Source organism: Homalodisca vitripennis, chromosome 6 (genome assembly GCF_021130785.1).
Source record: "Homalodisca vitripennis isolate AUS2020 chromosome 6, UT_GWSS_2.1, whole genome shotgun sequence".
NCBI lineage: Eukaryota > Metazoa > Arthropoda > Insecta > Hemiptera > Cicadellidae > Homalodisca > Homalodisca vitripennis.
This window is the reverse complement of record NC_060212.1, coordinates 80639064-80711152: the sequence shown is the minus strand read 5'-3', so window position 1 is coordinate 80711152 and position 72089 is coordinate 80639064. Positions and strand designations below refer to the sequence as shown.

Below are 72089 nucleotides of genomic sequence, written 5' to 3'. Positions count from 1 at the left end.
AGAAGTTAACAATTTCATACATTTTATATATCTGTGTTTTTACGACTCCCTTGTTCTCACATACCGATTTTTTACAATAATTATTATTATTCATAAAGAAATTTGAAATATAGTGCAATTTTAGTAAAAGGTTTTCTTACATTTTTAAGCTTTTTATAAAGTAAAATTATTAAAAAGTTTTATATTGGTTAATCCTAATCTTAATGGTATTATAAATACGAAAGTGTCTATGTTTTAATAGGGTTTATGAGTAAACTATCAACCGATTTTTCTGACAATTTACATGTGCAATCTTTTAGGACTTTGGTATTAACAAAGGTATATTTTTATTTAGAAAATCCCTCCGGGCTATGCCCAAATGGTCTTTTAATTACCAAAACATCCACCTTTCTTTCTGAAGTTACGAAATATCAATTGAAAGTACCATTTTTACAGTTTAAACATTTGCTTACGAAAGTACTACCATCATTTTATGTAATTGAACCTATATTTTAGTTATGGTATTTATGTTTCATAATTCAGATTTACCTAACACTAAATAGCTGTTAACACTCATAGACGCTTTTGTTCCTTAGCTGGAGTACATCAAATAAATTTAAAATGTTCCTTATACTTCATTTTATAATAATAGTAGCTGATTAGTAGTAGTAATCTAAAAAAAGAAAGATATATATACCCTATAACTTTTTGTACTAATTGAGGAAGTGAATATTTTAAAATATCTAATGAATTGAAAATACTTGATTTAAGTTTTTTGGAATTACTACTAAAACTTTGCTATGAGACCCACCTTAAGAAAACTGTGAAGTTTTATGTATTATTTTAATCGAATATGTAACATATGCCAACGATTGTAAAAGAGAAGTACCAATATCTAATACCTAAACAGGACCTAAAGGTCCTCAAGTCAACGTATAATCATGTTTCTGGAGTTCGCTGATCCCCAATATTGTAAGTCTGAGTTTAAGATCGGATTAAGTAACAAATATACGTCAAATACTTTTTTTAATCCCTTCTACTTTTGAATATAATTATAAAAATTACCCAACTTCGCTGAAACTTTAGTGTATAAAAAGTATTTGAAATTACTGAAATCCTTACTGAAATGCTTTATAAAAAATTAATCAAATAAAAAGCACCCACAATTTTAAAAATATTACGTAATGAAGAAATACTGCTTGCATAATTATTACGAATTTGGATTTTATATTTATTAACACAAGTTACAAACAAATATTTTCGAGCAATAAAATTTAATGTTTTCTTACATTCCTAGATTATTTGGGTTTTAAAATAAATCCTTAAACATGAAATATAAACCCATAACAATAGTTTATACTGTTCTTTGTGCGATACAATAACCAAATGTTACGCACAGTTCCCGCCAGAGCGTTCTACTGTCTTGTGTACCATCGATAAGGAAGATTCTTTCCAGTATTGTTTCTTTTGTCAGTAATTCGTATGTAAAATATTACGCTGATTATAAATTCAATTCCTTTATAACAAACACAATGGAATAAAACTTGAAATAATTTATTTTTACATCAATATTTACTATTTATAGTAGACGTAACGCAAGTCACGTCAACCTATTGACGTATTATATACAATACTTGTATAAGCTCTAATTTTAAATTTCATATCTAGTACTTATATCAGTGAGAAAACTTGTTGTAATAAATCCTTATTGATATATTATATAATATAATAAATCTTTATTGATCACTAAAATTCTTAATTTTAGAAGCACACGTGTATATGGACATATGAGTGCGTAAGCAATTAAATAAGTCCGCAATTTAATGCCTTTACTTTTTTAAAACTGTTTCCAAAAAAATATTATGAACTTATTTCAACAACTATTTACTTTGTTTCAATGAAAACCAACATTCTTTGTATGTTCTGCGAAACCAGGAACATAAAAAATGAGTACAAAACATTTTCAGTTTTATTCATAGTAACGTATAAATGTAAGAGTTGTAGCCTTGACGCTGATTGTTGGCAGAATCAAGAACTAAGTTCTGTGATACTTTAAAAGTTGAAGGTTACTCCTCTGTAGCTCACATTAAAATCTCTTTGTAATTCTACATTATTACTCCAGCTGTAATAAGTAAAACAATTCCTGGGAGAATTATTTTTTTATTAGTTAATATTACTAAGAAAAAACTACACTACTACTATAACTTTTTATAAAGTAGGAATGTTTAAACCAATATGAATTTTACTCGTATTGTTTAATGTAATATGCTATTTTTATTGTAACATTATAAAAAGTAAGGATTTAAAAATCCCTTCCAAAATTAACATTTTTATACGGAATGTATTACTTTATATAAGCACTTCTAACTGTCGTATTACTAATATTTATACATTACACCTCAGTAGTAGAAAGCACAACTTTTTTATTTATAAAACCCTAAAAATTATAATATTTCTAATATTAAAAAGTTTTTATTTTTTATATTGTAGGTCATTGAGTTGTCTTTACATACAGGAAGTCACTATTTCCTCTATAACGTGGAGAATTAGGTTTTTTTATCACATTGGAAATATAAATATTTATTTGGATAAGTTTATAAAATTTAACAAATTAAAAGTTTGTATATTTAGTTTAGCTCCATTCCGCCTCTTATATTTTTAAATAATTAAATGAATTTTCCTAACCAATTTTGTTGTTTAAGACTTAAAACAATGTTTTGCTTATGATTGAGAAATCTTAAAAATCCTAGTATTATTTTATGTTTTTTCCATTATTAAATTTACATGTACACCTATATTTACTTTCCATAAAATAGTTTAGTGAGGTCAAACACAGCCCCTATTACTATAATACACATTTTCCTGACTTAATAAATATATGTTATAATATTATTTATGAATATAACCATTACAAGAATGGTCAAACAAATAACCATCTTCATTTCAGTGCCAAGAGGTCGTGGACTATCTGTCTGTCAGTCAGTCTGCCGTTCTATAAAATTTTTGGTATTATCGTCATATAGGCTTGAAACTTTTTTTATAGATCTATCGCCGTTCTATGAATAATGTTACTATTATTCATAGAAACTGTTAAGGGTAAAAAATACAAAGACAAAACCGATATTTGTTAGCTTGATTAGTAAAAAAACTTCTCATCCTTGTAAGTAATGTTAAAATTTTAATTCTGATTCAAACGGTCCCATAGACATATTTAACCCCTAATTGTGTTTACTGCACATATATGAATACATGACGTAAAACAATTAAAATATCGCGTTTCAGTATAATAACAATACGAAATTCGGGATGACACAAGAATAATGTTGTATTATTTGTTACACATATTTATGAGTAGAAGTAAATAATGACTAAATAAATGAAAACATACTATGGTATTATACACGTTAGAAAACTTATTAGGAAATTTGTATAGAGAACTAATTGCAGAAAATTGTTTGTGTATTGCAGTAATATATGTACTGGAGATGTATATATATATATATGAGATGTATATATATATATATATATATATTATTATATATATATATATATATATATATATATATATATATATTTACCGGGAGAGCAACCATAGAAACCTGTATTTTAATATTCCTGTTATAAAAATTATATTACTTTGGCAATAATTCCAAAGACTTCATTATTACGTGTGGCTATATTAACATATTTATCGACTTTTATAAAATGTTATATTTAAAATTTTCAACAAGTAAAGGTATATTTGTCAAATGTTTCAAAACATATATAAAAACGTGAAATAAACATAAATGCATATCAAGTGTGTTTGCCTATGAAAATACTGAAATATAAATGTTTACTTGAGGTATTAAAACCAAATTAATATTTAATAGCAGTCTAAAAACAAAGTATCTGTAAAAGTATTGGACAGCTTTGCTTCAAATAAAATTTCAAATACATTCCAAAAATAACATTTGGAAACTCACAAGTTTGGAAAGATTTAGTGTAGATTTAGTACACCCAAAATGACCTAAGCGCAAAGAACAAGAAAATGTGACAGTTGGATCACATCCTTGAAATAAACCCAGGTGTTTAGTATGAAACTTGTGCTCTACGTCAAAAACATTTACAATTAATTCTACAAAAAAGTCGAACAGTACATTTGAAGACTTATCATGTGAATCAGAAAATATTGTGTATCAAATTCAGTGCAAGTTATGAACTAAATATTACATGAGCTCAACAATAAATTCTCTAGGAATAAGGATGGCAGGGCACATGTATGCATATAAACATAAAAAGATAGAGCAACCTGTAGTGGTAGATAGCTTAAAACATTATTTACACGTTGAAAAAACATAATCGGTGAAACCAGTTAGAAAAATGTCTCACAATTAAAGTATAAACAGTCTAAGAACCGTGGATCAAGGCCATCAGCTCGTCACCAAATCTAAATTTCCAAATTGATTAAATTTAAGGTGACTTAGTCAACAAAGTTAATTTATAAAATCAAGTCATATGTTTACAATTCTACATAATTTATTCTTTAGTTTTATTGCCTGTATTAAAGTTTATGCTATTGTATTACTTTATATGTATATAATATATATAAGTTTAAAATATAAGTTTTATATTATATATATATATTTATATTTATAAGTTTAAATAAAATATAATATACTAATCCCAAAAACATCTTATATAAATATAAATATATATATATATATATATATATATATATATATATATATATTTCTCTGTCGGGATAAGAAAGAACACTTTACTAAGATACTTGAAATATTCCAGACCGGAAGTATATGAATAAGAGATAGAAATTTTTGAACGAGGTAGGTTACCGAAACCTGTGTATTAGTTTTTTTTCTGTATCAGGGTAACAAGCTATACCCACCACATACCGTAGCTATGGTTGTAAGGGTTACTTAAACTTAAATTTTGAGTTAAAGTTTTAATAACCTTCTTCATTGTACATAAGTGTCAGTTTTGATTAAAATTACAATGGTGTACTTATGAAACTATGAAAATACCTTTTCACCGGTATTACACTATACTTTATAGTCTAGTTGATTAATCCAGGAGTAAAGTATGTGACAGTGTTATATTTAATACGCTGCACAATAAAGAATGTGAGCTTAGGCTAAACTAAACATTCATAATAAAGACTCAACTGTGACGTTGGAAATATAGTTAATAATTAATTTGTATCTATACACGATAAAAAACAAGATATGAGACACAATTTACACTCTTATAATAATAGAATAATATAAATCTGGTATAGGAAAACTTACGTATTAAATTATAATAGGGCATCGTCACATTACACTAATAGTGTTTTTACTACGTAATACAGTATGAGAACTTTGATTATTAAAATGAACTTGAAGCCGCGGGCAATAGCTAGTTTTTATAATAAACTAATGTTTTAAGCTTAACAAATAAATAAGCTGTAGTCACTTCGTTGGATGATGTTGTAACCAATCATATTATTTTAAGTTGGTTAGTGGATTGAAAATAAAATATATAACAACACGTGCGTTTTATTAATAACCTGTTTCAAACTAAACGAATATGTTCTATTTTTGCTCATTTTCATTAGGACTATGGAGATCGATTGGACAGAGCTTTTTAAAGTCCAATTTATTCAGTATCTACAAAATTCAAATATAGTGAGTAAGAATTATCGATTTATTCCAAATAAGTTAATAAATATTAATTTTAGGTACTTTAAATCGTCTTACAAATATCAATAAATCATTTTATTATACGTAAAGCTTAAAGATTTTACTTTTAATAAGCTCTTAAATTTATGCACGAAAGATATTTGAAGTTAGTATGTTCTGTCGTATTTGCAATACTGCAAGCTCAATAAACAAAAACAGAGCATCCGCGAAATAGTATTTAAAATTAAAATCTTATAATCACTGTGACTACAATACAATACTCGTGATGGAAGACACGAGGGTAAAAATAGTTAGGAGAATTTAAGTAATTGTAAACATTATAATCGTATTTCTTAAATCGTGTTTGATTTGTAATAGGTAATGAGTACGATTTTGTTGAGAGTATATATGATCACTAAAACAAGATGTTCTCCAAATATGTATGTCCTTTTAATTAATATAAAATCCTAACTACTTGTACTAAAATGCAGATCAGAGTTTAATATTTGTAAACTCTGACTAGAAATATGACAAAAAAACTTATGTTAAAGTCGCCACGTTTGTAGTATTAACTTATATCCCTTTTGGTGAGTTTGCATATTTTATAACTTTTTTACTCTTTTATAATGGTTAGATATTGATTCATAAATTAATTTTTTTGTAATAGCTACTCAATACTTACACACATTAGGTGCATTTTAAGTTTATTAGGTTAGTTTATTTACTTATAACCGATGAAATCGGGGCTTTAAGTGCAACGAGTACTTGAGGCCTTTTATGATTTGGTTTTATAAAACTATCTTTGCTTGAATAATTAACAGTGTAATAATGAAATATGCTAAGAAATTAAACACTGTAATGTCACAAATTCCATTCTAAAATTGGCCGGACTCCCAGTATTGAGAATCGTTTTTAGTCTATTAGTGATTGTGTGGTTAAATTAAGTATTTCATGTAAAAAATAGGTGTTGCTTTTTACCGAAAAAACTATGAAAAATAAATTAAATAATCATATTTTCAATTTTTATAATCGTTATATCCCAAGTGGATACTTGGCCAGTATTGCTATCTGTCGGAGAAATAGCGAACTCCTTTCTCACTTGTACCTTAAACGGAGTATATTGTACATCAGAGGTTTATAAAATATGAGTGGGGTTTTACTACATCTTTGACATAATAAAAATAATATAAAAAGTGTGACGTAACACGCCAGAGGAAAACTTTAGGTGTATTATATTAAACAAAAAATATTTCTCTTATTATAATATTACAAATGAGACGTTGGTTGAACAAAACATAATTAAAATATAATATAATATTGGATTATGTTTATCGAACTGCATGATACACGATTTTTATTACGGTGACGCTGTATAAGAAGTTCTTTTTAAGATGTGAGATGAAACTCAGCGATAAGCACAATTCGGTTTTTATAATCATTTCACTTGATATTATTTAACCACAGCTTTTTTATTTACAAAGTTAGCAAATGTTTCTTCACTTATTATTAAATATATTCCTGTTTAATACGATGAATTAATGCATATTTTTGGTAATTTATGTATTTATTTGTTATGTTTTTAGTAGCATTATAAATTGTACGGAATATCCGACCACCTAAAAGCAAAAAATTATAATGCACTGGAAGTTAGCAAGTGCCAGGTTGATTTTTCTTTAATTATCCTTGTTTAGTTATTCTCCACCAAAATAAGTAAAATAAGATTTCACCTTTTGCTCTAAATTATGTTGTAACTTATTAAACGGTTATTGTTTTATAGTTTGTTGTTGAAAATGGAAAGTGTGAAACGATAATGTGATGTAGGACATATGATATAGTTATATGGTACAAATTTCAAACATAACTTTTTGAGGTTTCTCTTCGTTAGGTAGAAAATATTTAGTTTATTGAAATTTTAAAATATTTCTTTTTAGTTTATAATTATTAATACTAACTATTTATCACTTAATGTATACGATATACTTAAATCCTCGAACCGCAATACATTTTTTAACAAATGACGATTGCAAATATAAAAAACCTGACAATAATGGAATTAATGTAGTTAATAACTCATGACAATATACATGTTAAGTATGGGCCACGAAATAACTCAAATTAACTCATTACACTACATACTGAGAGGACTTCTGCCCGGTAGTACCCAGGACCTGAACTTCGGGCTCTGGCAACTTACCATATCTTTTCACAGAGCCTTGACAATACTTACACAGATCCTGATATGAATTTGAAGGCAATACTTTAATTTTACATATATATATATATATATATATATATATATATATATATATGTTCTCTGCATAATATGCAATAGAATTATATATTTTAACTTTGAAAATGGTCTAGTTTTCTAAGCAAGTAATAGTAAGTAAGAACGGAAACCTCTGTTATTACTTATGAAATAGCAAGATTGTTTATAAACTTCATAATACTAAGTACAAAATAATATTACTATGTTATTTTAATCGGTCTCTAATAATTAGATATATAAACAAATAAGTAATAAAATACTAATAATACACCACAATGAAATAGACAACTCATAACTTTTTAACTAAACTTACACATAAAACGTTGGTAAAATATGTAATTCCTGGAGTTTAAATTCATTAGTTAGTTATTATAATAATATTTTATGAGATTCAATACTGTCTGTCTGATGAAATGCAATGATGGATTTTTAAATGTGATATGATGAATATCTTGGTTAATTAAAATTTAAACATTTTGAGCTGCTGACAATAGTTTATAAATTTAGTATACGCACATAATAAATATATACGTAATATGTAAAAGTACAAAGTTCAAATGTTGAAAGACCTTGATTTTCATATCTTAGATGATGGTTCAGGTTAGTTTTATCTAACATACATAGAATTGCCAAGAGATGAATTGTACTCATACCGATCCTAATATGTAAGATAAAAAGCCAAATTGTATACTCATATCACAGAGTCACAGTTTAAATTATGTGATCCTTATTAAACAGAGGTGTGATATATTATACAGGGTGTCTCATGAGTAACACGACAAACTTCTCAGATGGTTTTCTATTATCGAAATTCGTATAAACATATGTCTGGAACGGTTTGTTAGCGAGCTACGTCTAGCAATAGATTGTACCTGATTTTATTGGAAAGGACCAAAATAAAGCTATATTGATTTTCTTTTTTGGTTAAAGAGAGTTTCAGTTGTAAGTCCTAGAAATAAACTTAAATCTTAAAAATTGGCATAACAATTCTATAAAGTCAAATATAAATGTAAAATTTCGATATATGTGTGTCTGTTTGTTTGGTTATTTAAACGCATACATGTATGTGACAGTTACGGCCAAATACATAATAAAGTAATAGTATGAATTAAGGGCTCTGTGGTGTAATGGTAGCACATTCACCCGGAAAGTGAAAGATCCGGGTCTGAGTCCAGGCGGAGCATATACTTTTTGTAATAATATTTTTATCAAAATTATGTATATATACATACATATATAACTCAAATGTTGTACATTTTTCCTAAGATAGTTTGAAGTTTAATCGGATAAAAGATGGTGATCGGATAAAATATAAAACGTATCCAGGAAATCCTATAAAGAGGGTGATTGATTAGGAATATTGCTAACCCATAAGAAGTAAATTAGAAATAATGGTTTTTATTACATAAGAAAAGAGTGTTAGCGGCTCAACGGATGGGATCAGCTGGAGCAATTACAGAGCTGTCACTGTAGATAATTTTGTTGCCTACCCGAAAACAATTCCCTGTCTTAACAGAAAACAACAAGTATCGTTTTATATTTTCCTTTCATATTCTTAAAAACATCTTCTTCAAATCGTGGATTTTTTTGTTTATCTACAAAAAGTCAAACAAATTACATATACCCAATTTTAGGAGTTTTTATTCATTTTATTATCATCGTATGAATCTGTTTAAAGATTTTTTCGTTAAGTAATATCATTTTAATAATAGATTGCTCTACCATATAGTGATTGACGCACAAGTAATGACGCATAGATATGACAGAAAGACAACTGTACCATAAAAACTAAATTTGAAGACAGCAATTGAAACAAAAAATAGATTTCAAATAAATATACCCAAAGTAAGCATTGCTGATACTAATGATTCCATTTCTTTCTCCTTGGATGGGTGAACCCTTAGCCATTCGGACCTTTCAAGCACCAGACACTGATTGGGGTTATTTACTGATTTTCCAATGGTCTTTCAGGGTAAATGTTTGAGATTATTGTTGCCCTTAATTTTTCGTGGTAAATTAAAACATCCTGTGGTATTACCTTTTGTTTTTTTACAAACTATATTCTCGTCCCGGGTATTATTAAAAAGACCAAATAATAGGATTGAATAATAATAATTTTCAACAAGTAATGATATCGTAGCATTAAAGGTTATTACACTGTTTTATTAAATATTGAATATTAATTTTAAACAGAGTATATTATTTCACTTAAATAGATTATAAATGAATCTTTTCCACCTAGTTAGTCTAGCAATGAGTCCATTAAGTATTGTTACGTAGAATAAAAAAGTGGGCTAATGTAAAAGTAATGTTCTTTACTTCAGTTTTAATAATTTAAAAAGGGGAAACATCATCGAATATATATATATATATATATATATATATATATATATATATATATATATGTGTGTGTGTGTGTGTAAAATGTATTTTATTTATTTGATTTTAATTATTCTTGAATATAAATCAGTAAATATAATAAATAATTAGAGAACAATATAAAGTATGTAATAAAGAATGTACATTTTATTTAAATTGAATAAATGGTTTGAATGGTTTATATCCAGTTAAGTTGCAAAATTGCACAATTTTCTGCTAAAGTAAAAGTGTAAATTGCAGCACCTTAGTTAGTAAGTCCAAGACAGTGTTTTGTTAGAACTTGTAACAGCCAATCTGGAAGCCGTGATTAAAATAGATGGTGAGGAGTAGTAGACATTAGCAGACAGACAACCTTGATTTGTCTTTTGAGCAACTTCACGGAAACTCCGCTTTGCTGTTATAAAATATATATACAATTACAATAATATTTTCTTACATAACTTTTTCAATTATAATTAGGCAAGTATAATTAGGATATGTATAAAAATTTAGGAGTGTTATAAAAGCGAATAACTTACATGCGATAAAGTTATTCGGATATAATAAATTAGCTGACTAAAACCTATTAGCATAAATTCAACTAAATATTCAAATAAAGGCAATTATTGTTTGCTTTTCGTGTTGTATTTTACGGAATTAGAGCAAGTATTAAACCGTTTGAAATTTGTTGTAGATTTCCTCTAGAGAAGCTTGCATACGAAATACTATATTTTTAATTTTTTTTTTAATAGTATATTGTAATTGTCCGTTTCTAATCCCAAAAGTGAGCTATCATTACTTGTTATTGGCTTCACAAGTCATTAAAATCCACATTTTTTTTGTTTTTAATAAAAATATAATTAATTCGAAGTAAACATAAACTTCAAGTAAAATTACACTGTAGTTTGCCTACTATTAATGAGATCCAGGGGATTAAGGCGATTTATGTTATTAAAAACCTTTATTTGTATCTAATTTCAATAACCCTGTTTAATTTTGTTTCTAAGATAAAATTAATTTTTGATGAATTTTGTCATATATTTTTTTACTCAAAATTTCCTTTTCTTGGTCTTATTTATCAGTAAATTATACCTGGTTTGTATTATTAATTGAATTTAAATTGAATATGTTTAACAATATACAGGGTTTCCTTAAATTACTCTGTAGAATTTGTCAGGTCAACGTAACTAAGAAATAAAATATAAAGAATAGATCTGCCTTGCTTATTTAGAAGATAATTCGTTCACAATGAACTAATAACTTAAATGTAATAATCAGCTGATTAGTAATAAAAAGCTGATTATTACTAATATGGATATGTCGATAATGGTATCTGTATTGTTGTAATTACGATTGTTACAAAACTTGGTAAACGGGTCGATGTATGAAGGTATAACCTTTAACAACCTATTTATTAAACTAGGTTTAATATATTTAGAATGGCCGCCATTTAATTCACGTTATAAAAAATATTTAATGAACCACTGTATTTATAATGTTTTAAAATCAGCTGTAAATGGGTGTGTAATGGAAGACACAATATTAGCGTTTTAACTCTGGAGGCTCGTGGAACAGAGTTGTCGGATTTATTTAAAATCTACTAACGCAAATGCAATGAGTAAGAAAACACGATTAATACCAAATATTTAAATAAACAAATGGTTTCAGTTACCTAAAATTCTATAAGACTTTAAGTATTTTTTTCTATTAAATAGATAAATATAAGATTATAATTTTGTTACTAAATGTAATCTTTTTCACTTAAGTTGCTCTAAATTTTTACCGACACTGTACTTAAAAAATAAAAAAGGAAGATCACGAAATTATATTACTAAACAAACCATTCTTTGGCCACAGTTGGAAAAAAGAAAAGAGAGCAGCTAGACATAAGTGAATTAAACAAATCGTAAACAATATATTTCTTAAAGTCTGATAGTTTCATATTAGCTAATGAGTAATACTATGTTGATATTTTCAATGTGCAATAAAATAATATGTAATTGAAATACCCCCTAAAAATCACCAATAAATTGTATTATTTTACAATATATCTCCATTCACTAGTATACCAACCAGACTGTAGGACTCTTTTACTCAGGGCAAACATATTTTGAACTACTTATTTCAATGGATGATATTTGTGTTGTTAACTTACATGACCTTTTGTGAACTTTAATTTTTATAACACATTAAAATACAATAATGTCAAAATATTAAATTTATGCTAACTAAAAATACATAGAATTTTATAAAATTAAACATGTCCATTGAATCACCTTATAGAATGATTAAATATTTATTCATAGATTGAGTTGTTGGTAATAGGTACCAACAACTCAATGTAAAAATATATATTGTTTTGTTATGGTTTGTTAGCTTTGTTCTTCTATGTATATAATGTCAGACGAATTCAAGGATCAAAGGGAAAGAATTAGGATTCAAAGGCTTTCAGTATTTCTTAATATAAAAAAAGAATGTTTCTTGGGATATACAGTATTTAGATTAATTATGCAATACACTGCGAACTATGAAACCTTAGAGGTAATTTTGTCAAATAAACCATTTTATAAACGAATATATTTATAATTATGTTTAAAAAGAAGAATATACTAAAAAATTAATCATTCTTGAATTTTGTAATAGTTATATCCATACTGAATACTTGCCCAGTATTGCCACCTGTAGGGGACACACAGAACTACTATTCGCTTATAGCTAAACGCAGTACGTTATACCTTGGAGGTTATTATTAATTAAAACTTACGTTTGCTCTTTATGTTGACGTTTTATAAACGAAAATGTTGTCAGAACATATTGCAGTTTTGTATAAATAAATAAGTAAAGGGATATATAAACTCCTCCATAGTTTTACAATATAAATCTTTAAATTAATAATAAATAAATAAATATTTTCTATTTCCTTAAATTCATTACTCATTATAAAAAGTATTAAGTAACGGCATTAAACGCTCGTATTAGAATTTATAGACTAAGGTTTCTCTAAGTAAAATCATTTAATTAAGTATATTTAATTAGTAATAATACAGCGCTGTATTGATGATAAACTATTGTACAATTCGATAAATAGCACGCAATTTAAATTCAAATCGTGTTTTTACCAAACAAACTTCCTATTTCGAAAATAATATTAACAGAACAGTCGAATAGGCTCACTTCTTCTAACTATTACTTACTTGTATCCTGTGGCATATTATGTCACATCTGTATAATATTCATATTATTTTAAACTGGAGTAAATTTCAATGTTTTTTTAATATTTTAATTACCATTCTAAATTATTTTTAATGAAGAGTACCGAGGGTCCCACCACCTGAAAACAGAACATAAATAATGCACTGAAGGCCAGTACAAGTTCCTGAGTTTGTGGTGAGTACCGGGAAGCCGCAGCAACCTTGTCTTTAATTATCCCTTTTTAGTTATTCTATACCAATATAAAGAAGACTGCTGTCAGCTACAAATTATTGGTATTTGTTATATGTTAACACTGTTATCATAAGTAAAAGTACACAAAAATAAGATATGTTTTAGTTAATTCTGTATTGCACAGAGAACACAATTCTATATCGAACATCATGTTGTAATTACTTAAATTAAATACCTCAGTTACCTCATAGTCATACGTTTTGTTCATTTCTCTCCAATTGCTATCGCTTCAATATAGGATTATTATAATAATTACATAGTCAGTGAATGGTAATTCATTGACAAACATTCCACCACATCATACAAAACGTAGAACGATAAACACCGTTTCAAACTAGTTATGAACAACTTGAATTTAGAGGAAAGTTTTGGGATATACTGTTAATCTATAATCTATATAAGGCTAATCTGCCTATTTTTTCTTGTCTTAAATACAATTTTTTTTAAGTTATTACCTTTTATTGAGACTGTTTTTGCATCTTAAAATGAACATATTGTAATCACTTAATGTAAGAACATTTATTTTGATTTATACCATGTAAATGTATGTATGTATTTTATTATGCATGAAGATGTATATGCAGAATGTATATTCAGTGTTTTTGACAAAATAAAGAATTATTATTATTATTATTAATCTCTTGAAAATAATCCAAAGTGTCATGAAAAGCGTTCATGCATAACCGTCCTGTCTCGCAGTCCGGAAGACTTTCCTGCCTCTAGTCCGCTTTGAGTGGATGTGTAAGCTACACATTAGTTACTACAGATTCTGACATACCATACAATGATGCTTCTTGAACGTACAGGCTTGGGAGATTTAACAGTGGCAAATTATTAAAAGCTGGCCTACACCATTCTCTTAACTTCACCTTAAAAATTCAAATGCGTATTTTGAACATATATAAAATATTTCGTATAAAAACATTTAAAGGTGTCATTTAAGTCTTTAATGCAATGTTTCATACATACATCAACTCTGCATAAAAGTTATTATTGTAAATTTTATGCTGGAAAAATGATATAAATTACATAATAGCATAAAAATGAAATACGCGTGGCTTTCGTTTTACACATATACAATGATCATTAGACATAATAAAAATTTAATAATATGGGCCAACCAATTTTGTATAAAGGTGAACCATTAAAAACAAGAAATTATGTAACATTGTATATGGTCCACAAATTCCTATAACTTAAAAAGTACCAATCTTTTTCCGTAACGTTTTAAGGAACAAAAAACTATAGAAATATTTATTGACCTCATAATGTGATTTTGAGTAGCTGCTGACAGCTTAACTGTTTATTATAACCAGAAAATTAAAAACATTAGTTGTCATATTCTCATCATGACAACATTTGACGTATTCTTAGTCTTGAGGAGTGTTAAGTGAGATGATATTGTATGAATATGTTTCTCAATGAATTATTTAGTTGCTGCAACTATTTATTCATTGAGACATAGAGTTCTATTTAAAAATTTATCCTATTTATTGCGGAATTAATAACACAGCTGAGTTTCTTAAAACATCTTTGACAATGTGTTTCTATATTTACGTAAGAGTATTTCTTTGCTACGAGATATCGTATAAGGGCAATTATAATCTCACACTTAATATTTATAATTTTTTTTCTTTGCTAAGATATCTTATTAAAATTTTTTGATTATATTTACTATCTGTGTCTCACAAAATATATCTTGAAATTATTTACACAAACCTAACTGAAACAATAAAAAACATGTTATATGTACTATAAAATTTTCCATAACAGTTACAATACACGGAAGTACGCTCGTAAGTAATTTTTATTTATTTATTTCTCCATAAAAAAAATCCAAAATTGAAACTGAATTTATTAAAAGTTATAGTTTTTATTTATACATTGAATTATTTGTAATAGGGAATATTATCAAAATCGGTGTAGGAGACGGAAAACACACACAACACAATTTTGAAACCACTGTGAGTAAAATGCAAATAGATGTCAATTTCTTGTTGAAACTTTATGGAAAGAGATAAGACGATTTCTCAAGCTGCTGATATTGTTCATAATAATAATATTACAGACTTTTGAAAACTACTTCAAAATATCGATATCTATCACGTAGAAGCAATTCATCCAGTGTACGTGGCAATCTTCCCTGTGCTCACTAGATATAGAATAATATATGGAGGAAGTAGTCTAAGCGCTTTGGTGAAGTTGTCACAGAATATTCTTGATAATTTTTTGATCACCTATAATTTTCTATCTTGTGCAATTTGAAAACCTTCAACACAGTACAGTATCATCGTAGTTTAACATTATGTCGTGTCAATTGATAAAATACAAAAGCGTTTCCTTTATAATTTAGTACACACCTAAATAACACTAATTATTTTACACAAAATGCAAGTGAATCTTCATATTGTTATTATAGATTTTATATAATAATTCAATAAAATCATAACTACAATAAATACAAAGGAAGTGAACGTGAAGAAACAATCAAAATTGAGTCTTAATGATATATACGCATATACAACTTGATTAATACATTTAACCTTAGCTATAATAATATTTAAAAATACCAAGTACAAATTTACCTTATTTAAATGTTGAAACATATTAAAAATATGCTTTATTTGACCTTTTTTATTCAGGATTTAAAAAGACTGGTTATACGAAGAAAATAAAACAATCGCTCTAGGTCTAGGACGCTTCAGACAAACAAGTGTTAAAAAGTTTCCGCACTTAGAAACAAACATTCTCTGAAAGTCAAAGAAGAATCGTCTGGGTGTTGTAGTATTTGTGAAGTTAACCGGTAGAATGAGTTTCCTGTTATTCTGAATCCAAGGACTTCAATACATATGTGAAAGTTACTTAATCAGGAACTAACTCTTTTAGGTATTTAATCAGTACGGTCGAGCGTTAAAAATAATTAGTACTCAAACTTAATTATTGATGTCTGTCTGTCTGTAAATACTTTAGAAACCGTATTCTAAGTCCGATTTTATACACAAATAGTATATATATATATATTATATATATATATATATATATATATATATATATATATATATATTTCCCCTATAAATCCTTATATTAAAATCTTTAAACAAATTGTATCCAAAAATGTATGGAACCAAAGTACAGAACATATTTAGCAATTATCGTATGGATTTATCTTACATATCACATTAAAGCTTAAAATTTAAGGTAAGCATTGTTATTTAATATATTCATCTATACACTACGGTCTGACTTTTATTTAATGTGACCAAAGTGGGCAAAGCACTTTGAGAGAGTAAATTTATCAACTGTTTGGTCAGGAATTCTTAAAATTGAGTCCATATAAACCTAAAGTGTCATAAATTAATATCCTTTATATGGCTTGTGTGATAACCAGGTTTGATAGAAAACATTTTTTTTAATACGTCTTGAAATACATTTTAAACAAAACTTTGCTGGAGTTTTTTATGACTATGGGTTTTTAATTTTAATATACAAAATGTTACATTTTGATCTATAGAGTAATGACCTAATTTACTTTCCATGACTATAAGACCTAGAATGGATTTATTTATAAAACTTCTCAATGTAAGGTGTAATTTTATCCCTTATTCTGGCTAAAGCAGAAGTTCTATTACATAAGTTTTAAAGTACCAGAAATTATTTTGAAGTACATGCTAAATTACGTTTTCAAACTCTTAAAAATGAATAAAAATAATATTAAAATTATTGATATGATAAATTATGATAATTAAAGTATATTCTATTCATACTTATAACTTTTGATAAAGTTTACTGCATGTATCCCACCATTTAGCTTGTTCCAAGATTTATTGAGTTCTTTTATCCGAGCGAGGTGCGCTCAATTTTTTACTACAATTTACCTTGTAATTGAAGCAATAATGTTTATTAAACAAATGCTTATAACTCAAGGGGACACACGTTTTAAATACAAAACCAATTTAATTACCGCAATAATATTTAATGGTTTATTAAAAAAAACTTTTGATAATTTGTATACGAGTTGTTGCTGTATATATCGACTCCAGAATTATGGTCCAATTTCAGTAGAAGATGCAAAAACAACAATACTATGAGCGGATACAAACACTGGTCTAGGTACAACATTGTTCTATACTTATTTTCAATTGGAATATATGACGAATATAATTGTATATTGTACAATATAATGTTCCTAATTAATGGATAGCTAACGTCCATAGAGAATTTTTGAAATATAGGTCTACAGAGGTATTTCTTTATTAATGTTCTGGATTTTTTTATTAAATTCTGGTTGTCTAAGTTTGGCACAATTTAATATTGAGAAAGATTATCCACACTAACTCTTCTGTCCGCTTTAATATTTTAATATATCTAACTCTGATCTTTGAAAACACAATAGTTTACTTTTTTTAAATAGTCATATTCTAAGTGCCATGTTATGGGAAACATGTAGCTAAAATTGAATTACATTTGAGTATAAAACACGGTTCTATCTCAACTCAAGACAATTAGAAACCATGTTACTCGGAGTATCAGGCTGTATATCAGGAGTTGCTGGCAGTTAATCTGAGGTCTTAATTAAAACAGATGGTGAGTAGAAGTTGCCTATTAGGTGTTATTCCGTCCGACCTAAGTTAACTTACTGTTCTTCTATATCAATGAAAAGAAAATAAGTACAATGATGCTCTCACTACTTGTACTTTATGATTATTGTACTTTTTAGTAACAAAGTACTTAATTCATAAACAAGTTAGCATTGTGTATCACGAGATGAACAAGAAGTATTGTTTTTCCCTTTTCCTTCTATAAGTTTCCCAAGTTTTCTTCAAATACAGGTTCATATTTTATCTTCGGAAATTCAAAAAGGTTGCTTATGATGTTTAATGGTAGTTTTAGTTCTTCCAATAGTGTTGAAACAAACCGGTTTTAAATTTTGATTTAAAAAATGATTTCATTTGAATGGTACACTACTTTAACATATTGGTGATTAAAACACTGTATATATACTGAACTCCATATATTGAATATATAAAAAAGCAAAGTAAAGTAAATAATGTCTTATTTTACCAGGCGAAGTTAGGGCTAAGAAGCCCTCTCTAACACTTAACCTGGGGACCAACGGCTTAAAGGTGACTTCCGAACCACCACCAATGGCCGGGCAGACGGGCCGCTTGCAAGGACAGGATCGCTCAGCGGTCACCTGTCCAAGCAGCAGCCACGCTCGGCGTTGCTTGATCTGGTTATCTTGCGATAACCGCCGTACCCACTACGCTGCGCCATTGGCATTGGTATATATACAAATGTGTATATATATATATATATATATATATATATATATATATATATATATATATATATATATATATAAGACAAACACATACTTATTGAACCTGCACGGCTTTAACATAAAATTCTAAGGATTGTTATTCTAGGGTTGTTTTATTATATTTTACTACCAAAAAACTAATAGCGAAAAAGATTTTTTAATCTCTCTCTAATAGCTAATTAAGTGGTATCTAATATTTGCAAAAAATGTCATATTTATGGACTGTTGGAAAGCTGTGGCAACTTCTAAATTTCTGTATTTTATACATAATAATTAATTCAATAATTGCTAAGAGTAACTAATTTTTAGTTACTTTTTTAGTCATGAATAATAAATCATGACTGAAAGCATGCTTTCCAACTGCTCTAGATCTTCACATACACATACTAAACTCTCCGGTGCAAGTGATTTAAAGCTCGAGCTAATATATTATAGATAATGTTTTACAGTTAGAAATTACAATTCGAATATGTGCACTTATCTTATCATTATATTGTCTCTTATCATATTTGTATTGCTATTCTCTCAATAACTTTAGAGATTTCAAAATCTGTGTAAATCAATCATTGATGAAAATAATCTGAGAGCTCTAAAACTTGTTTATGTTTTCCTCTTATCATGCCTAATAACGTACATAGAATCTATCTTATCTTAAAATTTAAGTGGTAGTGATATATTATTCTTAAGATATAATAAAAGTATTTGTTAAAAGGAGGCTTGAAATTACAGTATATCATCAAATGTGTTAAGTATATAATACAGTAGTAAAGTATTTCTTTCAATCAATAATATAATTTGAAGAAGTGTGTTTTGACTCTTTATGCATTCTCTATGATGTTTTGAATGAATGGAAATAATCATAAAATATATTTTCAAACAGAATATTTTATATTGTAAAACAGTGCTTTAAAATTAAAACAGAAAGATGTAACTAACACCTTTGGCAAAGTTATATATGTGCACATTCGTTCAATTATATTGGATTAAAGAATAGAACTTATATGTACACAACTTGCGTTGCACGAATTACAGGGAAATAAATATTATATAATTAACTTTCTTCGAAAAGCTTAGCACTACTAAAATACGTATTTGAACTTAGGTTACGATAAGAAAACTCAGCATACGATAAAGTATTTATTTATCTTAATCATAATCCAATTTTATATAGTAACTTTAAGATTATAATGTTATATAAAGTCATCATGCAACACAAAGTAATGCTTTACAGCAAGTTCACTGTTTATATTTATTTTCCTAATGAAATGATTAAATGTAATAATAAAAATAATACTTAAAAGCTGATATAAAATGGTATTGTTTGGCAAGAAGTGAATAATTAATAGGCCTAATGTATGCATACTTAAGAAACAAATATTATGTCTACTATTCTATCACTATTATTAATGGCAGTAATGATATCATTTTACTATTAGCATTAAGTTATTCTTTATACTTGATGTTTGGTGCAATACCGTTGACAAAAATTATGAATATACAACTAAAAGAGTAAAGTTGCCACATGATGTATTTATGTAATTTTTTGTTTTATACATGGAAGGGTACGTTTTATTTGAGAGTAGCGGTTTATAAGGTTGGAATGAAAAGTTAAATGTGTAATTTATTGTAATTACATATATAATTTTGTATTAAATTAACGGCTTACATTTCCTTTGTTATGTATTAAATTGTAGTTAACAGACAAGAGCGGCACACTCTAGTTTCTATTCTGGCTACAAACTTATTATTGGAGTTTTCTAGTTATTAAACTAGAAAACTCCACACACTCCAGTAGTCATTCTCCGCATAAACGTATTGATATACCCTTGCACTCGAATATTTCGAAATTTACGGTTACTGATATGGTGATCTAGTACATCCGTAGGATTTCCTTATATTTAAGTGACACTGGTTTATGGTGGATTCTTGTCCAATTTCGTGTATTTAAGTAAAAATATAAACCAGCTATTACATTACACTCCTGGTTAGAGAGCATATAAACAAGTTGTTTGTTATTATACGTAATTCTACTTGATATTGTGTGTGTTTCTTATAATATTTCTTCAATCAAAATAAAGCATTTCATATAATATGAATTTACGAACATTGTCAAAAATCAATTAATAATGATAAAACTTTTTACAACGTTAATGTATAGTTTCTCGGGGATTAAAGTAACTTAATTATCAATCGCTAACTAATACCTAAAACTATTAACTCTCCATAAATGGTATGCAATGAAACAATACATGTTGCTTTTTGCAACGACACTTTTAATACTTATGCATACTTTTCTTTAAAGGACTACACCGGTCTTAAAATGTTGAAATATTATATTTCGGTAACGTTTTGCGAAGTTGTATTTTACTGCAATTACCATTGATTGCACAGTAGTAGATTATAGCTTTCACTACAGAAGACGATAGTGGGCACATCAAACAATCTAGTTTGTTCTTTGAATTATTTAATAAACGCAAGTTTAAATTGTTAAAAATAAGACGCGGTAATTAGGTTAGTTAGTGGATTTTGTAGCCAATCACGTGGTTTTAAAATGATTGGTAGATTAAGAATATTCGCATTTGCAACGGTGTTTTAGTAAGTAACAAACTTACTAATAATATTAACATTGGAATTTTGGAAGCCCATAGGATAGAGTCCTTTACGTGAAGTTAGTTTGTCCACAAAACAAAATTACACTGTTTTTGGATTGATATTATATGAGGAGGTAACATTCAAAAACCTCACATGTCCATCAAATCAAAAATTTACACGAAAAGAGAAAAACTCTTCTCCAGCAACCTTGTTAATTGAAACAAAAAATAAGCTGCCCTACACCTTTTCCTTGTCCCCAAAACACATTTTCTAAAAGCTTTCGAGCCTAAAAATGTGCTAGGTTCACTAAATATTTAGGTTTAAATTTTGGACATGTGAGGTTTTGTTTGAATCTTTGGGACATGTGAGCTTTTGTTCAGAACTGAGGTTCATTTTGTGTTGTTTTGACTGGATTCATTTGCAGTAATTGAATGATAAATTAAACTTAAGTAAGCACAAATTTATGTCTAGGTAAAGGTTAATAAGAACATTATATACAGATTACAATATTATATTATTTAACACCACAAAGTTAAAATACCAAAAAGATAAATTACTTAAGGAATATTAAAGAGTTGAATTTATATTCTAGGAATTAAAAAATCATGTATAAAGTGAAATGAAAATCTCTCATTGTGTTTTAATAAGTCTTTACACTAAATGTGAAGCGCACAATCGTCTTCTAGGGCAGTCACACTGGGGCACCTCGATCTCTTCCTCAATGGTTGGTGTATTTTCTCCGTGTATTATATCATTGTACCAGGAGAGGCTTTCATCCCTACCCCAATGTTCACCAAACAGGATTTTCAATAGGCCATCAACATCCTTTTTTTCTTTGCATTGGTAAATAGGGTGAATCAAAGGCACTTCTCGAAGCGGAGCCTTTAAAATAGTTGCCCAATTCATTCCCTTTTTTTTAGTAGGGTTAACTGTTTTAAGGTTTTCATCCTCGAACCTAAAATATTCGTTGGCTTTTACCCTCACTGAGATGGTGCCTTTAGAGGATACTTTCTTTGTCATAAAATATTCTCCTTTTTTTCACTGATCATAGCTAATGGTTTGAGAAAACCTTCTTTCCCCCCAAACTCTTCAAATCCTTTAGATTCCAGTCAGTGCCTAGAACTTTGACAGGACCCACTTTCCTATACTCTTCCAAATATTCCTCTTTATTTATTATTGTTGGTTTTTTTCTTCAATATTCTTTCTACTCTGCCAAACACTCTGTCTGCGGGTAAAAAAGAATGTCCACGGACAGGAAAAGTAATTGAAATTGTCTCCAAGTTCCCTTCCGTTTTAGCCAAAAAGTACATCAAACAATGCAAAATATGGTTATTCTTATTTTGGCCCGTGCACCCATCACAGAAAAAGTCTAAGATGGGTGATAGATTCATCGAATTTGTAGGAGCTCAAAAAATTTTATCAGAGCAGACCCAACTTCTGTAGATCCACGTCCCCGCCTGCTCTTCAGACCACATAAAAAATTCAGGCTTCTTTGTATTCACATCCGTAATACAAACATTGTATAGGCTCAGCTGCCTTGCATAGAATGCTTGTTGTACAGGTGTTCGTGGAAGACTCTGAACCTGTTGCATGTCAAAACATAATGTTACTTCATTGCCTTTAACTTCTTTCAAGAGTTTCATAAAATGCTTTAGCGCGTTTTTTGTGAATAGTCTTTTGGACAAAAAGTCCTTGCTTCTCATGAGGTGTTGCGCTTTTTATTTTATTATCCATCATTGCACAAAAACTGCAGATGTCCGATGCTGGGGATTTGAATCCGATATTGAACTCATTGCAGAATATACGTCTAAACATAGATTTTGTGACTTTTAAGATCATTGGAAATTGTAGAGCTATCATAAATAGTCCACAACTTTTTAATTGACAGGTCACTACTGAGGTAAGACTCTTTTGGTTTTTTTTCCTGCTGTAATGGCTCTCTGAACCTTTTAAATTACCTATAAATTCTCTAACAGAATTTTTCTTTAGAATACTCTTACCACTTTACTCGATCCCCACCTCGGTTTTCTACAAAGTCCTTGCCAAGACGAAGTTCTTCTTCAAAATTTTGCCTAACCCTGTCTGATTTGAATTTAGTTAAGTGCAGAAAAAATGATTTGCAGACTGTGATATTACTTCCATTAGCCACAGGAAACACGTAATGAGCCGAAAAGCTGTGAGATTTACTTTTTTTTAGGTAGGCCTAGGCCTAGGCAATTAGTTGTGCGGGATCTCTGACGCTTTACTCCCAGAATGTGAAATAAGTCTACTTACTTTTTGATCTTGTAGTTGGTTTGTTAGAAGAACAGTACAGGTTTTTTCGATAGTTCAATGCATCCTGAGGGCGCACTTAACAGCACTGAAATACCTTAGTATTATGTTTACACGGGGTAAAAACATTTGCAACCAGATGGAGCAGAATGTCTTAAATTCTTAGCAATTTCACGCTTTTGTAGGTTTCTTAAACTTCTTCCTACTTCCTTGAGACGTATTTTTAACTAATACACCACTTTCACAGGTAATATTTTCCATATTTTCACATGAAAAACACTATGACTACTATTGTAAATGCAAAATCTACAGTGCATAACCTCAAACTGATGGACAGCTATAAAAAAAACAGCTGACACGTCTTTGACAGGTCACGGACCTGCAAGGCGTGCTCCTATTGGGCTCTTGGTACATGTGAGGTTTTGCTTGGAACTGTCAATAAAATAAGTGAGGTTTTGCTTGGAAAGTGATATTTATATATTGATTTAAAATAGATTGTGTGAGCTTTTGACTGGAAAAAGATGTGTAGTCATAAAAGACATTCACTAACAGTTTATAATCAGTGCTCAGCTCGATTTTTTTCAATTTTGGACATGTGAGCTTTTGAATGTTACCTCCTCCTCATATTATGTGTATAAATGTAATTTAAAATACCAAATTGTATAATTAAAACGTAAAAAATATGTTTTTAATATAGATTGCTATTGATTAAATGTATTAATGACATCTTGATTTTCTCAACGTAGATACTATATATCGGCGTAATTTTTTGTAATCACAATACAATAGCAACAATAAGTTAAAGCAGATTTACAAGACAGTAATATAAATATCCAAAAAATTCTCTTCGTAACTAAAATAGAATAAAAATTAATATAGTAGTGAGACATAAGATATAAGACTAATCGTAAACATTATATTTCTTAAAATGTGTATGTTTCACAAAAGCTAACGTTCGTTTCTAAAATTTCTATGAACACGTAATTAATGTTTATTTTAATATGTATGTTGTCTTAAAATGTATCCGTAGATTTTATCACATAAAATGCAATCTCCTTTCACTAAGCTACATATCCGAATTTAGGATTCTTCTTTACTTGCCAAAATTTAATTAAGACGTTTTTTCTTTATGAAGTACGGGTTTTTTCACTTATTAACCTACATTAATTTTTGTGAGCTTTGTCCTAAATTTTAATATATAACGTTTGTGAGCTAGGTTTCATAAAACAAAATATTTCCATTGCATTACCTTATAAAATGATTGAGTAATCGGTAATTGATTGAGTTATTAGTAATAGGTATTGAAAATGGAACTAACTTTATTCAATTGAAGTTTTAAAACTGTATTTGAGACATTTAAAATGTACAGATTCAATAGTACTTACTGTAAAACTCTGTACAGTATCACATTCTGTTTTAAAATATAAATATCTCTTATCATTGAAAATTGTTTTTTGTTTTTAATATCAAGTATGTAAAATCAATTGTTTTATTGATCCAATATTTGTTATTATTTTAATTTAAAAAGTTATGAAGATAAGTACATAACTTTAAATTTTCAGTTTTTAGGATAGTTGTATCCTTATAGAACTTGTCAGTACTGTTACCTGTCGGATAAACCAGGAACCTCCTTCTAACTTGTAGCTTGAATCTAGTATGTTGTAATTTGGTGTTTAATATCATAAACAAACTTAATATAGATTTTTTCTCTTAAGATTTTAAACCAGAAATAGGCAGAATACCTTGGTTTTTTAATACATAAAATAAAAAATGCATTTCTTATATAATGGTATTACTATAAGAATAGTCAAATCATTAGGAAATACATATTTTGTTTATAAATTAATGTGTCGTTATTAAAAATATAATGATTACATATTCCGAAATATTTATAGTTGAATTATATAAATATCGCTGTATTAAATTTCGAGTACTGTGTGATTCAATTGACAATATTTAATGTTAATTTAAAATTTAAGCGTGTTTTATTTTAACAAACTTTACACTTCCATAACTAGCTTAAAAAAAAGTTAAAATACGTATTACGTAAATTACGTTACGTATTGGTATATACATTATTTTAAACTGTGCCCCATTACGGAACATTTTTTATATTATTTGAAAGCTGAATTATATCTCTATGGCTTTCATATATTTTAAATTACCATTCTAAATTGTTCTTAATGAAGTGTACCGAGGGTCCAACCTCCTGGAAGTAGAACATAAATAATGCACTCGAGGTCAGCCCAAGTGCCGGAGGTTGTGGTGAGTACCGGAGGTCCTCAGCTACATCACCTTTAACTATCCCTGATTAGTTATTCTATAAATAAATAAACAAAACTCATTTTTTATCTATTCCTAATTGAAATTTAATCGAATTTAACAAGAAAAATAATTAAGTTAATTGCTATAGTTAAGATGAAAATTAAGGATGGGGCAATAAATAGTGTAAAATTAATTCATTTATATTACATAAATATAATTACTCCATTTGACCTGAATCTTGAACTCTAGCACTTTACCACCCATTTCCAAAGAGCCCCACGGTAGTAATTAGCAAAGAAAGGAGGACCAGGAATCTTGATAATATTTTGCAGGTAATAATGTACCAATGGTTTTAAATAAACATTGTGTACTATATAGTTTCGTGTAGTGTACTACTGAATTATGTAATAACTATTTTCTAAACTTATTTCCTTTTAAACCTTAAGGCAGCCTAAGTCATTTACTTTATACGAGTGAATTAAAATTATTTGAAATTAATTCGTGTAATAAAAAGAAACTGTATTACAACAGTAAAAGGCTACCACCGATGGGAGAAACGATCATATACATTTTACTTATTTGCAGATTGTATTGTTTTTGGAATATAGAAAAATATTTAAATTTGAACTTAACAGTTACTAGTTGGTAAATCTAGGCCTATGTAAAATTTTCGATATATATTTACATTTAATTTAAATAATAATAATAATAAGAACCTTAGGCGAAATAATTTGAAATCACATAATTTTTAATAGTTACAAAGACATATGTAAATGGTTTAAATCCATACTGTAATTAAATACTAGTTATTACCCGGAGATAGGAGTGAGCCTATATTTAAAATATAAGAAAAGAACAAAATGACTACATTAATTGCAAGGGTTAATAATAGTAATAAAAAGAATATATAGACAAATATTTATATGTGTAACGAAACATTCGCATAAATCGCTGGATATATGTCACTTAGGTATGAAGTTCAAATTTATTAGTTACTATTTATAATTATTTGTTTTGATATTTAATTCTAGGTGATTGACAAAATACCATGATGTATTGTCATATGTGACATAAAAACAGCTTTGTTAATTAACATTTTAACGTTGATATCTAATAAATTTATTTGCTATAAGCAAATATGAAATGTGTTTTGCAAACTATTACCGTATTGTCTATACGTAGATTATAAATGTTGAAATATCATAATTGCTATCTCTAATTCAGGTCTATTTTATCTATAACTATCAAACTGTCGTGATACGAATAGGATGTATACAATTCTAAAGTGTCCTAATCTCCTGTTAGATAATAAGTCAGATTTTACATTGGTAAAACAAAATTACGGTGTAAATAATTTCATCCAACAGACGACTGATTATAATGTATTTCATAACAGTGATTTTATAATTTGTATTTTTTATCGGTCGCAGAAACGAATTGACTAATATGATCGTTAATATGATCTAAGACACTGTCTTGGAACTATTTTCTTCCTCGGGAACCTTGAGTAAGCAGTGAAAATATCCATATGAATACACATATTGATTTATGAGTATATTTGGCTTCATATTTATTTCGTCATAAATAGGAAAATATTTTTTCGTATTGATTCCATATACAAGAATGAAGTGATGGTTCTAAATAGTTTTGATTGATTATAGAAAAATAAAACAAACTTCCGACATGCAACTGTAAAATGTACATTTTATGGAAAAAAAAAATTATCAGTACAACCAAAAAAATTCCTACTGGTCCCGATTATTTATATTTGGTTGTTTATTGGTCACTGTTTTATGGTTATCATTATTAGTCTTATGTAAGCTAAGACGCAGACAGTAGTGTTATCCTGGTGCGATTTTCATGAACTAGCAATCATTTCTGCTAGATATGGAATGTTTTCTGGTTAAATTACAGCGACACAGCATTTTAAATTGTTTAGTAACACTGTTAAAATAATAATATACACTACAGCAGAATTCTTTGCTTGTCCGTTAATATCTATGTTAAATTGGCTTAAGTTATAGCTAAGTATCCAATATCATACTTCCTTTATTATTATTTTCTTAATAACATTTGTATTAAATTGTATTGAAAATCAGAATGTCGTAAAAAAGTCTATTTGATATTAAAATATGGGGAGTTTTATTAATGTTATATAATATACTTCCTTCTTAAAATAGCTAACCTATGCTCTAAATCATTTGGTTATACCATAAATGTAAAAAGTAAAAACAGTATAATATTATGTATTACACATACACGTGTTTCTTATTTTTCAAGTAGCAACTAACACCTCTTGGGAGCCAACTAATTAAATTAATCATGTTTTTATACTGCACATACGCCTATTGGTTTTATAATATAGGAGTTTCACTCTATAACAAATATACTATCCAAGATATAAGTTAGTTTCGATACCATACAAAATATTTCAATCAATAACGGTTGTTAAAAATTATTGTTTAATATACATATTACGTGTTTAAATATGTTATTGATATAATTTATTGTTTATCATTTAACAAAAACGAAAAGCTAATTACTAAAACAATTTAAAACAAATGTAATACAGGTTATATTACTTCTATGGGCATTGTATTAATCTGAGGAAAGGATCAGTTTGTAGATCTTTAATCGTAGTATTACTGATTATTTGCATTAATTAACGATAGCAGATAGTAAATGCAAGAAATATATGTGTTTAAAAATATTTGGTATATTAGTAAAATATGCTACATTGAACACCGTAACTAATGCGGGTTGAATTATAAAATTAAAAAAAGAACCAGTTGTTTCTTACGTATATGGAATTATCATGAGGAAATCGTGAAAATTAACATTTTATAATGCAGGTTACTAAATGTGGGATATGACGAGGACATTACATATTAATATTGCGTATCACTGTGTATGGCCCATAAAAGTTTTTTTTTCTCTTCGGACAAGAAGCTTTAAAAATTAAACTTAGTCCTTTAAGAACCTTTACACTGCTTTCGGAGTGACAAGATATTCAGGATAGGTAAGGTTCGGGGGTAGGGGGCGCCTCCTATCGAGATACATGAGCAGGGCACTAATCTCAAAGTCACGTCTCCCCGTAAAAAAGGGGAAGCCAGCTCAGAACCAGCCTCTCCAGTCAAAGTAGGCATTGGGTGGCACACCCTTGTTGAGGCTAGCAAGAACATCTGAGGTTAGGGAACAAAACACACCAACAGTCATCTCCCGCAGTAGACTAGACCTATCGAATTGCCCCGGAACCCCAGAATCTCTACATTTGCGGTTAGTGTTACGTCGCTCCTGGATGTCCATGAGGTTGTCCAGATTAAAGGGACACATCGGTTTTTGTTGTGCCCAGTGATATGTTCATCTGGAAGGTATAAACCAGCTAGAATTGATATCTTCTGGGCAGCTTCTTGGTATTAACAACCCTGATATTATACCAAATCATACCTTCCTGGACGAGATAGTCGCGTAAAATGTTAGCTTAAACTTAATTTTTTATTTTAAATTACTGTATAAGTATATGTTTTTTTACAAATTCGTGTGATTAGTATGACTAACTGTGTCTCATAATATATGAAGTGAAATTAATTTTTAGTAACACCTGATAAACAAAAATTATTTTAGAGATACTCTACCATTTTCCATAAATGTTAGACAACATGAGATTTCACGTGTAATAAAATAATTGCTTGAATGTTTTGGATTATACAGGGTGATTAAAAAATATGGTAAAATATTTTAAGACGTGATTTTAGAGCTAAAAAAAAGAAAAAAATGTAATATAAAGGTAGGTCCGGAAACGCTCCATTAGTAAGTAATGGCTGGCTATAGATCCTGCTTTGTTTTCAGTTCACCTGGTGAAATTAAGTGATTCTAAAATGTTTTCTTCTGACTTTTAAGTCAAATGTTATTGGACACCAAACATTTAAGACGGTATTTTTGGTGTTATATTTTAGGCAAATTTCATACTTTTTCTCAAAAACTCTTCACACTACAACCTTTAGAGTAAATTTATTTGATTTTTCAGGTGATTTTCCTTATAAATCCACCTTATTTGAGTTAAAAGTAAGAACGAAACATTTTAGAATCACTTAATTTCACCAGGTGAACTGAAAACAAAGTAGGACCTTTCGCCAGCCATTACTTACTAATGGAGCGTTTCCGGACCTACCTTTATATAAATTTTTTTTCTTATTTTTAGCTCTAAAATCACGTCTTGAAATATTTTATAATATTACAGTTTATGCAGAATGGAACGTGAATTTATTATAATTTGGTTATTGTATTAATAAAAGTAAAAGTTTAATCACAGGCTATATAAGTTTCTTAATTAGGTGTAATCGACGAAAAAATTTTAATTTCTTTGAAAATAGAGTTATTTCAAATGGCAAACACATTTCAAGGTCTTGTAAGGTTATATATGAAAATAGTTACCCCGAGTTCATAACATTCTAACATTATTATTCATGATAATACTAAAGAACTTCGGAAATTGCAGCAAGTTGCCAAAAGTGCAATTTCTCACGTTAAAGCAGTTCCGGAGGTAACAATCACTTTAGTATACATCGTGTCGTATAAGGTTCTGAGAAGGTGAAACCATTTCCTATGAAATGAAATACAAGGGTTATATTGTAAAAAGAAATTACCAAACCTTAAATACATCAAATTCAATCGAGATTTCGTATGGTAATGATAATGAATTTTAGAACATTTTGATAAATTTGAAAGTTAAATAAATGCGACTATAACATTCGTTATATAATACTTTGAAAACTAGTTGAATTGAATTATTAATCTAGGTAAAGCCCATTTTATTCATTTAAAATTCTAGCCAAAGTAGTTGATTAAAATAAATACCTGTTACAAAATATCTAATTAAGTTCTATGTTGAAATAATTATGAAAAAGCTATCGTACACAGAATTTCATTAGTGGTTTAAGATAAAATAATTACTATTTACAATTCGTTGTAACATGTTACTCCGTAAGAGAAACTTGTGATATTTAATGTTATGAGTATGCTTCAGAGTATATTTTAAAAACAGAACAGTTACTTTTTGCCTAGTATCATTATTATTTTCTCCGTGTTAAGGTTAACATGTACCTAAGTTTGAACCACATTAGAGTATAAAACACGCTGCAATCTCGACAGAAGACAATTAGGAGCCATGTTACTCTGAGTATCAGGCTCTTCATCAGGAGTTTCTGGAAGTTAATCTGGGGCCTTAATTAAAACAGATGGCGAGTAGAAGTTGCCTATTACGTGTTTCTCTGTCCGCACTAGTTTACTAATTGCATCACATATGTCAATAAAACAACTGTGTGGTATCGCTTTCAAAGTTCTAAAAAAGCTCTTTACTTCTTTTTGTAAAAATAAAACTATAATGTATATTAGCTCTTGACTTATTTTATGGTTATATTACAAACTGGTCAGAAAGTTGAGGGTTTTTCCAATGTAATTTTATTAAATGTTAGATTTTTTAGAACTATGATTAAAAATTAAAAATTAAGTATGAATATGAAATATATAAAATAAAATAATTTAACTAAATATTTTATGACATCAGAAACTATTTATTATTTTAAGGTTCATTACTAACTTAGTAAATACTTAGGAACATTAAAAAGACTACTTATTAATATATGATATAAGTAAATATGAATTATTATTATTATTTAAATGTTAAATGTAATAATACTGAATGTTACAACAATACTACGTTTGTGGATTTTAGCGATCCCTAAAATTTTCTTTTCTGTTATTCTTTAGGAACAAATTTTTCTTATGAAATATATTAATATGGATGGATATTGAAATGAATAACATTAAAACAATTTATTTTTAAAACCTTAACAATATATTGCTTTTCTTAATTAAAAATAAATTTCAAAAAATAACATGGTTAAATTATTCACGAATTAACAGTTTTTTTTTATATAAATGTTTTTAATGAAAGGTTTTTTTTTAGTTCTACACTGTTAAAATAGATTAAATGCCGTTAAGATATTTAATGTTTGATAGTTGTTATACAATAATAGCTATTATGCGAAAAATACAAGTTTTTATAAATTGAGTTCTATTTGCTGTCACAAGTTAGATAGTATAATATAATATTTCACTCTTTTAAATTATCTTAGTTACCTATGAATGTGTTGAGGTAACAGAAAACAATACAAAATATTACGAACACCATACTTAATCTTTATATTGAAACCTTAATAACTAATTAGTTCGCTTCGACATCCCATACAGTTATGAATTGATAGATTTCGATTTATACTTGCATGTATATTTGAGCTTTAGTGAGTCATCCAATCGAGATAAGTCATGTCCATTTATGGTTTGGTACGACTCTAAGCTCAATAGAAGTTGATGCAACTGATTTAAAAATGTTTTATGTCCAAGTAAAACGCCCGATAAATGAAACTTTCTTTATAACAATCCAAAATGTTTAGAATAATGTACGAGTGTATCCTACATAGATAAAGGATGTTATTGAGAAATTTTTTCATTCATAAACAAACTGTAAAATGGGAACCCACTCAATAGAAGGATGAGGTTTGAAGCAAAGTAAAGCTATTACTGCTTTCGCAATTAGAACATTAGTTGCTTTGAATTCAGTACAGCTGCTATAGTTGCAGTGTCCCCCTTGAGATATAATGTGGCTTAATAGCTCCTATGTCTCGGTAATCCACTTGTGTCTTATCAGCTGCCAAGTGCTAAGTATGATTATCAAATATTAGTACCACTTACTGAATAATGGTTATCCTAAACTATTGAAATTTAATATTTGATAATTCATACACCAATTTCATAAATATTATATCATTGCTTAGCAGAGAACCCCTATTACTGTTATTAATAATTAATTATTTTTTGGGTACTCTTTATGTGTTGAATTCATGTAATATAAATAGTTTTCAAACGTTACTTTGTATCCTAATAATATTATAAATTCTGTAGTGCCTATTTATAATTGTTTTTCTTTTAAGTACAGACTACTCGAAAAATATAACTGAAGTTTAATATTGACATTATTACAGTCCTTGGTATTGGTCTCTTTTTACTTCCAACAATCCGTTTAGTCTAAGTTAAGTCATCCGTAACGTGGCGCAAAATACAATCTTGGTTTTAAAGTTGAATTTGAGTAGATAAATATTATTTGAAGGAGCTTGTGAAATCTAATCAATTGTTGCATGTTTAAAACCGTTTATTTTATAGACAAAATATATTAATTTATTTGAATCTAATTTTAAATATTTGTCTATTTATAGTTTTAAAACCATAGAGTACGTTTAAATGAAACACTTATTTATAATCAAACATTTTCGGAATAATTAAATTGGAAATATTACTTTTAACTGCAGAATTTTTAAACAATTAAGTATTCAGTACTTGGTCATATAAAAATTAAATGCTGGTGTCTAGTTATGAATAAACAAAACGAAAAGTAACTTTAGTTGTGTATTGACAGAAGTATACCTCTTAGAACTGCGTATGTTTATATACAGTATTATATTGGTCGTTGATTAAAGGCAAAATTTAACATAGGCCGAAATAATAATTCATGCGAATCAGAATTGCACATCTCCATAAAAAATAAAACCCATTTGCGATTTACCTAAACATATTATAGCTCTTATTCACGAACACTGTAACGGTATGTAACAAACATGCGCCTGATTTAGTTTTAAACATATATTTTTTTTTACTACATAAAAAACTATTTGGTTTGTAACATCATAAATGCGTTAGCTAAATACTAAAAACTTCGACATTAGGATTGATTTACCATAGCCTAAAATAATTTTATTGTTACTGAAATCGTTGAACCTACGACATAAATTATCGTGGAACATTGGCGACTAAATCGAATCGTTTACTTGGTACTTATAAGAGCTGTTTAAATCTCGGACCTCAGGACACAAAACACATATCTGAAATGTAACAGGAGATTTGATAATTTCAGTGTCTATAATTTAACTCAGGGATGTTATAATGCCAATATAAACAGATATTCCCACTATGTCCTTGTTTTATACAATTTAACGTAAATAAAAGTAGTTTGACAGGTATTTGGTCTTCCGATCATATGTTAGTTTGCTTATTTAAACGCATATGTGACAGATACGGCCCAATACAAAATAATTGAATCGGAAAAAGTAAGCGCTCTGTGGTGTAATGGTAGCACATTCACCCGGCAAGTGAGAGATCCGGGTTCGCTCCCGGCGGAACAAGTACTTATTGTGATTCAATGTTTATATATATATATATATATATATATATATATATATATATATATATATATATATATAATTTCAATGAAGATTACATTACATACAATAAACTGTTTCAATTCTTACAAATATCAATATAAAAATATAAGATGATCCGAACGATGGAAAACGTCTCATATTGGTATTTACACTGCATCGCATAAACATTATATTGCACAAAAGCGATATAAACTATCTCTACTGTTTCAGTCTTCAACAGAAGATGCATTATTATTTTCAATGAATTATAAAAACAACAGTGATAAGTCAATAAATTTTAACACTTCCATGTAAATTTAATCGTATTTTAAAAGAATAAGTGTTTTATAAGCATGTATATTTATTTGGAAATGGGTTTACATAGTTTTGATGGAATTTATCCAAAGTTATATTTATATATTTTTTATTCAGTGGTAATAGTTTTCATTTTATATTTCTATATCTTTAAACGGTCATTATCTTAAAACCTTATGAGTACCAAGTAAAAATAAATTATGCTTGAATTGGCTTAAAAATATTTAAGAATAAAATAAATTTGAAGTATATAATAAAATTCTAGAGATACAAAATGTTTCATAAATGTGAATTACCTCAATCTTGAAGCATTTCACAGGTTGAGACTGACTAACTACCTCAACAAACATACGTGTAAATGTTCTACTTTTAGTCAGACTCATTGGTAGTTTCATGATCAAAATCATTCTTTTAATTTGTATACAAGTAGAAAATGTACGGCCCTGCTTTATGAAATTAGGAATATATAGGAAAAATTTTCAATGAATTTTATTGTAAAGAATTATAAAACAATTTATTGTGTTTACTACTATAATACATTATGTATATATAAAGAAGTTATTTATTTTTTACTAAAAGATAAGAAGTTAAATGGATACTTTTTTATTTAACATAAAATAAGAGCTTTAGCGATCACAATCATTGGGTTCAGCTGAAGCAATTACAGAGCTGTTACGGTTGATGTTTTCTGTTATCTGACTGATAACAGATTTCTTGTCTTACGATAACAAAAAGTATACTTTTTCGTTATCCTTCTTTTAAATTTTAATAAATATTATACTAAATGTTTAGTTTGGAACGTATCTTCGGAAGTTCTTAAAAGTTATATTTAATATGATTTCTTGTGGTTATTTTAATCATTTAAATAGCGTTATAGCGAAGCTGTTTAATCATTTTTGTGTTATAAATAATAATATTTCCTTATTTATTAGCTCTAACAGTTGAACAGTTCACTAATCTACGAAAAAATAGTAGGACAGTGCATAGATAAGACAGATAGATAAGTGTAACATAAAAAGTAAATTTGGACACAGCAATGTAAACAAAACAAACATTTTTAATATTCTCAAAGTGAACAATGCTGCAACGACTCTTTCAATATGCTTTAGCCTTCGATGGGTGACCCTTGAGCGAACCTGATCTTTCCAGCAGCCCACCTTTCCGGATAATGTTGGTAGTTTCTAATTCACCTGGCGACAGTCCCCAGATTAATCGCTGCCCACCAGATTGTACTTTAAAATAATTTATCCTGTAATGTAAACTTTTTAAAATTTAAATAATGAATCTTAGGTATTGTTGCAAAGATTAAAGAATGGGATTTAAATTGTAATATTCAGTGAGCTGTTTATAGTATTGTGTTACAAAATACTGCGTTACCTACTTTTTAAAGCAATAGATATTAGTTTTTAATATAATGTAGAATTTAATTATTCTTGAGGTCATAAACGAACATACAACTCCTGCATAAAACTCTTAGTCTATTAAATACTCTTTAATGACATAAAAATAATGCAAATGTGTAAGTAAAGTTCTTTATTTAAGTTTAAAAATAGAGAAACGGACAACCCTATTACATATATGTAGCTTAAAAGATATTAGGTTTAGGACCATTAAAAAAATTGAATTTAAAGTACATTTCTTTTCTTAACATAAATAGTTATACAACCGTTATAAATGAGACGTTGAAAAAGATCATTAACCAGATTTTGGACATGTTCAGTTGCTATTGAATATAATAAAATAGATAACACTATTTTTTATTATTAAAAACCAGAGTGCATCATTTAATTTAGTGAATTCAATACAGTGTTTTTCTTCCAACTAGGAAGCAATCAATCTGGGAACCTTAATTAAAACTGATGGTTGAGGAGACAGCTCAATACGGCTCAGTTTCTTTTTTTTCCTGACCTCAGCAAAACCAGACTTATGTAACAAAAATATATATTACCGATTCCTTCTGATTAAATTTCCTGATACATAATTTATTTCCATTTTATATTATTCTTTAACTGGTGAAAATTGTTAGGATATATAATTGTATATTTTTGGAAATTCCACAATATATGCCAAACGTGCATATTATAGTTATTGTTGTAAACCTTAGGTAGATATAACAGTTTTATTACAGGTCGTTTAATTGCTTTAAACATTGAAAAAATACTAATTGGGGCATTACTTTGGCATAGCACGTGTATGAGCACTTATGTGCATGTGCTTGAGTGAATTATATTTCCGACGCGAATGGTTGTTGACTTGTTTGACACATCCAACAAAATTTTTTTAAGGTGCATACTTATGAATATATGTTAATAAACTAGTATAATGTTGTACCATTGTTTATTTTACCTTCTTTCGACGTTTAATAAAATAAATACATTCATGAACAAGTCTGGGAATTACTACTTTGGTCATAACGCGTCTAATTTCGGTTATTGTCATTTAATGTAAATCTAATTTCCAGTATTTTTCGTGCCAACAAATGTGTTTTGTAAATTGGTTTTTTTATTTAAAATAAAATATCATATATACTTTTTAAAGATTGTTTATAGGAGAGGACTATAATTTATAATTTTGTTATAACATACAAAAAGTCTTGCTTTCTAATATTACTTGTACATTAATAGTAGAATTAAATTTGCGTATTCTTACTTGTATTTTATAATTATATTAGAATATAATCAACGTAAAATATGTTTATTAGAGATTATTGGAATATTTATTTAATCTATATTCCTTGAAAACATATTTTAAAGTTTTCTAAAACATGATATAGTATTCTGTTTGTAACTTAGTTTATATGTAGTTGTCTAGGAGTTAAATAAAAATTTCCAATGTGATAACCAACAACGGATCCAAGTTTATTCCAAATCACTACAAGAGTCCCTTCAAAATTGATTTATTCTCTTCTCTAACTGTAATTTAGTTGGTTCAGCTGACATATGTGATTCTATGTGCCACTGAAAAAAAATCTATTTGTGAATATACTATTGAGATGTCTTGTGTTTGTCCTTTTCAAAGATAATACATTATAGCTTGTATATATTTTTAATTCAAATGAAAACACATGTAAGTAACTTATTTAGGAAGAGGTTTTATATTCCTGTACGATACTTAAAAGAAGATGGAAAACCATTCATTGTACGGAAGCAACGCGTATTCCAAAACGCAATGAGATAAATTTAATTCTTACTAAAACATGCCGAATAGGCACAAATTTATAGTAGGTCGGAGCGTTAATAGTACATAAGGGTAAATAATTATATGTTCGCTTAAACTGAAAAGTGTTACACTAGGACGCTAATGTTTTATAATCTCCTCTTCTAAAGTTAACGAACAGACAAGATTAAAATGTGCAAATGATTTATCCACAGAATACAAACAATTAATTTAAAACAATAATAACTATAAAATATATATTTTATAAAAAAATGGTTTACTTACTGTTAAATGAAATTATTTCTGATGACATAATTATGACTTAAAGCACGTTGTCAATGTGTTTTCAATTTTCTAAAATAATTTTTTTACTTTCCTGTGAATAAACTTTTGGCTCGTGCTCACGTGTGATGTGGTTATTGTTTCACAGTTATAAATTATAAATAAAATAGGGGCTCTTATTATAAATTAATGTTACCATGTTAATCAAAATCTTTGTCAAACAGTCCTTGGTATAATTAATATGAGGACCTCTAAAGCCTGTTTAATTTTCCATATATAATAACTTACATGTAACGAGTCATTATCAAAAGTTTCAAATGTACTTCATCAAAATGGTCATAACGTACTTCATCATCATGATGTTAAATAAAACGTAGCTGAAGGTGGCTTAAAAATTACAGGAAAATATTTTCTAAGATTTAAAATGAAATTTAAAGAAGTAAAAAATATTTATTTCAATTGTGAACAAAAAATTAAGAATGAATAAAAAATTTACAAAATATAGATACTTCAAATTATAATTAATTAATTGTATGTTTTTATAAAAAAATTGCGAAAAGTTTTTGTGAAGTTGCTTGTACAATTATTTTCAGGTAAAAGTCTTGAGCGATTAAATTAAATTTTTTGCGATTGAAATAACGTTAAATATTAGGAATATCTTGAAGTTATAACTTTCATTGTGTGTGTTAAAAGATTAAATTTGGGTAGAAATAAGTATTACATCAAATTTCCTTTTATCTTGCGTGAATGATGAAATTACTGGACGACATTTTCAAAATACGATCAATATAAGAAAAACTGCCTTTGAATTTGATAAAGCGTCGACCTCCTTATAATTATAATCCCATGTATTAAAAATTGTAGCCTACTCAAGAGCACCAGAAAAGGCGATTTTCGTTTGTTAAATTACCAATGAAAAGTTGTATTAAATGTGTTGATAAACAAACGTCCAAAATTCCACGTTTACAGTGCAATAAATTGACATAGACGTTTACAGAGACACTTTGGGCTCTAAGGGAGTAATACATAACAGCTCTACAGTTTGGTACGCTTATATTTCACTTCATAAATCATATTTAGTTTTAATCGGATCTTTCATAAATCGGATGACGATTTAGCTAGATTCCCATGTTAATTCAGAGTATAGTTTGAGTTTTGATTTGTTGGATTTAAATTATTAAAGTTCAGATGATCGGATAGAAAAATTTAATTTTTGCAAATCTGTCTGTCTGCACGGGCGATATCTTGAAAACGAACTGCTCTGTATAATTGAAAATGTCCATGAAGTATAATTTTTATCAGACAGAAACTTTCATGTTGGTGCATGTAATGAGGCTAAGCACTGGTGAATATTTTATGTATCAATAATGGCAATGTTTACATCGCAGATAAATAATTTCGTATGATTCTATTAATGACCAATAATTAAATGAGCTATAGATTGTTAATTACAGACAAAACAATTTAAAATAGTTTAGTGCAGCATACATGTAATAATATGATATAATTAACATCCTCATGATCTTAACAGTATTTCAAAATGTACTTATTCTTTTAACTTCTTGTTGTCATTGTGGTTATCCCTTATAACAATAAAAAGATATTTGCTAACGCACACCCAAATTGTAAGGAGTAACATGCACCACATTCAAAGAAGACGTTATATAGAAATGAAGCTCAATGCTAAGTATCAAGTGTATAAGTATGTTATTCATTCATTGTGCAGGTAATCAGAGAGAATTATAGACAACCAGACAGACAAAACAAGATTTTTAGTCCCTCGAATGATATGATTCACTGAAAGCTCTCTATTATTAAAAAGTAAATTTAAAATTTTTTGTTACACTGACATCTGTTAAAATATTTTATCCAAACAGTAAGTAACAGTTGTGGCAAAAAAGTTTGAAATATAAGTAGTCAAATGCAATATTTAATTTCTTATTATTAATACAGACAATTAAAGATAATAAAAGAAGGAAATTATGAGAGTAAATAGACACGTCTTACGCGTGATAACTGGAATTCGTTAGCGTTAAAGCGTTATGAAGGAAGCAGGGTTTTGTGGAAATTTGCTACCGTTCAGTGAAACAAAAAATGACTAGCACTACGTTTCTAGATCTGTAATCTGATCTCAGATTGTACAATCCTTCCATTGCCAAAAATAGACCTCAAATCAAAAGTGAAAGCGTTATTTGAAGAAATAGAAGACATAGAATCTCGCTTACAATTTTAGTTGAGCGGAAGTAATCAATCTAACTGTTTCCTTAAGAGTTTAAGTGATTCTTTGAATCACGAACATCAATAGATATTTTTTATAAGAAATTGTATGATAACACTAAACAACGAAACCACTTAAGATTTATTTTCGACATAATTGAATGAGGCAATCAATTTAAGTTTAATGCAAAATAACTAACAACACAAATACTTGTATACCACCACGTCCCATGAGTGTGGATTTTTACAAGATCGTTTTGTCCTACATACTTTAGCATTCACTATACGCTCAGCGCTTCCTGCTGTTGAATAAACTCATATTCTTACTGTATTTACGTAATGTAGCGACAAAATGATTCATCTAGACGTTTGAAATATGACTCTTAACTCTACCTCACCTACCCTTACACTGTTTACTAAATAAAAAATAATTGTCCAATACGACACCTGATTTCTGTATTCAAAAAAGGATACTGGTCACATTTAAGGAATGTTTATAAATAGCTATGATAGCAACAAGAAAACACATACCAACATAACTGTTTATGATAAAATATGTTAACGGATAATTATAAAGCATTAAAATTAACTTATCAACACAAGTGATACTTTGTTTGATTGGTTCCTTAGATTTACCAGTTGAACATTTTACCTTATTCTGCAACGTGATTCTCGTAAAAATCTAAATAGTATGGATTTCTAGATAGGATATATATATATATATATATATATATATATATATATATATATATATATATGTATGTATTTATCATGGTACTTTCAATGAGATTATAAAGAAAAATGGAATGAATCAACATGAATATCATGTACAATTATTAAAATATTTGGGTTTTGGGTATTTGGGTATTTGGGTATATTTGGGTATTTGGGTAGTAAACTTTCTAGTCTGTATGTTACGTTAAATGTCAATTTTGAACTAACTCAGCGAAAACCAAGAGCCTATACATTTGTTAAATAGCCTTGAAGGCGATAACAGTGCAATATATTTATTTAACTGATAGTCCATATATTTAACGTAGTCCTGTTAAATGATCGGAAAACCTTAAAAATAGATAACTAGAAATACATGGATGTTTGTTACTGCACACACACACACACACACACACACACACACACACACACACACACACACACACACACACACACACACACACACACACACACACACACACACCACACACACACACACACACACACACACACACACACACACACACACACACACACACACACACACACACACACACACACACACACACACACACACACACACACACACACACACACACACACACACACACACACACACACACACACACACACACACACACACACACACTCACTCACATACACAGACACACACACACACATCTATATATATATATATATATATATATATATATATATATATATATATATATATATATATATGTACTAGCGTTGCTTGTTGATGAGCGCTCAAGAATGTATCACCGACGTCCCACGGATGGTAGAGATGTGGAACGCTCAAGAACTGTGGAATCGTCGCAGGTGCGATGGGACCAATCAACCAAAGGCCGATGGACACAACGGCTGATCCCAAACATCGCACCTTGGATCGGAAGGAAGCACGGAGAAGTAGATTATCACCTCAACAACTCCTGACCGGACATGGGTGCTTTAGAAAGTACCTGCACCGCACCCACAATGACATCAGTGATGCCTGCCCGGTCTGCTCTCCCGTTGATGAAGACGCAGAGCACGTCTTCTTTAACTGCCCAAGATTCAATGAAGGAAGAGTGGAATTGTCCCTCGTTCTCGGTGAGGCTGCTACAACGGATAATGTTGTGGAGACTATGATTCGAATGGAAGTGAACTGGCTCGCGGTCGCGACTTTTGCTAAGAAAGTCATATCAAGACTGAGGGAGGAGGAACGATCGAGACGTCCCCTACAGCCAATCTAGAGAGCCTCGAACAATGTTACAGTGTTGCCTGAAATGAGGTCAATTGGATCACCCTGAAGTAGCGGATAGCTCGTGTCACTCCCCGCGAAGTAATGCCTGGCGGCGGTCCCGCGGGGAGTATTTTTGACAAGAGGAAATGCTTTTGGTGGTTGTTTTTGTGGGTATATACGCAGTATGAGTCCCACACTCTGGGGAGTGACGGTTCGCTACCCCAGGTAGTCCATAAAGGATTTCCCCACCGGTTGGCATAGCAAAAAAAAAAATCTATATATAGCGTATCAAGCTCGCTACCCTGATCGCCGACTTCCTAGTAATTCTGTGTTCTCAAGACGCCATCAACGTCTTGTGGAGGGAGGTACAGTTCACAATTTATTACTGGGAAGTCGACTATCAGGGTAGCGAGCTTGATACGCTCTTTGGGCAGCATGCGCATTTCCATCACAAAACCCGTAAATAAAGTGCATATCAGCGTATTATCGAGTATTGAACTCAATGGCAGCCTACACTTGACTAAATTGAGCAGAAAAATAGTTTATTGGAGGTAGAAGTAATTCATGTGGACACTGGTCTTACAAAACAAGATAATGAATGAATGTACAATACTAGTGAAAGTGATAAGATAAGGAATTAAAACATTGATAAAGGATGTGACCATTAATCCGTAACTAGCATTCACAAATTATTTTAAAATGCTTTAATTTTTTGTAATCTTCAATTGCATGTTTTATGAGGCAGTTTTATAAAACATAAACATTAAATACAGTTGTTATTAAATTGATTTAATCTGTTTGTAGCTTGCATGTGTTTTAATATTTAAACCGATAAAAGAAGGTAACCGAATACTTAACTATGGTCATATGGCATACCATTTTAAAGCCCATTAAATGGCAAAGTTTTTAATATCACTTGACTCATTCTTGTGTACAGGGTGTGGTAAAAAGATGGGGTTCAATGATATTTCAGTTTGTCTGTAACTTAGCAAATTTGCCATTTGAATCGACCTGAAGCCTAATTTTCTTTTCTTACCGTTTGAACCGATAACTTTTAAAATTGAAAATTTAACGGAGAATCTAAAAATGATGTATTTTGCACACATATGTCTATACGTTACTGAGAAATATCAGATTTAAGTACAAAAACACGGGTTTTTTAGAAATACTGAAAATAATTCATTTCAGACCTAATTTTTGGAGTTAAACTTGTTTTATAACCGCCATTGCATCAAATTTACATTGAATTATAACGCAAAAAAATTTGTCACACCAAGAGCCACTCACCCTGTATTACTCCGGGTCAGATATCCACTATGGGGAGAACGTGAAGTCTTCCACTCTGATTCGAATGTCTGGAATGTAGTTAACCCCGTATGTATTTGTTTATTATGTATTATAATTTATATAACGATATACTCTCTAATGATTACGTAACTTCTTTTATGCTTAATATAAATGATATATTTTTTCTAAAACTGGATACTTAGTACTAGGTGCGCCAAGTTACGCTTTAAAAATTTATACAATAGCTATCAATTGGTACTAATTTCATAAAGATTGTAGAATCATGTACAAAATGGGAGCTTAAATAGGTTCAATCGGCCTACATACAGAAACAATCACATTAAACAGAAGTAACTCAAATTTAAATGGACGATGGTTATATTTACTACATTACCTTGTTATTGTGAAAAATTTAATATAATTAAAGAATTTGAATACTATAAATAATATAGAGAAATATGTCAATGCGTCTATAAAAGAAATATTATACCTTTGAAAATATTTACAATACATTTATCTATTTATAAATAAAGTTTCATATTATCCTGCATCCAAAATCTTTCCTGTTCTTTATGTAATTATTTTTTGGTTTAGTATAATATTGTGGAAAACATTCAGTCAACCTACCAGATGTTTTATATAATAGACATGTTGTTGCTTAATTTTCCGTACGTTATTAATAATATTTTATAAAGTTAACATTTTGGTATTTTAGGATAAAAACAATATTAAAGGAAATATCCTGTTAGACCTTTAAATAGCATTTCAAATGTTAATATTTTAGACTGATTTTATTTTAGTATCACATTATCAATGCGTTGAATAATCTAGAACCTTATGTTTTGAATATTTATTCAAAAACATAAACGAAAACGAACGGAAAGAACGAATTCCATGTTTAATATCAAAGTAAATAAACACATACAATAATATACTTGAACTTATAGATAATACCCTTGCAAGTAATTAATTATATACCCAGATAACCTCCTTAAGAAAACATTTTGGTTATAATTAATATTAATTCTTTGTACATTATTATTAAAAACGTTGAAAGAAATGAAGCTGCAACCATCTATACAAAGACAAACTTCTGAGAGTCATCCTTTTGTAAACAACTGGTATATTTGGGAAAACTATAAGTGAATTGAATTTATTAGTTTTCCATATTTGTTTATAAGTTTTAATAACACACGGTCAAATTTCGTGGTTGACATACATCTTAATAGAACTTATTCTTGTCGAAGATGAAATTAATTCTCGTGTAAAATTATAAGCATATGAATAAAATTCATCTCGCAATATTATAACACTTAATACATAATTTTTTATTGACTTAGGTTTCATAGTACTGTTAATAATATAGGTTACTTTAATTTATAAAGGATACTACTATGCATGAATGTATCACATACTTTGCAAGTACTGATATTATATATTGCAAAGAAAACTTAACGTTTTCACTCCATTTTGTAGCGTATATTCTTACGTAACTAATACAAATATAGTATTGTTTTTTTTAATGTATTGTTTGCTATTTTTCCCCTTTTGACATAATCGGTTAGACGTGAAGGATATATAAGCTAAAGTAAGTTTTAAAAAAATCAGTCATCTATAGTAGTAAAACAATTTTAAACCTTAGAAGAACCATACGTTTGTTTTCTTACATCAGAATGGCAATAAATTTAAAAACTAAAACTCGTATGTGAAATACTTACTAAAGATAAATTACAGATTTTTCATGACGATATAAAAAGACAAAACGATGCAACCACCTGGTGAACAATAATATTGTTTTATACTTTCTAGTGTCTCCAATGTCTAAAATTAAATTCACATGAAATATTATCTCAACAGATACGCCTTGTGCTTTAAGTAGTAGTTATAAATTAAATTAAAACAAATGTATATGTTATAATATATTTATTTGCATTCTAGAACTCTAGATAGATGTACTTCTTGAGTTAGAACTTAATAAGGGTTTCGTTATGTTTCTTCTGGGCCCAAAGGTTGAAGTCCAGTTCAAGGCCATAGATTTTAGGATCCTTATCAGACTGGTTGATGACAACCTCTGCCTCAATCTTGGCACTGACAGCTAGGGGAAGACTGTTCTTAATGGAGCCAAATGAAACCGTGTTTTCATCGTATTGCTGAGCCTAAATATAAGAAAAACATTTTTTAAATGAAAATATAGCATAATGTCATTAGTCACTAAAGATAAAGTACAGACTCTCCATGACTATACTAAAAGGCAAGTTGTTGCAACCACCTTATCAACTATAATATTCTTTATATTTTCTATTGCCCCAAATGTATAAAATTAGACAGACATGTAACATTATCCAACATATATCAGTAAGTTAGTCAATATAAATCATACTTTTTCATTTATTCCAATATTTATTACCAATATTCTGATCCTGAATAATGAAAAGTTACCTGAGATGTTAGTACGAATATTCCATAATAATTATGTTAATGCATTAAAATGATTTATCTTAAACTAATATCAATTATTGTACTTAACTAACTATCTCATTAAATAGATATCTAATATTTAACGGTGATATTTTAAACGTATTGATATTTAATATCTTTATTCGAAATATTTTTATCTTTATCTTTATATTTATATATGTTTATCTGAAGTACACTTTTTAGTTTTTCTATAATTTGTTTAATAATTTTATAAAGCATGTGAGTATATGCATTTATTGGAGTATAAAATCGTTTTATTGTAAGTATTAACATAATACACTGTGTTATAAATGGCTGTATAAAATTAATTATTATTCCTCTTCTAATGTAAAAATTACTATTGGTGCCATTATGAAACCATCGTATATAGTCTTAAATTTCCCAAAGATTGATCTGTGTGAAGCCTTCATTTATGTAATTTAAAATAAAATACTGAATAATTTATGTATAACATTATTAGATTCCAGTATACAATATTCTTAACGCTTAATTAGGATAATAACTGCAAAAGTAATAACACATACTAAACTTTTTTTATTGTACTTAAATGAGATAGATCGTGTTAAATTAATGTACAATAGGTTTCATATGTAGGCTTAAGTCAGTAAGTAAAATATCTAAAATAAACTCACTTGGATTGAAGACATTTTGTTGTTGATCATATCAGTGATAGATCGAATATCGACATGCTTGGACTTAGGCTGGCCTGAGATGGTGGCGTCAAGCTCCAACTGGGCTACCTGAGTCTCCTCCTTGCCGGTGTAGGCTGCAGCGGTCACGGTGATGTATAGCAGTGGCTTCAGGTCGTTTGTCTTTTTAACTGGAACTGCCTGGCCTTGCATCTGTGGTACAAACATCATATACCATTGAAATAAATTAATCGTCAATGTAAAAATAATGTATAAGACTCAAGTAAAAATGTTGTCTCAAGTACAATCTTATTTTCTAAATATAAATAATTGATATATAATAATTTATTTCTCAGTTTTATGTTTTCTTATAATATTAATAATTAATTTACATTAAGTATTGTTTTATTTTTCAAACATGTGACTTTTGTTGGCAATCTTTATCTATAAGTAATGACCCATAGGATAAATTAAGTTATATTTCTTTATAGTTGCTAACCATGTATGACAACACATCTATATGAAGGTCGATACAGAAATATTACCAGTCTCTTTGCTAAATATAAACATAATTTAGCCCACTTTTATTTTAAGTTATGATTCGACCAAATTTCAGTACAACATTAAAGTTATAGAATTATTAATAAAACCTATTTACAAATTATATAAGCATCTATTGTCGCCGTTATAGACAAATATTTGCTCAGTTTATTAAATGTGATCTTATCTCCTAACATTACCCTTTAAAATTGTTTATATGAAATAAGCACTATAAATCTGCCATATAGGTGATATTCTAGGATCCATGAATTGCTGAGTAATGATAAAGATTAATGAATCAGTTTATTGGGAACATTTTGAAATATTAAACTATAATCTGCATTAATGATACATCATAAATGTTTATGTAAATCCCATTGCTATTAAGTTGAAAATTTTCAAATGCACTTGTATAAACCATTGAATTATTTATAATCATCAATAAGTTGTCTAAATAATTCGATAAATTACGTTTAATTTTAATAGTTAATAGTTCGATAGAAGTAAAGTTTGGATTATATAATATAAGACACTGTGTGTTATTGCAGATTTCATAATGACAATAGATTTCTTAAATTGTTTGCCTACTGAAATATAGGTTGTTCAATACTTATTTGATCATTGTTACTTACGAAGCAGGCGAGGACAACGAGAAGAACGATCTTGATGGCTTCCATGTTAGTATGGAGATTTTAGTAACAATGTATTACTGATTTTACCAAGACGTACCTCGTTTATATACTCCTTGTTACCTAACGCCACCTTCAGATTAGAGCACTTCATCTTTCTTATCTTGTTTTAACATTTACGCAATTGAATGTTTTCTGAGAAGTGTCAAAATAAGATATTGCGTATTTATAATATTTTTCAACTTATGCATTATCTAAAAGGTTTTGTCATTTATTCTTATGTAACAACTGTACTGCAATATAAATATAATTTTATTTTATAACATAACTTTAGCTTGTGTGTTGTATTTAGGAAACTATAATTCCATGACAAGTATATAAGAACTCTATATATACGAAAGATTTTCTTTTTTGAACTAATAATATTACGGTTTTAACCAGTATAATTGCAATAATTGCACCCCACAGTATGAAATATGTTGTTATACATTTTATTTTTATATTAACAATTTAGAACATTAAATAGATTTCAGTTTCTCTTAAGATTATTATTTTTAATTGTATTCGTAAAGTTGATAATTAAAAAATAATACGTACAACCTCTCTAAGTTAGATATATGCATATTTCATGTATGTATGCTAAAACACACACAAACACATTAAAAGAAAATTGTATTTGTTAAATATGAATCAAACACTATTTATTGCTTGTAATATTTCTTAAACCTTAAATGTGGCGTAATAATTCCTTAATATATGAATTTTTAATTAAAAACAATACGTATGAACTTATCTAGTAAATATTGCAGTACTTAGATTAGAAAATGTTTAAATCCACACTAAGTGGTGTTGAAAAATGGTTTGATGATATTTTTAAGCTTTTTAAACCTTTATTACAAAATTCTACATAACAAAATGTTTTCGAATCGACACACAGAAAACGACACTGCATGATATATTTCAACTTTGGTTCAATGCAACAAGGTCACTCGCATTAAAATCATCAACTTAATAACCAGCTTTTGTAACATGGTAATCACAACTAGCTCTTGTAATGTTCAAATGGTCTGGATAACTATTAGGTTGCGTTTTTAAAGTATTCGATTTCATGCATTGATTTTGTAACTATTTCTTAAAAGGGACATTCTTACAGACAGTATACAAGTCTCACTAACGCCTACACGAGATAATTATATTAGAATTATATAAGAATATTTCGTATAAGAATATTAAGCCAGATAATTCAATTCTATTGTTAGTTAATATTATTTTCATTATTAATTAACAGCCTTTTAAATAATTGGAAATATTCATTTCATTTTGATCCTGTGAAAAAATTTATTCGATTAGCAGATAAACTTTCATGTTATGATTTAATCAGCTTTAGTGGTTTGCTCATATTTTATACTCCATACAGTGAAGTAATTTCTATAAATGGTCTAATATTTAAAATTATCACTATAAGATGACTACAATAGCTCAAGGACTAACTATTCCTGCTGGGTAACCATTGGGCACAGCGAAAACCGATGTGTTACTTCAATCTGGGCAACCTTATGGATTTCCAGGAGCGGCACCTCACTAACCGCATATGTCGAGATTCAGGGGTTCATGGGCAATTCGATCGGTCTAGTCTACTGTGGGAGATGACTGTTGGAGTTGGTGAGGTTTGTTCCCTAACAACACCAGACATCATCACCTAACACCAGAGGTTCTTGCTAACCTCACCACGGGTATGCCACCTCCTGCCTATTTTGACTGGAGAGGCTGGTTCAGAGCTGGCCTTCCCTTCTTCCAGGGGGACATGACTTTGAGATGTAGTGCCCTAATTCTTCCTCATGGATCTCGATAGGAGGCGGCCCCTACTCCCTAATCTTACACATCCTGAATATCCTGTCACTCCGGAAGCAGTGCAAAGATTTTTACAGGACTAAGTGCAATTTATAAGCTTCTTATTCTAAGAGAACAAAACACTATTCATTTGAGGAACTCAGATACATACTATTAATTTCTGAATACAACTAGAAATGCATGATACATCGCATGTGATGAAGCAAAAAAAAAACAAAATAAAAATTGGATAAAAATGATATAAACATACTCAGGCAGAGGTCAGGATGATTATATCCATATGCCCATAAAACAAGAAATAAACAGTAGAGATTAAAAATAAATAAATTATTTAAGACTAACGGATTATTTAGTCATCAATACAAATTTATTTAAAAGCATTGCCTTTATTTTGCAAACTCGTAAGTATTAAATTTAATATTAATTGTAACAAGTTTTCCTTCATTCGCGTAGATATATTGTATTTCAAAGTATTATATATGCAGAATATATATATATATATATATATATATATATATATACATATATATTGTATTTATTTCTTATTTTACTGAAGTTAAATATAACATTTATAGTTATATATTTAATCTTACTCAATGTAAATCTGGCTTTGTACTCCAATACTATACGATTCTATTCACATAGAATTCACATTGTTAGTTAATTTATTTATTCGGTGGTTTCCTCCCTACCTGCATAGTTATTCACTTAGATTAACTCAATTAGGTTTCGTATAATTGGGATATTGTGTGGAAAATATACAGACAAATACAGAGACATAATTTCTCAGCTTCACGAAGGACTGGCTTCGAAAACGTTCATCTCAGTAACTAGATGCAACATACATACACTAGTCTCTCAATATTGTGTTTCGTACATCTTCAGAATATCTCTCCTTTTACATAAAAGTTAATAGAATGTAGTACGTTACATACAAACTATATTGATTTAGTTTTATTAACCTAGTGACGTCTTAAATATTTTTTCTTGTTTAAATGGTTAAAAGTCATTGGTTGAAAATTAGTATTTATTAGAAATATTTTGATTTATATTTTCCAGCGTTTTTTGCTTAAAGGTTACAAAAATAGGAAAATTTCTGTCATATCCTACAAAGTAACAGCCAAGGTAATTTTACAAACTCGAGCGACTTATTTTTAATGTTAAGGTATATTTTAGGTGGGACTGTTTCCTAAAATACTGCATGGATATTCAAAGATTCAAAAATAAAATAATAGGATAAAAAATATTAGTGACGTTAATATAGTCCTGAAAATTATGTTCTTAGTAGTTAAAAAGACGCATCGTAATGTCACATGGAAAATGTTTGTTTTCATTATCTTAGCGCTGACTAATGTAATATATAATAGACTTATCTTAAAATATTATCAATGTCACTTTTCCGTCACTCTTGAAGTGTTTATTAACCAAGAAAATCTGTAGGTCCGTAAATACTTTAATTGAGCTTTACTATATAATCAGTTATCGGAGTGATAAGTATATGAAGTACCACTTCTGTGCAGTATATATTGCCTCTGAAAGGTCGGAATCTTCAGTAATACAATCATTTGTATAACACTTCATCTGTTTAAGGTGTTTAAGATGGCCTTCTACAAGTTCGCTCTTGTCCTTGCTTTCGCCTGCCTTGTAAGTATTTGTAAAATCTAAAATTGATATTTGTTGGATAAGTGTACAAATATATCTTATGAATTAAGTTTCACTATATTATACTTATTGTTGTAAGATTTGGTAAACATTGTAAAAACAATACATTTCTTATTTCCAATTGCATTTGATATAATGTACATCTGCTATGTAGAAAGAGTACATGAAATACGTATTCAATAAACGATATAATTTATGGGACACTAGCTGTTACCCACGGCCACAATATAATTTTAAAAATCAATGTACTTATAGTACAAGGTAAAAGATCTAAATGATATAACATGATGGAGTTGTATGAAATATTTACAACATTGTAGGCATTTACAATCTAGATATTGTTAGGGTATTATTGCTCCAGAATTTCAGAGTTAAACCTAAATATTATACCATTGATGCACGTGTAACGAGCAATTCAGTTTCAAATTAATTATAATTCTTGAGCAATAGCTGACTCTGATTGGTAACTCTGCTTAAGAAAATGTATAGGTTTAAGAAAAATCCTTCGATTAAAAAGGATATGTAATTAAATATGATTTTCTTATTAATAATCCAAACATATTAATAAACCTCAACCATTTTCAGTAACACACGTTGTAAATTTTTATATTTTAGTTTAAATAATTACGAGTATATTATACTGCTTTTAATATACAGAAATATTATACATATATTTAAGAAGAACAATATTGTTTTTACAATTAAAATTATAAGTTTTACAATGTATTTCAGGCGCAGTGCACACCTTTCAACTCTGCTGCCGTCAACGACTGGCAACAAGTGCTGAAGGTGTCTCTGAACGTCTCGGCGGCGGATGGCGACAAAAACCCCTTGGTCCAGGGCTACGTCACATTGACTGTGTATGGCGACTTCAACAAGACCTCTGACAGCGAAATGGTCTCCCAACTTGTTCAGGAGAAACTTGCCTCCCTGCAGGTTAGGATCTACCAGTGTTAGCTTAATTAGGCATATAACGTTTTACCGAACGACGAGTATTGTTAAAATCTAGGGAAAATACATTTTATGCTTAAAAATTTTGGGTTTAAAAGCCTGATAGTTTATAGTTTGGGTTAAAATATATACAAATAATCCAATATTACAGGAACATAAATATTATTGATTATTAGTTACTTTGTCTTCTGAATGAACTTATAAATAACCAACCTTTTTTTTTGCATTCTTCATATATTTCAATAACCAGTACATTATAATTTTCAAATTTTAGCTACAGTACTGAATAATTTGAAAAACTTTTCTTGATGACTTGATTTAATATTTTAAATTAAACTTGTATTTTACAGTACAAGCCTGACAACACCGAGATGTCCGAGAACTTCAAAGATGGTGACTCGCTTCCTCTGCTGCTCTCTGTCGAGCTGAAAGCTAAGATTGACATCTCTGTCCCAGTCGAAAAGAGCATCGCCATAGTATTGGATGTCCAGGTCTACGCCAAGAAGAAGGACCACCACCAGGCTCTGGAAATGGTTAAGAACATCAAGCCATCCTTTTAAACAGCATAAACTGCAATACATTTTTTTGATTTCATACCGTAAAGAATAAATGAAGAAAAGTATATACTAACACTTCTTTGTTTTTATTCTTTGTTTACCCATTCGTACACGTTAAAAATAGGTATTCTTTTTAATTGCTGTTTTTTAGAACAGTGTGGGCAATAGACTTGCGAACCCTTGATGCTGCTACTTTATATTAGTATCGAATTAGCCAATATGAAATTGAAGGGTAATATAAAGAAATTGGTACTTTAAAAAGTAAAAAACCATAGGAATAAACATAGCTACATATAAATTATCGTAAGAAATTCTAGCTAATTACTTTTTTAATAATTTACAGACTTGTATTTTAGGTAAGGAGGTCAACAAGGTAAAGATTTTTATGAGAAAAAGTTAAGTAATAATACTATAAAAATAAGTAAGAATGAACTAGAACCTACTCTCCTCTGCATACTTATATTTAAATTTAATGTAACGCAATTCTAAAATGTATATATCTGGAGTATGCCACTATACGTCTCGCGAAACAAGCTTCATTGTGATTGACTGAGAAATGTCTAATTCCATAGATTTTATTTTTGAGATATCCTTGCGGACACGCAATCATTGAAAAAACAATATTACACCCTCCCCTCAGCTAATAATTTAGAAATCGTTTAATCCTGTTTAGTAATAGGCTTCAATTACGCTTAGCACTATTCCAAGGTTGTAAATGCAATATAATAAGCTTTATGCTATGTATGATAATGAATTATCGTGCAGTTGACAAGTTTTTATGATTTCTTCAGACAATTTACAGGTAAATATACCTACACCTTTATTTAATTTAATAATGTTTTTTAACAATGTTCCAATGCAGATTTCTGGTAAACTAGTGATGGTAATACAACGGAATAGTGCACTGACATGTAATATTGTCACGGAACTTTGACACTTTACTTAAAAACTTTTGTTCTACAACCATGCCAAGCTCTTGTATCCACAGATGGAAAGAACTGAAAGTTACTGAACTAAAGATTTTTATTGTTATACTAATACATATGGTGAAAATTTGAATAAACCGAATTCAAGATTACTGGAAAACTGACAGGAAATATAATTTGCAGTTCTTCCGTGATGAAATGAGCTGAGAAAGATTCCAATTTATTTTTAGATTTTCGCGCTTTTGCCCTCAAAACTCACATCATGTAGGTCCTCCTGATAGGCTTTTCTAAATCCGATGCATCATACAGCTTTTCAGCAAAAAAATGAGTTAAATATATTACATTTCAAAAGAAATGTCCCTCGATAAGGCTATGATATTGTGAAGGGGGCCACTACAGTTTAAGCAGTACGTGAAAGGAAAACGTCACAAATATGGTATAAAACTGTACACCCTTTGTGAACCTGAGGGTTTAATTGTGAGGGTTATGGTTTACTCTGGCAGATTGGACGATTTGGGGGGGGAGGACACTCAGGAAATGTTGTCTTGCACCTTACGCGAGATTTTTTGAACAAAGGTCATGCTTTATACATGGACAACTTTAAAATAGTGTGCAACTTGCAAGTAAACTTCTTGCACACAAACCTTATTCCACGGGCACATTTCGAGTTGACCGAAAGTTCAACCCACGACCCGTTGTTGCATCCAAATTGAAAAAGGGTAAAAACTACCTACCAGTATAGAAATGGGATTTTAGTGGGAAAATGGAGAGATAAGCGTGATGTCTTAAACATATCCACTCAATTTGAAAATACCATGGAAAACAAAATAGGGTAACAAAAAGCAAAACCTGAAAATATTTAATACGCATATGAAGAGAGTGGACAGAGCAGATTAGCTGATGTCTTACTCCCCCATAGAAAGGAAAATTATCAGGTGGTTTCAAACATATTTCAACAGTTTATTAAAATCTCTATGGTGAACGGTTTATTCTTTTTGAACATATATTAAAATAGAAAGACAAGTTTTTGGATTTTAGAGACGAATTTTTAGATGCTCTTTTACCCACAAAGTCAGTAGAGCCTACCCGAACTCTTCCTAGGTATCCTCTTCACCGTCTTGTCCAGAATAAAGAATGACACCAGAAGAACGACCGGAAAAGGAAAAAACCATAGTTTGTGCAACTAAACAAGCGCACATCCCACCTGTGTAATGGTTGTCCAGGACAACCTGCATTTTGTCCAATTCGTTGATTTGACGAATTCCACAAATTCTAGAAAAATGATTTTTGGTATGTTGGAATGCTGTAAATAATGTAAATATATAAATATCTATGTAATGTCATTATAAATAGTATTTATAGGTTATAAACTGTAAACCTAACAGTGGAAAATGTGAGGGAGTAAGCACTGTAACAGTATTGTGTACTAGAGTGATGTGCAGTGTGCGCACGGCACGGAACCTTGTCACAAACGGTGACGTCATCTTAAAGCAGTCTTTTTTGGTCGGAAACCATTTTTGACTTCATTGGTTATACAGGTATAAGAGAGTCATTTGAGTAAGTCGTCCCTCTTTATCATTTTTAGCAATTCTTTGATCAATTGCGATTTTCACATCGGTGAATGTGTTAACGAGTGACGTTAGGAGATATGTACGGAAATAGTTCAGACTTTTTATATTTTAATAAACTATTTAATGCATTAGCTAATTATACAACTGTATATTGTGATATTATGGAATTTTTAATTTAATTATATAGTTTAGAATTTATAAAGATTTATTGTGTATATTATTGGATTAAACAAACATAGCCCTATTAAATAAAGATTTTTTTGTTGACGTGTTCTTAATTAGTTTACTAGGATCAGGTTTCGTGCAGTGTGTAACAAAACCAAAAATTGAAACTGAACATAGTTTATCTTGTATTGATTACATATTTCTACGTTAAAGCGTCATGTTTCAAGTACGGTATGCTGTGCTGCACACAACAGCACAGCCCTTACGAACACTGACACTGTCACTGCTATCAAACATTCACCTTCGGCTACGGTGACGATTTTCACGTGGTTGGGAAAACTAGTGGTTGATTGTGAAGTGTTTTGTATGTGGTGCCTTTAAATTGCCAATTGAATGGGTACCTAGTGGGTCACTAGTGGGTACCATCCGTTCAATAAGTGAGTTATCATTCTGTAGCCCAGTGTCTGAGTATGCGTGAAATCGTTTTTTGAGATGCCTTTTAATAGTTTTTAAATACTATTTTGTTAAAAACATCCAAAGTGTACATTGCTGCTACGAAAATTTACTTTAGCTTTCGATGGGTGACCCTTGAGCGATCCTGATCATATTAGCACCCCGTCTGATCGGATAATGATGTTGGTTTCATCGACTTTCAGACGGACCACAGATTAATTCCCCCCTTCCTAATTGCGTGGTATTATAACACATCCATCAACAATAACTTTTTATTGAGGCGATATAACCTTAGCTATTATTGCAAAAATTAATGAATGGGATTGTAAAATTAATTATTCAACAAACGAATCGTTGTATTACAAATTATTGCATTGTTTACAAAAGAGTTGGATATTAATTTTCAATAAAATGCAGAAAGAAAGAAAAGTACGAAAATTTATATTAGGTAAAGTGTAAGGATAGTTTACATCATGTGAAAACAACAAATTAAGATAAGAATGTTTTCTGTCGAAGTAAAAGTCAAGGATGCAGTATCTAAGTTCGCAAGTTCAAAATAGTGTTTTGGTACAACGTGAGAGCAGTTAATCTGGAAACCTTAATGAAAACAGATTGTGAGGAGTTGCAATTAGCAGAAAGCTCAACAGGGGCTCAGTGATTTGTATTATTGAGTAACATTGGCAACAATCGCTTTTGCTGTTATAAATATAAACTGATAGTTCTGTTAATACTATTATTGACAATATTCATTCATTATATCTTAAGCAAATACCAACGTTTCTGTGGTGTGAATTTTGTAATACTAATATATTGGTAAACATTTCAAAAACCTCCCAATTTTATTCCCTAAATTGTGTTGATATAAAATTATAAATATAATAATTGTAAATTCAGGAAATAAACCAATTAACTAGCTGACGAGTATAATGACGATTTAATAACAATATATTTTAATACTGTTTAGGTATTTAAAAGTCTGATTTTGTTCTCGAAAGTCCTCTACAAAATGCATGTTTCCGTAATACTTTCTTCATTAAAGCTATTAATTTATGTAATATTTAAATACTTACTTCAATGCTATACTAAAACTATACGAAGTATAGTTACTTATTGTTGGCTAAAAAATAAAACCAAATCATTATTTTCTGCGGAACTGCGTAATATTGTTTACATACAAAATTAGATTGTATTTCAAAGGCCCTTTTTAAAAATTTAATTTCAATTAACACTGAATCACAAAAAGTACTTGCTCCGCTGGAAGTCGAACCCGGATCTTTCACTTGCCGGGTGAATGTGCTACCATTACACCACAGAGCGCTTACTTTTTCCGATTAAATTATATTGTATTTTTATTTGTATATATGTGTAAATAAGGCTGTTTGACAGGTATTTGCTCTCACGATCATATGTTAGTTCGCTTATTTAAACGCATATGTGACAGATACGGCCAAATACAAAAGAATTGAATCGGAAAAAGTAAGGGCTCTGTGGTGTAATGGTAGCACATTCACCCGGCAAGTGAGAGATCCAGTTTCGAATCCCGGTGGAGAAATTTTTTTTTTATTCAATGTTAATTGAAATTAAATAAGTCTAATGTTATTTATAACATTTAATGTAAATAAAAATCATTTGACAGGTATTTGGTCTTCCGATCATATGTTAGTTTGCTTATTAAAACGCATATGTGACAGATACGGCCAAATACAAAATAATTAATCGGAAAAAGTAAGGGCTCTGTGGTGTAATGGTAGACCTTGTTCCGCATGTGAGAGATCCGAGTTTCGACTCCCGGTGGAGCAATTTTTTTTTTTGATTCAATGTTAATTGAAATTAAATAAGTCTATTGTTATTTATAACATTTAATGTAAATAAAAGTCGTTTGACAGGTATTTGGTCTCCCGATCATATGTTAGTTCGCTTATTTAAACGCATATGTGACAGATACGGCCAAATACAAAAGAATTGAATCGGAAAAAGTAAGGGCTCTGTGGTGTAATGGTAGCACATTCACCCGGCAAGTGAGAGATCCGGTTTCGACTCCCGGCGGAGCAATTTTTTTGTGTGATTCAATGTTAATTGAAATTAAATAAATAAGGCTATTGTTATTTATAAAATTTAATGTAAATAAAAGTCGTTTGAAAGGTATTTGGTCTTCCGATTATATGTTAGTTTGCTTATTTAAACGCATATGTGACAGATACGGCGAAATACAAAATAATTGAATCGGAAAAAGTAAGTGCTCTGTGGTGTAATGGTTGCACATTCACCCGGCAAGTGAGAGATCGGGTTCGACTCCCGGCGGAGCAAGTACTTTTTGTGATTCAATGTTAATTGAAATTATTTATATATATTGATGTATATATATATATATATATATATATATATATATATATATATATATATATATATATATAACGCTGTTTAATTACAAAAAAATTTACGAAACTGTGAAAACCAATCTATGCGCCTTAAGTGTGGTAATTGCATTCTTGTGACGTTAAGCATTATAAAAAAATGTTGAATAGTTGTATGCATACACAGCAGTGGTTAATCTCGCACTTAGAGTTCCAGATTAGCGGAAGTTATCAATCAAAATTTGTCTCTAAGGTTATAAGAGATTCATTGAATTGTAAACAGCAATAGACACTCTTTATTAAGAAATTGTATTGATAACAACAAATAAGATAAATATTCTTATATTATCTTATAAATCAGTTTCAAGTGGTATTTAAAAAATAATATTAGAAGTTTCGAAACCTCTTAAATTTATTTTGTGACATCATTAACTAATCCTGTTAAGTATACATTTATTACATAACATATTGACTTAGAATACTTAGCTTCTAACTAACGGCAATAAAAACACTTGTTTCACGTCCCAAGAACATGGCCTTGTATAATAATTATTGTACAATAACGTTGTTTGTCTTATATTGATCTGCCTTCGCCTAACGCTCAGCGTCTCCTGCCAGGTGCTGATGAGTGCTTTTTAATATATAACGAGTATTTACAATATTTTACTATTCAAATTAATGTTAAAAGTTTCTTATCGACATAAAGATGCCAATAATTAACAAATAAGTAATTAATACGATAAATATATAATATTATATTTTAATCCTATTCGTTGCCTACTGTTTTAAGCATGATTATTTCAGTGTAAACTAAATGTTGTATTTTTATTCTAAAGTACTCATATACAGTACGAGAATTTTCTACAACATTAAATTTTCATATACAGTCAGGTAAATGTTTGTAGGTTATACGACTCCTGACTTTTGTTAGTAAATTAAGGATTCTGTTTCCATTTGTAGTAGTTCAATGAGTGACCATAATGGCAACGAGAAAAACACATAAGAACCAGATTAGTGAAGATGAAATACCACAAAGAATATTTATATAGCATTAAAATTAATTAACAACACATGTGATTCAGTTATTTGGTTGCATTTAAACCTCACATTCAAAAGTTGAACATTTTAGCTTATTCTGCAACTTGATTCTCGTAACAAGCGAAATGGTAAGGACTTGCATTTAATGTATTTATTTACCATGTTATGTTGAATGTGATTATGAAGAAAAATGGAATAAATTGTTTATGAATATCATGAACAATAATTTGCTAAATTGTTTTTAGTTCACTTTCTTGTGTGTTTGTTACGTAAAATATCGAATAACTATGCGAAGGCCTGGAGTTTAGACATAGAAAATAGCGTAGAACGAGATAACATTACAAAATATTTAATTCACTAACGTTCCATATATTTAGGGCAGGACCCTTACACGTAAATGGATTTTTCACCAGTATATATTTTATTTCCACATTGTGTTAGACTTAAGAAATATAAATTTTTCTAGTTGTTACAGAAGATGTAATAAAAGTTTTTTTAAGAAATTCTTAAAATGTATAAAACCAAGTTTGGATATATCCGTCATATATACAATTAGCTACCAAGGGGTTTCAGCTAACCTGCTTATGAGGAAAGCTGAATTTAAATTTGTGTATGTCCATCTATATGATCGATACGGTATGAATAAGTTAAATTGGAGACTTAAAGTTTTGTTTGAAACAGCATACAGCCTTGAAAATCAAAATGTAATAATTGATCCATTAGCTTTCGCTCTACGGGTCGGATATCCGCTATGGGATTAAAGTGAAGCCACCCACTCTGATTCGAAAGTCTGATGTGCGGTTAACCTCGTATGTATATATATTGTATATTACAATTCATATTAAGTGTATATATATATATATATATATATATATATATATATATATATATATATATATATATATTGTATTATGGTGATATTACCTTATTAATATTTTGTGAAACTGATTACTATAGATATTATAAAGTAATGTATATGATTAGATTGGTGGTAAAGGCGCCAATTTACCTAGTTAGAATGTAATACAATAGCTATTCTAAGTTTATAGTGAATGTATAAATATTTACAAAATGGGTCTATGTGTTTTCTTAGGCTTAAATCGGCCAATATATATTTAAATTAACATTGATATCCAAAAGTATTGATATTATAGATGAAGTAAAATTTAATTAGAATATTATTATATTTACAACATTAAACTGTTATTGTAAAAAAGTCTAATTATAATCAATGCATTTTAATATAATAAAGTATTTATAGAAATATGAAGGAGCACATTTAAAAGAATGATTATCCTTTTAAGGTAAATACAACACATTTAAATGTATATGTTTAAATAAAGTACGAGTATTATTAATTCCTAGAGTCAAAATGTTTCCTCTACTTTATTTTTTTGTCTTGGTTCAGGATATTATTATGGAAGATGTGTTTTTATTGTAGAAAAGCATTCTTGATTTTGAGTGTGTGATTTGTAATATTTTTTAGTAAGGTTTGTATTTTGTCTCTAAAGTAAGAAAGAATTAAGAAAAGAAATTTTATTTTTAGAAGGTAAGTAATATATCATTTATAGTATTACTGCATTATGCTTAATTAGTAAATTAAACTACTCATATAGATACGGGACCCTCCGATTTAAATATATAGAAAAGAACGAGCTCCATGTTATATAGAAAATAATTGATCACGGACAAAAAAATATTTATATTTATAGGTAATACCGTCTTATGTATTTATTTATATACCTGAATTTCCTTATAAATATAAAATATATGGTGATAGTATGTAAATTCTTTGTACACTTATAATTGACAGCATGAGAGAGGTAAACCTGTAACAATGTATACTACGGCAAATAATACTAACCCTTATACAAACAATTGTTAAATATCTTAGTTAAATAATTATTAAAAAAAAACATAAAGGTATAGTTTTATTTAATTGTAAAAAGAATTTAACAATATTTGTTTAGAACTAAAATATTTTTAGCATCATCAAATGGCAAAACTTTGTCTTCAGTCGTCTCAGATCACTGTTTAAATGTTATATTCATTTATATAATTTAGGGGTATGCTACACCGCGTGATGTATAACAAACGTTTCTCAGGCTGTAAAAAAATTCTAAATATGTAATCTATTTCTCTTTTGATAAATAGATAAGCATTCTATGAATCATAAAATATTATTTTAAATTCCCCGTCAGAGGAAAGAGAAACTCTATCATCACGGCCAAATTTCATGGTTGGAAATTCACCAATACCATCATAGAACACATTATTATTTATGTAGAAATAAAGTCTCATGAAAGATTGTATTGTATAGTATATAGATGAAACATTTTTTGAGTTACGTGAAGGTTGGAAGGATACCACAAGGCAAGAGTGCACTGATATCAAATCTGGATGCGGATCTACAATATTACATTTTAAATTTGTAATACACGAATAAGCTACATTTCATAATCTCACTTGCCAAAAGCCGATATAATTGCATTTAACTTGTTTATACATTTATCAGTCATCCATAGAGTTAAACTAAATTTAATCTCTAGAAGAACTATACATTTGTTTTTACACATCGGATTATCGAAACATAATAAAAACTGAAATTCATCTGTATCACAACATATTTTTTATAAATATGAGAAAAAGCAAAACGTTGCAACTACCTGATGAACTATAATTTTGTTTTATACTTCGTAGTGTCCCAAATCTATAAAATTATACATTCGTGTCTTACGATCTCAACAAATACTACCTTATGGTTTAAGTACTAGTAGAAATTAAATTAAAACACGTTTATAAATTACAATATATTTATTTGCATTCTAAAATTCTAGATAGATGTACTTCTTGAATTAGAACTTGATAAGGGTTTCGTTGTGTTTCTTCTGGGCCCAAAGTTTGAAGTCCAGTTCAAGGCCATAGATTTTAGGATCCTTTTCAGACTGGTTGATGACAACCTCTGCCTCAATCTTCGCACTGACCGCTAGCGGAAGACTGTTCTTAATGGAGCCGAAGGAAACTGTGTTTTCATCGTATTGCTGAGCCTAAATATAAGAAAAACATTTTTTAAATGAAAATATAGCTTAATGTCATTAGTCACTAAAGATAAAGTACAGACTCTCCATGACGGTACAAAAAGGTAAGATGGTGCAACCACCTTATCAAGTATAATATTGTTTTATACTTTCTAGTGCCCCAAATCCATAAACGTATACAGACATGTAACATTATCCAAAATATATCAGTAAGGTACTACAATATAAATCACACTTGCGTAAAGCCTGTCTAATACATGAGATTCGTCCTCTAAAGTAATAAATTTCACTGGTGTTTCTATGAGTATTAAAATAAAAGGCCATAATATATAGTCTTAAATTCCCGAAATATTTATCTGTTTTAAGCCTTTATTTGGGTACTTTTAAATAAAATACCTCGTGTATGATAATCAGCTTCCAGTATACAATACGTTTCCACATATTGCCAAATTCGGGTAATAATTGCTCGTACTTATAATTTTACATTGTGGTTGAATGAGAATGATCGTTTTAAATTTATATGGGCTTTGTGCGTAGGGTTAAGTTCTTAATTGTAATAAATAAAAATAAAGGTACACTCGCCTGAACGGACATCATTTTGTTGTTGACCATATCGGTGATAGATCGAATATCGACATGCTTGGACTTAGGCTGGCCCGAGATGGTGGCGTCAAGCTCCAACTGGGCAACCTGAGTCTCCTCCTTGCCGGTGTAAGCTGCAGCGGTCACGGTGATGTATAGCAGTGGCTTCAGGTCATTGGTCTGTTTAACTGGAACTGCCTGGCCTTGCAACTGTGACACACAATTATGAAGTGATTTATAATAAGTATTGTTTTAATGCTAAAACATGTGATATTTTGTTGTAAACCTTAGTTTATGAGGAATAAAATATGGTATGCATTAAGTTGTATATGGAAACATTACCTGTCTCTTTTAGTAAATATAAACCTAATTATACCCACTTGCTACTGCTCTGTATAAAAAATTAAATCATTTACAATAACGTATTGCATACATGCATACATGAAATTGGAGTATATCGTTCTGCCTTTTGAAACATATAACATATCAGGCTGTATACAAGTATATTTAGAAGTTCCAGAACAATAGATTAGGTAGCTTTTGACGTATAATCTATAGGTGAATTCATTGTCACTCAAGTCAATTACGTTGAAAAAACTAATTCATAGAGATTTTCAGTACGCTAGGAACTAACGTGGGGCATAAAGCTAGTAGTAAAACATAAGTGCCGAAACAGTTAGGTACCAAGTGAAAAAAAAAACTCTTAATAGTATTTTATTCTCTAAAGAACAACTTGAGTATAATTGTTAATGAAATACATTCTTTATTCCTCTTCCAGATTAAATACTTAGTCAAAGCAATTCGAGAAATTACGTATGATTATAATAATAATAGGATTACATCTTTTTATAGTATAAAAGTCTGTATGTTATTGTACATCCCATAACTTATTTTACGATTTAAAATATATGGTTCAAAATTGATTTGATCGTTTTACTTACGAAGCAGGCGAGAGCAACGAAAAGAACAATCTTGAGAGCTTCCATTTTGATATGGAGTTTTTAGTAACCAAGTATTACTGATTTTACCAAACCGTATCTCGTTTATATACTGCCAGTTACCTAATGCCACCGTCAGATTAGAGCACTTCATCTGTCTTATCTGGTCTTAGTACTTACGCAATTGAATATTTTCTCAGAACTAGAAGAATCTGATACTTGTAATTTATATTACTTAACAAGATATATATTCTATAAAAGATTTTTTACTTTTTCTGACATAAATTTACTGTTTGTTACTTGTGACAATATATAATAATTACACGAAAATAAAACAAGTTATATATTACCGTTTCAATTTGTATGGTTGAAGTGATACATTACAAGATCATTTTATTTATTTATACCGATCTATCCTTTTATTTTTGACTTAAAAAAGTGTTTTAATATTTTACTTTTATACCAAAAAGTCATATAATTAATTATATTAGACTTCCCCTTAAGACGTTTAATGTTAGTACTATTTAGGAATTTACAATAATAAGTACTATAAGTTTGATATTTTCAATTATATTTTTAGAAGAGGGAAAAGTTTGCTAGTAATCTACATTTAGAGGTGTAGCGAAATGCTTTCTTTTGCCCACACTTTATTAGAAAAATCCATAGCGTGTGTCTTAAAAGTGCACCGACCCACCAAGTCTTTCTTACCCTCCTTGTAAATGGAGTAATTTACTTTGGGGGATGAGTACATATATGACTAAGTGAGGAGTTTTATGATGTATGAAATTTTTCGAATATACTCCCCAAATAGGTGATTTTAGGGTAAGTCAAACATTTTAAATGCTTTAAAATTATATCTAATTTTAAAGGGATTACAAAAAGAAGAAGAATGACATAACCTACAGGTCTGTAATGTTAACGTATCAAATCTTTTGGGTAATTAAATTTTGAATTTGTTTATAAACCCCTATTGCTTATAAATAATTTTGTAACTAAATTAAATGGTAACAATCTTTAAATCCAACCTCAATTTCACTAAGATTGGATGCTCTAAATGGCTACCATGTACTTACTTGTTAAAAAAAAGTCTGGACTCAAAACTGCGGCTTACATTTTGAAACATTTCATGTGTGATTAGGTAGCAGGTATTCGATCCTTGTCCTTAGATTTGGAGATAAACTTTAGTGTTATGATTTCCTTATCGTTAATGGCATACTCATATTTTTGATCCACTATGTCTAAAAATGTTCTAATATTATCTCCAAATGAACAGAATGTTAATTCTGAGAATCTATAATAGTGTAAACATGAACAGCTTTCCTGATGTACTCTGGTACACACTGGTAAGTTCTGGATAATACATAGGCATTTATAATATTGCATTTAGTCAGATAAACAAAATCAAATCAATACAACTACAATCAGGAGGATATCATCATGAATATATCGATATACTTTTAAATAAAAAACAAATAGTACAACACAAAAACCGGTTTATTGTTCAATCCAATACTAACAGATTAATTTGCAATTCAATTAATTAACAAGCCTAGTTTTTTTTCTCCCAAAACTACTAATGCAATTACAAAACAACAATGTAATATTAACTGTAAAAGGTTAGCCTTTAAATCACGTACATGTATTATTTTTCAGATGGTGGCAATATATCTGTGGATTGAATATATACTGATTATGTACAAAAACATTAAATAAATACACTAACATCTAAATAACTTATTCAGCAACATTTTATGATATTGATAAATACTTACAAAGGGGTTAAATAATTTTATATATCTTTACTACATATGATTATATTGGTTTTTTTTTTAATTTAATCTATATAAAATAGCATATTAAACAAAAAGTCAAAAGTGCTCGTATATGTTGTAAATTAATTGAAATACTGTTACATAAAAGGATAGAAGTATTCCACACCACGTGTATCTTAATAGAATTTTATGAGGTCGCATACAGACAAAAATCATTAATTCAGAAACAAAATTTGGATTAGTTTTCAGTGATACTCAGCCAGGTAACAATAACGCTCATGCAGCCCTATAAATATATTCCTTATGATTAACTGACGTTCAATGTAAAATTTATAATCACAGATAAAAAATATACTTAAATAAATGTAATAAGGTTCAGTAATGTTACGAAATTGAGCGGAAGACATACAAAGAATACACAAAAAATAATTTCTCAGCCTGTCAAGAAATAGGCTTCCCTAACGCTCATCCTAATAAGATGACCCAAAATACATACTCTAATTTCTCAATATTATGTTTTTTTACATCCTCACAATATCTTTCCTTTTGCAGAAAAGCTTACTCTATGTAATTCGTGTTATATAAACTATATTGAATTTTTTAACTCATCCATTTTTCGTATCTTTTCATAGGTCAAAATAATCAGTTACGAATTTGTTTTTATTATAAGGATTTTAACTATAATCGCCAAAGTGTTTTGCTTCAGTGTGGGATAAACATGTATTTTATCTCCTGTAAGAGTTAAAATCTTCGACAAATTAGAGCGTAAAATTCTGAGTAACGTTATGTTTGAGTTAGGACTTTTATAGAAAATAATTTAAAAGAATATTCAAAGAATTCAAAAGAACAAAAATAGGATAAAGAGATATTAGTTTTTTTAATATAGTTTTTTTTAATATCACTGCATTGTCTACTAATAAGCCTTTTCTTCCCAAGGTAATATTGAGAAACTATAATGTTTCTAACATTATATAAAGTTTGTTCACCCACTAAGATTATCTTGCATTCTGAGAGAAGCAAAATAAATGGGGTAGTCTCACCCAATTATGTTCTTAGTGGTTAAATGACGCACCACAAACGATACCATGAAAATATTGCAATACATAACATTATTGCTAGCTACTGTAAAGTATAAGAGGCTTATCTTTCGATATTAATAATGTCATCCTTCCGTCACTGTTCAAGTGTTTATTTAAAAAGAAATTCTGAATGTCCTTCAACACTTTTACTAGACTTTACGACATAATCAGTTATCGGAGTGATACGTATATGAAGTACCACTTTTGTGCAATATATAATGCCTCGGAAAGGTAGGAATCTGCAGTAATACAATCATTTGTATAACACTTCATCTGTTTAAAATGGCCTTTTACAAGTTGGCTCTTGTCCTTGCTTTCGCCTGCATTGTAAGTACTACAAAAATGCATAGTAATTATTTATTGTATTGGTAGTCTACAGATATTCTTAGGCTTTATTTAAATTTGTTTATATCTATACTTATTGTTATTTGCTTGGTAAATATAGTATTCTACAATAATGTACATATGTCACACTGTATTGTGTATAAATTATTTCTGCTATATTAAAGAGCAAATAGTATAACATATATTACGTACTCTTTACACGGTATAGTTTTTGACACATTAGCTATTACCAGCAGCTTCGCACATGGTTTTCTAATTCGTAGAACTTTTACAACAAGGTAAGAGCACTATTGACATTATATAATGGAGTACTTTATATTTTTTACGTTTTGTACATTATTTTCAAAATCAAAGTACTTTTACTACTAAGTAAATTCTATTATGATACGATATGATGGAATTATAAGAAATATATAAGTGTATGAGCATTTCCGGTTCGAATTAATTATAAATCTTTCGTCATCGCTGAGTCCGATTTGTAACTAGAAAACGGAAATAGAAAGGTTCCAGAAACCTCCTTCCTACAAAAAGCTTATACATGAAAAACTAGTTGTTTTGATATAATTCTAAACTCTAAAACTTTTTTTGTAAAATATGGAGTAAATTTACTATTTTGGTTTAAATAATTACGAGTACATTACAATCCTTTTACTATACGGAAATGTTATAAATATTTAAGAAGAAGAGTATTGTATTTACAATTAAAATTGTAAGTTTACAATGTATTTCAGGCGCAGTGCACACCTTTCAACTCTGCTGCCGTCAACGACTGGCAACAAGTAGTGAAGGTGTCTCTGAACGTCTCGGCGGCGGATGGCGACAAAAACCCCTTGGTCCAGGGCTACGTCACATTGACTGTGTATGGCGACTTCAACAAGACCTCTGACAGCGAAATGGTCTCCCAACTTGTTCAGGAGAAACTTGCCTCCCTGCAGGTTAGGATCTACCAGTTTTAGCTTAATTAGGCATATAGCGTTTTACCGAACGACGATTATTCTCATAATCTAGGGAAAATACATTTTATGCTTGAAAATTTTGAAGCTTAAAGCCTCGTAGTTTATCCGGGGGGGGGTCTAAAATATATCCAAATAATCCAATATACAGGATCATAAATAATAATGATTATTAGTTATTGTCATCTGGATGAACTTATAAATAACCAACCTTTTTTGCATTCTTCATATATTTCAATAACCAGTACGTTATAATTTTCAACTTTTAGCTACACTACTGAATAATTTGTAAAACTTTCTTGTTAACTTGATTTAAGTAATTAAATTAAACTTGTACTTTCCAGTACAAGCCTGACAACACTGAGGTGTCCGAGAACTTCGAAGATGGTGACTCACTTCCTCTGCTTTTCTCTGTCGAGCTGAAGGCTAAGATTGACATCTCTGTCCCAGTCGAAAAGAGCATCGCCATAGTATTGGATGTCCAGGTCTATGCCAAGAAGAAGGATCACCACCAGGCTCTGGAATTGGTTAAGAACACCAAGCCATCCTTTTAAACAGCGTAAACTGAAATAAATTTTGTTCATTTCATACTATAAAGAATAAATGAAGAAAAGTGTATACTAACACTTCTTTGTTTTTGTTCTTTGTTTACCCATTTGTACACGTTAAAAATTTGTTTTCTTTTTATTGTAGTTTATTTTTAGAAGAGAGTTGGCAATAGACTTGTGAACACTTCATGCTGCTAATTTATACTAGTATCGTATTAGCTAATATGAAATTTAAGGCTAATATTAAGAAATCGGTACTTTAAAAAGTACAAAACCTTAGGAAAATACATAGCTACATATAAATTATCATATGAAATTCTACCTAATTAATTACTTATTTAATAATTTACAGACTTGTATTGTAGGTAAGGAGGTCGACAAGGTAAAGATTTTTACGAGAAAAATGTTAGTAATAATATTATAAATTATGCAAGAATTTAATAGAACCTACCCTCCTTTGTATCCTTATATTTAAATTCAATTTAACGCAATTCTAAAATGTATATAACTCTTAATAGTTACATAGTAGGAGTATGCCACCTTATGTCTCGCGAAACAAGCTTAACTGTGATTGCCTGAGAATTTTTTAATTATTGGATTTTATTTTCAAGATATCCTTGCGGACAGATTGGCAGACACACAATCATAGAAAACACAATATTACAGCCTCCCCTCAGCTAAAAAATTAGAAATTGTATAAATCTGCTTAGTAATACGCTTCAATTACGGTTAGCAAGATTCCAAGGTTGTAAATGCATTATAATTAGCTTTATACTCTGTATGATAATGAAGTATCGTGCAGGTGAGAAGTTTTTATGCTTTCTCCAGACATTTTACAGATAAATATACCTACATCTTTATTTAATTTAATAATGTTTCTTAACAATGTTCCAATGCAGATTTCTGGTAAACTAGTGATGGTAATACAACGGAATAGTGCGCTGACATATGATATTGTCACTGAACTTTGAAATTTATTATACTTAAAAATTTTTGTAATTTGGTTCTATGAAAAATTAACTCTTCCTTTTATATTCAGCGTGTTCAAAAATTTATTTTATCTGCCATGTTATCGTTGCCATCGTGGTTACCTATTAGAACAATGGAAACATTTACACTACGACAACCAAATTGCTAACAGTTACATTCAACACCGTTTAACTAATGTTGCTGATAAGGAAATGAAATTTATGCTACATTTGCTTTGTATAGGTTAGTTCCTTTCAGAGGTGTCATGTAAATAAACAGTAAGACATATGTATATAATAAAATTTCCACGTGAGGAGGACGCCACTTTCATAGTAATTGAATTTCAGGACCTGGGTCGCTTTGACAGTAAATATTAAACCTTGAAGCGGTATAATAGTAACTACTGTAAATATATCGACTTCCCGGAGTATTCAAATATTTAAAAATAAGAAAATTTTAGTAAAATTGTATAATAAATAAATTTTACAAAGTTATAATACATGCTGTTTAATTTTTACATTCTCGACTTTCATACTGTACTCATTCCGTAACTTTTGAAATATTGATATTTTTGTTTTATGTTTTATGTTGGCTACACTGCTCCCTTTACTTACATCACCTGCTTGATTTTGACAGAAGTCTGTTTGTTTTGGTTACCGTATTGTTGGCTTCTAAAATTGCTCAGTGATTGCAAAAATGAAAAACTTGAGGATATTAAGTGGTTGTCAGGTAAAAATCAGCTTACTATAGAAGCAGCTAATCAATTGAAGACATATTATGGTCTAGCAATTAGATGGAACATTGATAATCTTGAAAATATGTACAAAGCTGTTTGGTCAACGTTTTTTCACAGACTATCCAACTGATGAAAGCCCACAACATGGCATTTGTCCTAAGGGAGAAGATTCTTGGTGTAAATACCAACGTTCCCTAGTAACTAAAGATGCATTCAAACATAAAAAGTCACTCCCTTTAGCTGTTATGATCAATATTAAACCTATTTGCAGAGATTTGTCTAACAAAACTCTAATGGGGAAATGCCTACACGGAAAGACTTAAAATCCGAACGAGTCGTTCAATAATATTGTATGGTCACGGGTCCCTAAACATGTGTTCGTTAGGCTTGTAATAACACTAAAATAGGAGTTTGGGATTCTGTAATAACTTAAAACTCAGGTTATTAAGGTAGGGTAAAGGTTTTGTAAGAACTCTTTGGTAGGGCTGGTGCGAATTTTGTACTTGGGCTAAATGGAGTTGACCAACTGCGGCAAATAAAAGCCAATAAAAAGCTGAGGAAGTGACCAAGGCGGCCAGAGTAGCAGCAAGAATTAAAAGTGGGAGCTGGAAGACATGGAAGAAGAAGTGGAACTGTATGGACCTGGGATTGATGCTGTTGAGTAAAAGAAGACAATATTTTCTTTCCACTTCGTTTCCCGAAAACTTCAAATTTTCTATTTCAGGTACACTTTTTTCAGACATTTCTCAATGTATTGCCTTGAAATATTCACCGCACGTTTCTTTCAACCTCCTTTACATGTTAAACCTAATTTTTCTGTATACTAACAAACAAAAAAATAAATATTTAAAATCTTAAAATTATTTTACTGTTATTTTTTACAAAATATATATATAATATTTATGTACAAAATCCAGATCATATATAAATTTAATTTTAAGTTTAATAGTCAGTTAAAGATTCATAACAACAAGTTATGAAATTTTTTTTACCTTACTGTATGGTTTTTTTTTGGTACCGAAATATGACAAATTTAACATTAGGTTAAATGAAACGTCAGACTCCCCTTATCGACAACACTGACATTGACTCTTCTGTCAGTGATGGTTACGTGTACTTCGATCTAGCATTATGGAGTAATGTTTCAGCAACTGGAATGAGTAACATCCTTTTACAGTACAGAAAAAGTTACTGATACCACAAATCCTAGGCAACAATGGACCAATTGATTGGTTCAATTATTTCGTTGATATTGTTTTTTAGAAGAGATTTGCCGATACACCAATGCATATCTTGAACTTTTTTGTGGCTCTCTAATCATGCCGAAGTCTCGTAGCCACAGATGGATAAAACTAAAAGTTTCTGAACTAAAGATTTTCATTAGTACATGAATACACATGGGAACAATTGTAATAAACCGAATTCAAGATTACTGGAAGACTGGCACGAAATATATTTTGCAGTTCTTTCGTGATCAAATGAGCCGTGATAGATTACAATTGATTTGGAGAAGTTCGTGTTTTTTCCCTAAAAACTCACATCGTGAAGGTCCTCCTGACAGGCTTTTCAAAATCCGATCCATCATAGAGCTTAAAGAACAACAAAAACAAAATGATGTCAATATATTTCCCTTCAAAAGAAATGTCCCTCGATGAGGCTATGATATTGTGGAGGGAGCGACTACAGTTTAGGCAGTACGTA

The 72089-nt window shown here is 29.3% G+C and overlaps 4 protein-coding genes across 6 annotated transcripts; 2 read left to right on the top strand and 2 right to left on the bottom strand.

The window, feature by feature from the left end:
* The first annotated feature begins 41939 nt into the window (after window positions 1-41939).
* On the top strand, window positions 41940-42347 carry LOC124365442. Its single transcript, XM_046821423.1, has one exon. The coding sequence runs from the start codon at window positions 41940-41942 to the stop codon at window positions 42345-42347; it is 408 nt and encodes a 135-aa protein (XP_046677379.1).
* Window positions 42348-45532: 3185 nt separating this feature from the next.
* LOC124364472 lies at window positions 45533-48058 on the bottom strand. The gene is made up of 3 exons (XM_046819991.1): window positions 47904-48058; window positions 46735-46944; window positions 45533-45780 (listed from the first exon to the last, which is right to left on the bottom strand). Exons 1-3 carry the CDS (start codon window positions 47946-47948, stop codon window positions 45589-45591), a joined length of 447 nt encoding a protein of 148 aa, XP_046675947.1. The 5' UTR covers window positions 47949-48058; the 3' UTR covers window positions 45533-45588.
* Window positions 48059-51237: 3179 nt separating this feature from the next.
* On the top strand, window positions 51238-68761 carry LOC124364470. 3 transcript variants are annotated; one of them, XM_046819989.1, is made up of 3 exons: window positions 51238-51395; window positions 52146-52349; window positions 52715-52996. In XM_046819989.1, exons 1-3 carry the CDS (start codon window positions 51351-51353, stop codon window positions 52922-52924), a joined length of 459 nt encoding a protein of 152 aa, XP_046675945.1. In that variant the 5' UTR covers window positions 51238-51350; the 3' UTR covers window positions 52925-52996. The 3 variants fall into 3 exon arrangements, with proteins under 3 accessions (XP_046675945.1, XP_046675943.1, XP_046675944.1); XM_046819987.1 differs by lacking the exons at window positions 52146-52349; window positions 52715-52996 and adding exons at window positions 67914-68117; window positions 68480-68761 and having other exon boundaries at window positions 51278-51395; XM_046819988.1 differs by lacking the exons at window positions 51238-51395; window positions 52146-52349; window positions 52715-52996 and adding exons at window positions 67010-67164; window positions 67914-68117; window positions 68480-68761.
* Window positions 62228-64115, bottom strand: LOC124364473. Its single transcript, XM_046819993.1, has 3 exons — window positions 63990-64115; window positions 63049-63258; window positions 62228-62475 (listed from the first exon to the last, which is right to left on the bottom strand). The coding sequence occupies exons 1-3, from the start codon at window positions 64032-64034 to the stop codon at window positions 62284-62286; spliced, it is 447 nt and encodes a 148-aa protein (XP_046675949.1). The 5' UTR covers window positions 64035-64115; the 3' UTR covers window positions 62228-62283.
* Window positions 68762-72089: the final 3328 nt, after the last annotated feature.

Excerpts from the sequence above, each read along its gene's own strand:
- LOC124364472 (XM_046819991.1), bottom strand. The coding sequence starts at position 47,948 with ATGGAAGCCATCAAGATCGTTCTTCTCGTTGTCCTCGCCTGCTTC. Across the intron at positions 46,945-47,903 it reads TCGTTGTCCTCGCCTGCTTC|ATGCAAGGCCAGGCAGTTCC; the intron begins GTAAGTAACAAT and ends TTTGTACCACAG. Across the intron at positions 45,781-46,734 it reads ACAAAATGTCTTCAATCCAA|GCTCAGCAATACGATGAAAA; the intron begins GTGAGTTTATTT and ends TCTTATATTTAG.
- LOC124365442 (XM_046821423.1), top strand. The coding sequence starts at position 41,940 with ATGGGACCAATCAACCAAAGGCCGATGGACACAACGGCTGATCCCAAA.
- LOC124364470 (XM_046819987.1), top strand. The coding sequence starts at position 51,351 with ATGGCCTTCTACAAGTTCGCTCTTGTCCTTGCTTTCGCCTGCCTT. Across the intron at positions 51,396-67,913 it reads TCCTTGCTTTCGCCTGCCTT|GCGCAGTGCACACCTTTCAA; the intron begins GTAAGTATTTGT and ends AATGTATTTCAG. Across the intron at positions 68,118-68,479 it reads AGAAACTTGCCTCCCTGCAG|TACAAGCCTGACAACACTGA; the intron begins GTTAGGATCTAC and ends TGTACTTTCCAG.
- LOC124364473 (XM_046819993.1), bottom strand. The coding sequence starts at position 64,034 with ATGGAAGCTCTCAAGATTGTTCTTTTCGTTGCTCTCGCCTGCTTC. Across the intron at positions 63,259-63,989 it reads TCGTTGCTCTCGCCTGCTTC|TTGCAAGGCCAGGCAGTTCC; the intron begins GTAAGTAAAACG and ends TGTGTGTCACAG. Across the intron at positions 62,476-63,048 it reads ACAAAATGATGTCCGTTCAG|GCTCAGCAATACGATGAAAA; the intron begins GCGAGTGTACCT and ends TCTTATATTTAG.